This window comes from Triticum aestivum, chromosome 4A (assembly GCF_018294505.1).
Source record: "Triticum aestivum cultivar Chinese Spring chromosome 4A, IWGSC CS RefSeq v2.1, whole genome shotgun sequence".
Classification (NCBI taxonomy): Eukaryota; Viridiplantae; Streptophyta; class Magnoliopsida; order Poales; family Poaceae; genus Triticum; species Triticum aestivum.
This window is the reverse complement of record NC_057803.1, coordinates 193,533,114-193,605,202: the sequence shown is the minus strand read 5'-3', so window position 1 is coordinate 193,605,202 and position 72,089 is coordinate 193,533,114.

The following is a 72,089-nucleotide window of genomic DNA, read 5'->3' as shown; positions in this document are numbered from 1 at the left end:
CCGAGGCAAGATTGGGGGGGCCCGTGCAAAATCGTTGGTGCTACCCAACTGAGAGGATGCAGAAGACGCTTCGAGAAAAATGTAAAAATAAACGTAGAATTGAAGCATCAATGGCTGAGGCATTCATCACAGAGGAGGCATCAAACTTCGTAACAGCGCACTACGAAGCCAAAAATCGTCATTTGCATAATCCGAAGCCTCAGTACAATGCTGACGAGCCTAAAAAGGGTGGATCCATCCTCAGCCTATTCAAAGGGAATCTCGCACCAACTAGTGTTTCACATCCAGTATCTTTGGATAACGAAGAATGGCCGACCATTTCGTTGTATATCTTCAACAACCTGATAGAAGTGCGGCCGTACATCGAGTAAGTTCTCGGTACATTGTTTCGCAACTTCTATTTCCTTTGAACTACTCTTATTCCTGGATATGTCATACAGTCGATACATCACCATATTCTCGTATGGAGCAGAGATCCAAAAGGATTCCGTCGAAGAGTATGAGCTTCTCGCAAAGCAAGGAGGTGGCTATCCCGGTTTCATCTCCTGGTTCAAACAAACGGTAATTTCTATTAGACAATTTCATTTCATTCGCTAATTTGTGCATAATGCAACAGTCCTTTCATATTAAACTTGTAGGCTAATTCAGAGTCTATGGACGCCGAATTGAGACAAGTCGCTAATGGTTTTGACTATAAGGTCCATTCATTTGACAAGTACGACATCAACGGGTATCGCTTTCGTACCTATGGCAAAGAGCTATCTATGGCCGACCGAAAGTCTACAAATTGTTGTGTATCTACTATCGGCGAAGGAGGTACCGAGTATTATGGGAGAGTTAAAGAAATTATGAACTTCTGTTCTATGGTGAAAACCCACTGAATGTCGTAGTCTTCAAATGTTATTGGTTTCAGCCGATGGAGACTAGAAGGACTCATGAACATATAGGGCTAGTTGAAATCAACCAAAGCACTCATTTAGATGTTCCTGATGTCTATATTATGGCTCAACAGGAGACCCAAGTATTCTATCTACCGTGGGCCTGCCAAACTAATCCAAATCTGAAAGGTTGGGATGTCGTTTATGAAGTGCCGCCACGTGCTAGACTTTCTCCCCCAAAGGAAGAGGATTATGAAACTCACATTAACCCAGACACATATGAAGGAGAATTCTTCCAAGAGACACGTCTTTCCAAAAAGCGTTTCAAGAACCGCTATACTTCACCCCAAAACATTGAAGTAGATAGCGACAATGAATACGACATCACCCCAGAGGAGGAACAAGAAGAGCCGGAACAAGAAGAGGTTACTGCTGCGGATGACCTGTCAATGCTTGACCGATTACGTCAAGGTGGCCTTGCACATGTTGATGCCAATGAACCCTATGAGCCCATCATTGATTATAGTGATGATGATGATTATGCATTTATTGATGATACTGATCGAGATTGTTAGTAGTGTCAGGTATTCAATTTTTTTATGTTGTACTTGATGATGATACACTTAAGTGATATACATATTATTATTCATGTCGGTACTTTTTTTATGTTGTACTAATTTTGTTTATTCTTTGTCATGGCAGGTGTTGAAAGATGGTGGGCGCTGGTCGGGAGCGCGCCGAGGCCCCTTCTTCGTCGGCGCGTGGTGCGAGGTCTTCCATTCCACACGCACCTCTCTGCCGAGTGTTGCTGGACAGTATGGCGACACTGCCAGGCCCTTCTTCGTCGACCGCGGTGCCCAGCAGGGGACGAGGTAAGAAGAAGAGAGGAGGTGGAGCACGTGGTCACGGGAGAGGAGGTAGGGTGACTCTTACGGCGCCTTCCTCGCCACCGCCCCCAGCTGTTTCACCTGAGCACGTGACTGCTAGGGTGGACTCATCTGAGGAGGAGGCTGCACGGACTCCGGTCCACGAGCCTCCAGTCCACGAGTCTTCGGCCCACGAGCCTCGGGTCGACGGGCCTTCGGCCCACGAGACATGGCCCCATGAGACCCCGGAGGAGCACACGTCTGGATGGGGTACCTGGTCGGGTCAGCCTGAGCATGGCGGGGAGCCGAGTGGCCATGCTGATGATGGCGCGGAGCCGACTGATGAGGAGGGGGAGGAGGGGGGCAACGTCTACCAGCATGGTGCTACATGGCTCCCGTCCGTGCCGGTGACCCGCGAGCAGAGGTGGTTGATTTTCCCTGATGGGGAGAGGTAAGTAAGTGCATTTAATATTTTTGTACCTTCTGCATTCACGTTTCTTCAAATAACTAATGCGTTGGCCATGTCATGCTGCAGGGGTTGGGACCACCATCATAGTTTCCGCCGGCCCAACTCCGTCCTTGGAGTTCTTTGCCGGCAAAACTTCCCGGGGTTTGTCAGGTTGCCTGGTGAGGGTCGGCTTCCAGAGCTTGGATTGAGCTGGGAGCACTACGTGGCTGCCCCGGCCCCGCCGGATGAGATTATCGACGGTGTCATGTGCGACACGAGGGCAGACATGGTGATCAGAAAGTTCTGGGTAATTTCTCCTTTACACATTTAAAAATCGTCAACTAGCTAGTTATTAATTGTACTAATCAATATTGTCTCATTTGATTGCAGACATTCTATAGGTGTGAGGAGGGATACGAGGAGGACGCGGCACATGTTATCGAGAACGTCTGCAAGCGCCTACTCCAGAACATACGGAACGAGGCTCGGGTGCAGGCTGTTCGAGACTACTACGCCTTGCGTGGTATCAAGAAGACCAAGCCGGCGTGCCGCGATAAGTTCCTGAGTAAGGAGCAGTACATGAAGGTAATTCTTAAGGCCTTCTCTACTTAAGTTCCTTCATTTAGTAATTCTTAGTCGTAGCGCTCAAGTTTCTATTTGCTAACTTAGGCGCCTCAGAGATGGTGTGCGGATCGGATGGATTGTTGGGAGGTATTGGTCGATGAGTGGTGCTCAAAACAATGGCTAGCCCTCCACAACGAGGCCAAGGACAAACGTGCCCAAATGGAAGGTGTGCCACACCATCAAGGCAACTCCAACTTATATCAGTTCGGGCGCAACTGGGTATGTGGTTTGCTTCATGATTCATGGAATTCATTCATCATGCTAGATTGAGCCCTTTAATTACTAATTTTCATTGTTTCTCTCTTTCAGGCACGCTACAATAAGGCGGATAAGGTGCCAGAGGTGTACGACCTGTATGCCATGGCCCACACTGCCTCTTTCAAGAAAGTCAAGGCTTTGTCTCAGTCTGACCTCGATGATGCAAACAACTTCACCAACATCTCCTCCCACAACAAGCTCGTGAGATATAGAGATGAGGGGAAGGTGAGGAAAGGGGAGGACTTTAACCCAAGCCAGGGTCCCATTGATCCAGAGCTGGTGATGATATCTGCTGGCGGGAGGTCCCATGGCTCCATAGCCATTGGAGATGGACTTATCCGTTGTCCTAGCACTCTCCCGGAGATCAAGGCGCGCCAGTCGAGCTCCGCTCCTGAGATAAGGCCTCGTGAACGGCCAGTGCAACTCGCCATCAAGGTTAGTGATACGTACTCAGTTATCTTTCTCCATTACATTGTGTACGCTTCCATCAATGATTAAAAATGGTCATGTGAGTGGTGTTGCAGGCTACTATACAGAGTGAGAGAGATAGAACGGAGAAATTTCTGGCGGAGGCGGCGGAGAGGCAGCGAGAGTTGGAGGAGAGGACGACAAAGATGATGGAGGAGGAGAGGGCACGGAATGACATGCAGGCAAGGGCCATGTAAGAGCTCCTTGCGGTAAGTTTCTTCTGCAGATTAGCCAAAACATTCATGTAGTGTTTGTCTCATTACTAACTAGTATGACTGAGTCGTCAAAACCAAATGTGCAGTCTGTGTGCGAGAAGACAGGTCAGACCACTCCGCCGATGCCAGTGTTTGCTCCTGGGACCACGGTGAGTTTTATTTGAATGGACATTACTTGCTAGTCTTAACATTTGAGTGTCATCATGCTAACAAGACATTGGAAATGATCTTTGGTGCAGCATAACTCCAGACAAGCATCGCACGATCCTTCTCCAGCTACCGACACGAGCCACCCCGCTCCTACACCTCCTCGATCTTGGTAAGTTTACCTAGTGTTTTGCTTAACACATGCATAAAGACCTAGACTTAGCTTTATTTCCTCCAATGCTTACCATATTGACCTAGACTTAGCTTCTTCTCCTCCAAAATGACTTAATAAGCTTACTGACCTCCAAAACCATCCTTTTTACCTAAGTTAGCTCTAGAACGATCTGTACTTAGCTTACTTATGTCAAAAATTGCATAATTAGCTTAGTTAGCTCATAGACGATCCATTTTACCTAAGTTAGCTCTAAAATGACCCATTTTACCTAGGTTAGCTTATAAATGATCCAGTTCATCCAAGTTAGCTCAAAAATGACCCATTTTACCTAGATTAGCTCCTAAATGATCCATTTTACCTACGTTAGCTTTAAAATGACCCATTTCACCTAGCTTAACTCCAAAATGACCCATCTTACCTAGGTTATCTCATAAGCGATCCATTTCAACTAATTTAGCTCATAAACGATCCATTTCACCAAGTTAGCTAAAAAACGATCCATTTCACCTAAATTAGCTCTTAAATGATCCATTTCACCTAAGTTAGCTCAAAAAGATCCATTTCAACTAAATTAGCTCATAAATGATCCATTTAACCTAAGTTAGCTCAAAAACGATCCATTTCAACTAAGTTACCTCATAAATGATCCATTTCACCTAAGTTAGCTAAAAAACGATCCATTTCACCTTAGTTACCTCAAAAACGATCCATTTGACCTTAGTTAGCTCATAAACGACCCATTTCAACTAAGTTAGCTCATAAATGATCCATTTCACCTTAGCTAGCTCATAGACGACCCATTTCAACTTAGTTAGCTCATATATGATCCATTTCACGCAAGTTAGCTCATAAATGACATACTCTTCTTGTTCTAATCTTCTTCTTGTTCTACTCTTCTTGTTCTAGTCTTCTTCTTGTTCTACTCTTCTTCTTGTTCTACTCTTCTTGTTCTAACTTTCTTATTTTTCATTTTGCAGATTTCATTCACTTGACGAAAGCTTGCATAGATGGAGTGCTCCTTATCCCTTTCTTTGTTTCTTTTGTATCATTGAACTATGCATGTATCGTTGGATGAAACTATTGTAATATATATGGTTGGATGCCTCTATGTTGAACTTGTTATGTATGATGGAACTATGCATGTAATATATATGGTTGGATGATGAAGTTATGTGTTGGATATCTTATATGTTTGCTTTGTAATGGCCTTTTGAAATATATCTATATATGTCATATATATTTGTGATGAAAATTGTTGGATTTAGTAAAAAACAGATAAAAGAGCCAATATGCAGGCCCTTTGCCGTCTGCCACCGACGGCAACGGGCTCTTTGCCGTCCGCCACGGACGGCAAAGAAGACACGTGGCATCCAGCTGTGCTTCCTGGGAGCTGACCCATTTGTCAGTTTGCTTACAGTGGCAGACGGCAAAGACTTTGCCATCAGTGGCAGACGGCAAAGAACCTACACTTTGCCATCAGTGGCAGACGGCAAAGAACCTGCCATGTAGTGACGTGTAGATGACATCATACGGCGGACGGCAAAGACACTAGAAATTTTGCCATCAGCAGCGGATGACAAAGGCCTGCCGTTAGCCACTTAACGGACTGACAGCGCAATTATTGCCATCCGCTCTCTTTGCCGTCCGCCGCAGACGGCAAAGGGCCTTTGCCGTCAGCCGCCAGGAAGCAGACAGCAAAGTAGCTGTTTACTGTAGCCTACTTTGCCGGAGCCTTTTGCCGTCCGCGGCTGACGGCAAAGGCCTTTGCCGTTCGCCGTTCATGCCTTTGCCGTCCGCTGTGGCAGACGGCAAAATAGCTGATTCCGGTAGTGTGAGCTTGATCTGGAATCGGCGCAGGTTCTCAAAGGTCTCCTTGAGGTCTTCCAGCAATGTTCCTCGCTTTTCTGTCTTCACCACTACGTCGTCCACGTAAACGTCGGCGTTCCTACCGAGCTGCTTGAGGAGGCACTTCTGCATGCAACGCTGAAAGGTGGTGCCGGCATTCCTCAGGCCGAACGTCATGGTGAGGTAGCAGAATGCTCCAAACGCCGTGATGAAGGCGGTCTTCAATCTATCAGTCGGGTTCAGCTTGATCTGGTGATATCCTGAGTACGCATCCAAGAAACTCAACAGCTCACATCCGGCTGTGGAGTCTATCCCCTGATCAATTCTTGGCAGAGCAAACGGGTCCTTGGGGCAGGCCTTGTTGAGGCTCGTGTAGTCAATACACATTCACCATTGCTTGTTCTTCTTTAGCACCAGGACCGGATTTGCCAGCCACTCCGGGAAGAAAACTTCCATAATGAAGCCGGCTTCTAGGAGTCGGGCTATCTCTTCTCTGACAACTCTTCTCTTCTCTTCTGATAAGCGGCACAGGGGCTGCCTGACCGGCTTTGCATCAGATCCAACGTGTAACTTGTGCTCGGCGAATTCCATCGGCACACCTGGCATGTCTTTGGGAGACCACGCAAAGATGTCCCGATTCTCATGGAGGAAATCGACGAGCTCGCCTTCCTATTTGCTGTCGAGGTTTGCACCTATGATGGTGTACCTCTCTGGGTGCTCCGGATCCAAGGGTATCTTCTTTGTCTCTTTGGCCGGCTTGAGCGAACCTTCGGCTTCCGACTCCTTCGGGTCGGGCGATATCTCCGGCTGCTTGCCGGCCATCGCCACAGCTCGCTCAAGGAGTCGCTTCTCGGCCGCAATTACTAGGGACTCGGCCAGCCGACTGCTCTCGGCCGCGCAAGCGGATGACTTCCGGTAGTCGCCGGCCACAGTCAGAATTCCCCTGGAACTGGGCATCTTCATTTTGAGGTAGGCGTAGTGGGGGACCGCCATGAACTTGGCCAAGGTGGACCGGCCAAGTAGCGCATGGTACGGGCTCTCGAGGTCCACCACCTCAAACCAAAAATACTCTCTTCGGAAGTGATCTTTGTCCCCAAAGAGGACGTCAATCAGGATCTTTCCGATTGGTGAACAGGAAAGCCCAGGAACAATGCCGTGGAACACAGTCCGGCTGTTCTGAAGCTGTCTCTGCTTGATTCCAAACTTCTCCATGGTGTCCTTTTACAGGATGTTGATGTTGCTGCCCCCATCTATCAGAACTCGCGAAAAACGCGCAGCCCATTTGTCCGTGGCAAAGGTGACGTCCAGGACCAAGGCGTAGGAGCCCGGACTCGGCATCACTTCTGGGTGGTCAGCCCTGCTCCAGCTGATGGGCCTCTCTGACCAGTGCATGAACTCTGGCGTCTCTGAGGCTACCGCGTTCACCTCTTGTCGCTGTAGCCGCCTACTGCGTCAGTCGTCAGCCACACTGGTGAACACCACATAGGCTCCGTGCTCTTCACGGTACTCGTCTTGTACTGCTCCGACTGGCCTGACTGCCGGCTGCTGGGGCGGAGGCGAAGGCGGCTGCCCAGCAGGCGGGAGTGGCAGGAGGCCGTCTCCCTTGGCGATCCTGGTGAGCCAATGGCACTTCCGGGTGGTGTGATTTGATGGCTTCATGGCGTTGTGGAACTTGCAAGGTTCATCCAAGCTCTGCTCATAGGAGAAGGCCGGCAACCAGTTCGGCTTGTCGCCTTTCTGTCACTTGGGCGGAGGCTGCTCTTCTGGCTGCTGGGCTTCGACGGTCGCGACCTGCCAGCTGCTGGAAGCCGGCTGCGGGGCCTTGAGCTTGTGGTCGCCCTGCTGTTGTCGCCGGCCGGCGTCCGCTGCCGGAGTTCTTGGAGCTTGAGGAGCTACCTTGCCAGTCGTGCTGATTTGAATTTCCGTCTTCATGGAGGAGTCGGCCGTAGCGTACTTGTCCGCTATGATCAACAACTCGTCGAGGGTTTCTGGCTCGTCGCAGAGGAGCTTGTGCTTGAGGAGGGTGCCTTCTTGGCACCCGACTGTGAAGTACTCGATGGCCTGCACCTCGTGCACGCCCTCGCAGGAGTTCCGGAGCTCAGCCCAACGCGTGAGGTAGTCGCGAGTCGACTCATCAGGACCTTGCACGCATAGGGAGAGCTGGCGAGGCTTGGGAGGACGCTTGTACATGCTGGTGAAGTTGCGAACGAATGCTTTGGTGAAGTCGACCCAGCTGTTGATGCTGCGGGGCTTTAGGCTGTTCAGCCATGTCCGGGCCGTGCCTTGGAGCATGAGCGGAACGTACTTTACGGCGACACGCTTGTTGCCGTTTGCTATGCTGACAGCCGTGGAGTAGTCGACTAGCCAGTCTTCCGGCTTCACGGAGCCGGTATACTTGGGCGTGTCTCTTGGGAGCGTGAACCCTTTGGGAAAGGGCTCAAAAGCGGGGCCCGAAACAAGGCGGACCCAGCTCGTCTTCTTCTTCCAGCGCCAGGGACCGGTGAAGTCGGTCGATCCGGTGGCGGGCATCATTCTCTCCGACTCCCTCTCTGCGGCCAAGGCGGTCACCGAGAGTCGGATGGTCAACAGGCGGCGAGGAGACTCGCCTCTCCTTGCGGGGAGGGGGAGGCGGACAGTTGTCCCGTCGTTCCACTGCTCTCGGGCGGCCGTCTCGGTCGCACTCTATGGTAACCCGAGTCCGACTATGGCTGACAGCTGGCTCCTTGTCCTTCCTTCCTCGGGTACCGCTAGTCGGTGTCCGAGACGTCGCGCCTTGATCCCGGTGTGGGTCGTCGTTTGGCCGCTACGGCGCCTCCATGCGGCAGCCGGCCTCGTTCTGCGCGGCGGCCGCGTCGAGGAGCCGCTGGACTCGCTCCATCATGAGGCGGCGCTCTTTGCCCTCGAAATTGTCCAGCTCATCCGCCGCTGCCTGGGCGGCTCGGATGTTCTCTGCTGGCGTGGCATACACGGGGCGGCTAGCCCCAAACAGGCTGGCGATCGCTACGCCGCGCTGCTGAACCGCGCCAAGGCGGCTGGGCCCTGCCGGAGCCGGCGAGCCGCCAACAGCGTGATCCATCTTCCGTTGGTAAGCTTCTGACAAGTGTCTCATGCTGGCTAGCTCCTTTGTGCATTCAACAAGCTGAAGGCGGCGCGCTTCTAGCGTCTCTGCGTCAGCATCTTCTGGAATGGGCGCAGCTAGGTCTTGCAGCGCCGCGCCGAGTGAGTCGGGCGCCCTTCCACCAGGGAACTCGTCATGACTGATGACCATCACCTCAGTGACGGTGCTCCCGTCGCTCTCCGCATGGGGGAGAGGTTCGTCGTAGACCACCACGTTGGAGGGGAAGTGTCGACCGACACGGTGTCGGAGTCGACCAGCATCGGGTCGGTGGAGCCTACGGACTCCAAGTCTGCGGCAGGCTCACCAGGAACGTGGAGTTGATCGAGGAGGCCCGCGAGGAGGTTTTCGGGGATGCCTACGCCTGCGTCGGTCGCAGGTTCGTCGGAGAGGCGGACCTCACCGACAAGTTCGGCCAAGGAGTTGGCTACGCAGGCGATCTCCACGCCGCGCAGCACGTTGACGCAAACTTCGTCTGGCGTGCCTAGCTGGCTACGCTCGCCAGGGAGGAAAAGGGTTCCCGTCCAGAACAGATCTCCGGATGGCGGTGCACCATGCCCCACGGTGGGCGCAAAATGTCGGGGGTTTGGTGCGACATATGCCAACAGATGGCTTATGATGGTGGGGGCGAGTAGAACGTCGCCGGTGCCTGGAAATGGGATGAGGCGAAGGCATGCACGCCGGCGAATCTTACCCAGCTTCGGGGCTCTCCGGGGAGATAATACCCCTACTACTGCTCTGCGGGGTCTCCGCATGATCACTATGGTCAAGTGTTTACACGGTTGCTCCTTGAGCTGTGTATGGTGGTAGGAGAGGGCAAGGCTAGCTCTCTCCCTCTATCTGGTGAGGTATGGAACTACTAGGATCCAACCCTTTGCATGGGTGCCCTGGGGGGTTTATATAGGCCTACCCCCCAGGGGTACAATGGTAATGTGACTGGGCGCGGGCCCAGCCATCAGTGTCTCCGACCTCCGACTTCTCCGCCGACTGCTGGGGCCCGTTGACTGGTGGGCCCCGCCAACTGGTCTGGTACGGAGCCGATAGGCCACGTCCACCGCGGGCGGGTCTTGCCGGCTGTTGATTACTGTAGCCGTCTCCTGATGATGCAAGTTTGGTCATGGGGTCGTGGCAACAGCCCCGCCGCCTGGCGGGCGATCACTTTGGCCACTCCCCATCTCTTCTTGATTAATGGTGCATGGTCCCGGGGGAGGGCTCAGCCGACTCCCCTGGGCCGACTCCCGTTGGGTCCGACTGGCGATGCCCCCACCGTCTTCCGAGGTCTCGCTGGCTGGTGGGCCCTGCTGCCTCCAGGTCATACATACAAGCCGTCGTGGGCGCAGGACTAGGTACAGTGGTGCTGATGTCAGGGCCGGCTAGGCAACAGTGCCATGCCGCCGGGAGATCTTCCCAAGTACGGCGCGCTGTAGCCATGCCTGCCCTTGGTAAGGGGCGGGGAGTGGGCTTTATTGTAGCCACGCCCCTGCCCTGTCCCTCTCGATGAGGTCACGGTTTGTTGGAGTCGCCGGCCGACTCCCCAAAGCCAGCTTCTCTGGAAGTCGTCCTTGGGACTCGACCGTGAGCAGGCAGTCGGCCGCCTTGCCGTAGACTCCCCAGGAGGCGGCTCTTCGCCCTGTGGTCTTGAGGGGCGCAGCCTGCCCCGATGTCTTGAAAGGTCATGGGGCTCGGGTTGGCCTACCTGTGGCCCATTACTTTGACAAATACGAACTCGAGCGCCCAACCAAATGTTACCCAAAGCGCAGGTTGCTACCCCAACTTGAGGAGGAAGCATTAAAGCCTACACTACCAGCGTATGATGCGGCTGACCGGCCACCTCGTGGCCAAGACAAAGCGGTTTATCAGCTCGAAGTCCAGCCCGCACCTCCTCGCTAGTCAAACAAAAACACCAAGTCCCGGGGCAACACGCAGGACCTGCGAGACGTATTGGAAACCAAAGCAGGACATACAAGATCGATCTACCAATCACAGGGGTGCGCCCCAACGAGTGACGATGATCGTCACGCCGGATATACTAAAAGCAAATCCGGCCGGGCCCAATACAGCAGACAAGACTCGTATGAACTGTGTCCTGATATAGCCTGGCACAGAGACACTGCACACCCCCTATGCTTCACGGACGAAGTAATGGATCACAAATTCCCAGAAGGTTTTAAACCCGTGAATATTGAATCAAATGATGGCACAACAGACCCCGCGGTACGGATCAAAGATTTCCTCCTCCACATCCACATGGCCCGCGGTGACGATCTACATGCCATCAAGTACCTCCCATTAAAACTCAAAGGACCTGATCAACATTGGCTCAATAGCCTGCCGGCAAACTCCATTGGCAGTTGGGAGAACTTGGAAGACGCATTCCTTGATAACTTCCAGGGCACTTATGTACGACCACCGGATGCCGATGACTTAAGTCACATGACCCAACAGCCTGGGGAATCAGCCAAGAATTCTGGACTCGGTTCCTAACTAAAAAGAACCAAATCATCGACTGTCCGGATGCCGAGGCCTTAGCGGCATTTAAGCATAACATCTGCAACGAGTGGCTCGCCCGACACCTCGGCCAAGAAAAGCCGAAGTCCATGGCAGCCCTCATGACACTCATGACCCGCTTTTGTGTGCGGTCGAGGATAGCTGGCTGGCTCGCAGCAACAACACTTCAAGAAACCCTGGCAATTCAGATGCCAAAGATAGCAACGGCAGGCCACGTCGCAATAGACACAAGCGCCGTAACAACGACAATAACGCCGAAGACACGACAGTCAATGCCGGATTCAGTGGCTCTAAATCCGGTCAGCGGAAAAAGCCGTTAAAAAGAAGCAACCCAGGCCCATCCAGCTTGGACCGCATACTCGATCGTTTGTGTCAAATTCACGGCACCACCGATAAACCAACCAACCACACCAACAGAGAATGCTGGGTGTTCAAACAGGCCGGCAAGTTAAATGCCAAAAACAAGGAAAAGGGGCTGCATAGCGACGACGAGGAGGAGCCCCGGCCGCCGAACACAGGAGGACAGAAGAAATTCCCTCCCCAAGTGAAAACGATAAACATGATATACGTATCCCATATTCCCTAGCAGGAACGGAAGCGTGCTCTGAGGGACGTCTATGCGATGGAGCCAGTCGCCCCAAATTTCAACCCATGGTCTTCTTGTCTGATCACCTTCGATCGCAGGGATCACCCCTACAGTATCCGTCATGGTGGTTCTGCCGCATTGGTCCTTGACCCCATCATTGACGGATTTCACCTCACTCGAGTCCTTATGGACGGTGGCAGCTGCCTGAACCTGCTCTATAAGGATACAATGCGTAAAAATGGGCATAGACCCCTCGAGGATCAAAGCCACCAAAACCACCTTTAAAGGTGTCATCCCAGGTGTAGAGGCATGTTGCATGGGCTCAATAAATCTGGAAGTAGTCTTCGGATCTCCGGACAACTTCCGAAGCGAGGAGTTAATCTTCAATATTGTCCCCTTCCACAGTGGCTATCATGCACTGCTCGGCCGAACCGCATTTGCCAGATTCAATGCAGTACTGCATTATGCATACCTCAAGCTCAAAATGCCAGGACCTCGCGGGGTTATAACAATTAATGGAAACACAAAACGCTAGCTCCGCACGAAGGAGCACACTGCGGCCCTCGCAACAGAAGCACAAAGCAGCCTTATGAGGCAAACCGTCAATTCGGCGAAAAAGACCCCAGACACCTTCAAGCGAGTCCGGAGTACCATGCAAGAGGATCGCCGGGCACGTTTAGAGCTCGCCTAGCAATTCGGCCTCCGTCCTAGTCCCAGTCAAGCGGCGAAATTTGCACCGCGCATACACAATTACGCACTCAAGATACCATGGGCATAGGCGAAGGCACGGCCCACAATGCGGCTTAATCGCTTCAGGACCCGTATACCTTTAACATTTTCTTCCTTTCAGGCCCCTATTATCTGAAGGTCATCTCTGATCGTCTGATTATCGGACCCGTCACGGGAAAGAAACACCAATGAAGCAAGAAGCTTTGACGTACAAGGGAATCCTTAGGTGGTCTCTGACAACGACCGATATACCTGTTTTGCATACCCACACGCAGCTTGACCTCGGATTGGACATGTCAAATAGTCCTATCTTTTACTTATTGCACTACATGTATGCATACGCTTTGACGTATCATTTAAATAACAATGTACAACATTAGCACATTATTGCATTCCTTTACCTTTTTTTCTTCTGTCTGCTTATTTACAACAAATCGCGCCCGTACATTCTGATACGACCAGTGTGCCAGGGGCTTCAGTTTACCCCATAACAAGGCATGAAAAGTCCGAACACATTCGACAGTGCCGCACCCTGGACTTATAGCATTATATGCATCAGCTCCGAATCATGTCTTGTGTCAATACTTGGGTTTTCCCGACTCCCATGTTTTGGTACCTTACGTTCTGCTATATCGGCTAAGGTAGCACTTGGAGAAGTACTGTGATTGTGTCCCGGCTCTTCCGGACGAACACCTCAGTAGAGAAAGCCGAAAACTAACTGTCATGATGCGGCGAGAGCTGGTCGCTGGTCGAGAGGTTTCAAATCCTTAAAGATTTTTTCCGCTTCAGGCGAGGAGTCGGCCTTATCCGATTTAGGCATACATAGCGCCCCAAGTTCGGCCCTCCGAATATTAGGGGCTTCGCCAAAATTTAAAATTGTAGAATTCTATGGCTAAGTGAGAGTGATAAAGCTTTATAGTCCGATTGCCTGGTTCGTTGTGCTGAACACCTCCTTCAAAGGACCCAAAACTGGGATAAAGAGTGATCAGGTCCATCTCGAACACCTCAGTACTAGTTGCATGGGGGCAGAAGCTGACGACTGGCCAACTCTCATATTTTATAAACGGCGACACAAAAGGTAATATTTTAAATTAACAAGCGTTACATGGCGCACATGAACTCGTTTCATATTACAGGATCATTCATTCCAATATTACATCCTTAGCACATTCATCTGCCACAAGGCGAGCACCCTTCAGGACACCATCATAATACTTTTCGGGGTGGCGATGCTCCTTGCCCTCCGGTGACCCCTCCTTCACCAGCTTTTTGGCGTCCATCTTCGCCCACTGCACTTTCGCCCGGGCAAAAGCCCTGTGTGCACCCTCAATGCAGGCGGACCGCTTTATGACTTCAAGCCGGGGGCATGCGTTTACAAGCCGCCTTACTAGGCCACATCCGGACTATGATGCCCTTCATGGCCAGTTCGGCCGCCTTGTGAAGCTCGACCAGTTGCTTCAACTGGTCGCTCAAGGGATCGGATGTTTGGTCCCAGTATACTGAGACCAGAACAACTTCTCTGTCGAGCTCCCTTCCTCGGCCCGGTAGAACTCCACGGCATCCGACACACTGCTGGGTGGATCTACGAACGCTCCTGGAGAGCTCCAAATTCTGGTAAGTAAAAGGAAAGTTTCCTTCACATGCTTGCTTTGCGTAAAGAATGCCTTACCAGCCGCTATCTTCCTGACCACCTCAATTTCCTGGAGGGCCTTTTGGGCTTCGGCCTTGGCATTCTATGCATTCTCGAGGGCTTTCACAAGCTTGGACCCTTGCGTCCTAGAGTCACGCTCCAAGGACTCATACTTCTTGACATACTCCTGGAGCTCTTGCTGAACCTCTCCGAATCAGATCTCTTGCTTCCCGCGCTCGGCACGCTCCTTGGTCGCTTTGTCTTCGGCTTCGGACAACGCCTTCTTCAGGATAGCGCAAAATTCATGATGATCCTGTGATCTCACAACCAGTTTCCTTTTTCTATCGATAAACAGACAAGGTATCACTTAACTTTGTTCTCTTCGAGCTGCCTCTTGGTAAGGCCGAGCTCTTCCTCGAACCGCTCAAGGTCCCGCTTCAGTGCGGAGACCTCCGCCGTGTGAGCGGCAGCGGCCAGAAGTGAAGCCTGCTTATTCACATAGACATATTCTGATTAGACTCCTGTGATTATTATTTGATCCTCTATTCAGCCTTTTCTTCCGAACACCAAACAGAGAATCAGGGGCTACTATCTATGCTGTAACATTTTCTCATAATTTGATTACTTACCTCAAAGCATGTTAGGAGGCTGGCACAGGCTTCAGTCAGTCCACTTTTGGCGGACTGAATCTTCTTGACCACCGCACTCATGATAGTGCGGTGCTGTTCGTCAATGGAAGTGCCGCGAAGCGCTTCCAGCAAATTGTTTGATGCCCTGGATGGGCAGAGGCCATCGACACAGACTTGCTGCCCCCGGCATTAGAGCCCATGGGAGTCTTGCCCCTCTTGCGCCCAGTGTCCGGAATGTCACCTGGGGGCGCTTCCAGAACTGTCTCCCCTTGGTTCAGTACCCTTTTGAGACAGCACCTCAACGCTGTCCATAGGGCGGGGGGGAGGAGGCGGTCGGGACTGAATCGCTGTTCATCTCCGACGGGCCCAAAGACTCATGCGAAGAGGATACGTCGATACGGGCTTTGGGGGGACTGCATGATCATGTTCGGCATGATAAGAAGTACTAAAATAAAATATACCAAGAATTATTATGGTATCCAGATACTTACGACTTCGCCAGGGGCTTGTCCCTGGGCAACCACTCCTCGTCGCTAAAAGCGGCCGCCATGGACCCTTTGGCTTCCCCTGACGGGGCAGCCTTCCTTTCCTTGTCTCCCCCGACTGGGGGGAGAACTTTCCTCTTCCTCCTCCTTATTTTCGTGGGAGGAGGGGCGCCTCGGTGTTATTGGACGATGATTCCGATACGACCTTGTGCCGGACACCTTTCCTGGTCCCCGTGCCCTTCTTCTTAGCCTTCTTCTCCGGCGCCTCATAAGGCGTCGGAACCAACATCTCTGTTAAGAGAGCACTTGCTGGATCCTCGGGTATTGGGGCCGGACAATCGATCCGCTCCGCTGTCGCGACCCATTCCTGTTAAATGGCGTGGAGGCTTAGATCCCCCACATGATTATACTGGGAAAGAAATGTCTTATGAGATATAAGAAGCTTACAGGTTTCGCACGGCGCTTTGCGCTAAGTTCGCGATCCTCGGTAAGGGGAGGAGGTACCTCAGCGGGCTTGAACAGCACCCTCCAGATGTCCTGGTGTGTCGTGTCGAAGAGCTCTCGCAGCGTTTGGTGCTTGACCGGGTCGAACTCCCACGTATTGAATGCCCGTCTTTGACACGGGAGGATCCGACGGAAGAGCATGACCTGGAACACGTTGACAAGATTTATTTTCTTGCTTACCATGTGTTTAACACAGTTCTGGAGTTCGGTCAGCTGCACCGATGACCCTCAGGATAGGCCCTTCTCTTTCTAGGAGGTGAGCCGCGTGGTGATGCCGGATCGAAATTCGTGGGCCTCCACCCAATTGGTGTCACGCGGCTCGATGATGTAGAACCACCCTGATTGCCACCCCTTCACTGTCTCCACATAGGAGCCTTCGAGCCAGATGACGTTGGGCATTTTTCCCACCATGGCACCTCCGCACTCTGCTTGTTGGCCGACCACCACCTTCGGTTTAACGTTGAAGGTTTTCAGCCATAGGCCGAAGTGGGGCTTGATGCGGAGCAAGGCCTCGCACACGACGATAAACGCCGAGATGTTGAGGATGAAATTTGGGGCCAGATCATGGAAATCCAGCCCATAGTAAAACATGAGCCCGCGAACAAACGGGTGGAGGGGAAATCCCAACCCACGGGTGAAATGGGTAAGGAATACAACCCTTTCATAGGGTTCGGGGGTAGGGATGATCTGCCCCGCATCTGGAGCCGGTGCACGATATCTGCGGCCAGGTATCCGGCTTCCCGGAGCTTCGTAATGTTATCCTTCGTAATGGAGGAGACCATCCAGTTTCCTCCCGCTACGGACATGTTTGGAGTGGTTTTGCAGAGGAAATGCGAACTTGGGCGCTAGAGATCGAGTGCACAAGAATGGATGGGTAGGGAAGAAGAAGGCGTGGGTGAATAGGAGAAGGGGACACAATCTCTGCTTCGACAAGACGTGCCAAGAAAACCGCCTCGCAATATGTGCAGTAGCTGGTTGAGAAAAACGGTTCGAATAATGACAGGGCCATAGCATGATGTCATGTTATAAAAAGTTGTCAGCAGATTAGATTTGTGGAATAATATACTCTCTACGGTGGTATGTGGAATTTGTTTTGCAGAGCCGGACACGACCCTTGTGTTCAAAATCTTCTATGGAGTATTCGGAGAAGGAAGCCTCTTTGCAATGCCAAAGACAATCTGCACGCCGGACTCATCGTCATTGAAGCCTGGTTCAGGGGCTACTGAGGGAGTCCTGGATTAGGAGGTCCTCGGACGGCCGGACTATATACTTTGGCCGGACTGTTGGACTATGAAGATACAAGATTGAAGACTTCGTCCCGTGTCCGGGTGGGACTCTCCTTTGCGTAGAAGGCAAGCTTGGCGATTCGGATATGTAGATCTCCTCCCTTTGTAACCGACTTTGTGTAACCCTAGCCCCATCCGTGTCTATATAAACCGGAGGGTTTAGTCCATAGGAGGACAACAATCATAATCATAGGCTAGCTTCTAGGGTTCAGCCTCTATGATCTCTTGGTAGATCAACTCTTGTAATACTCATATCATCAAGATCAATCAAGCAGGACGTAGGGTATTACCTCCATCGAGAGGGCCCGAACCTGGGTAAACATTGTGTCCTCCGCCTCCTGATACCATCCGCCTTAGATGCACAGTTCTGGACCCCCTATCCGAGATCCGCCGGTTTTGACACCGACAGGGCTTTCACCATAAGCTCCACCCTGGACAGCAAATAGGAAAGCGCGCTTGTCACCTTCCTGCGGGCGAATGTCGACGTGTTTGCATGGCAAGAATCCGAAATCCCCGGTGTTCCCAGGGATGTGATTGAGCACCATCTCGCTGTCTGTCCTCATGCGCGACCCGTCAAGAAGAAGGTCAGGAAGCAAGATTTTGAACGGCAGGAGTTCATTACGGAGGAGATCAGGAAGTTGGAAGCGGCAGGCTTGGTGAGAGGAGTACTCCATCCGACGTGGTTGGCCAATCCGGTAATAGTGCGCAAGGCGAATGGGAAGTGGAGGCTTTGTATTGACTACACAAATATCAATAAGGCTTGTCCCAAGGACCCTTTCATGTTGCCGCGCATTGACCAAATTGTTGACTCCACGGCCGGGTGTGATCTGCTATCATTCCTTGACGCCTACTCGGGGTACCACCAAATCTTCATGGCGAAAGAAGATGAAGAGAAGACAACGTTCATCACCCCATGTGGCACATATTGCTTTTTACGGATGCGTTTCGTGTTGAAGAGTGCTGGCTTGACGTTTACAAGGGTGGTCCTGATTGGTATTGACCCCAGCTACATAGAAATATGGAAGCTTACATAGTGGTCAAAACCAAAGACAGGGCGACACTTGTACAAGACCTGGAAGAGACGTTTGCGAATCTGTGCAAGATCAACCTCAAGTTGAACCATGAGAAGTGTGTCTTCGGCATTCCGTCCAGCAAACTTCTCGGGTTCTTTGTGTCACGGCGTGGGATTGAGGCGAATCCAGACAAGATCAAGGCTATTGAGCAGATTAAGGCACCCAGGCGGATCAAGGACGTGCGTCGGCTCACTGGTTGCGTTGCCTCCATGAGCAGATTCATCTCCAGGTCTGCTGAGCATGCCCTTCCCTTTTTCAAAATCTTGAAAAAGGCAGGCCCAATGGAATGGACCCCAGAGGCTGAAGCAGCGCTACAGGATTTGAAGAAATACCTCTCCTCTACACCGATACTGGTTGCACCTAAACCCCAAGATCCGTTGCTGCTATACCTGGAGGCAATGAACCAAATGGCCAGTGCCACACTAGTGGCGTAGAGGGAGGCCGACGAAGAGGCAAGGCCCCCCGCAGGGTCCGACACTGGCGGGGCAGGGCCTGCGCAACTAGACGAAGTGCTGCCGAAGAAGAAAATGATGAAGCACCTGGTTTACTTTGTCAGCTCCCTCTTACAGGGGTTAGGTCAAGGTACTCCGGTGTGCAGAAATTGCTCTTCGTCCTCATTATGGCCTCAAGGAAGTTGCGTCATTACTTCCAGGCACAACCCAGACGCAACCGGGAGGATTGTGGAGTGGGCTGTGGAGCTGTCGAGCTTTGGTTTGAAGTTTGAAAGTACTTCGACAATCCAAAGCTGAGTCTTGGCAGTGTTCATTGCCGAGTGGACCTCAACGCTAGACGAAGAGATCCAGGAGACCACCCTCCCCAGCAAGGAGGCAAACAACACATGAAAAACAGAATCTGTCAAAAACAGAACAGTCTGTAGTCATCTGAAGCTAGAGCAAGATCTGGAACACCAAAAATTCTAAAATAAATTTCGGGACGTGAGGAATTTATCTATTAATCATCTGAAAAAATAATTAACTAAACATCACTTTCCAAATAAAAATGACAGCAGTTCTCGTGAGCGCTAAAGTTTCTGTTTTTTACAGCAAGTTCAACAAGACTTTCTCCAAGTCTTCCCAACGGTTCTACTTGGCACAAACACTAATTAAAAACAAAAAACACAACCAAAATAGAGGCTAGATAATTTATTTATTACTAAACAGGAGCAAAAATCAAGGAATGAAAATAAAATTGGGTTGCCTCCCAACAAGCGCTATCGTTTAACGCCCCTAGCTAGGCATAACAAGCAAGAATATATCTAGGTATTGCCATCTTTGGTAGGCAATCAATAAGTGTCTCTCATAATAGATTCATAAGGTAATTTAATTTTCTTTCTAGGAAAGTGTTCCATGCCTTTCCTTAATGGAAATTGGAATCTAATATTTCCTTCCTTCATATCAGTAATTGCACCAATCGTTCTAAGGAAAGGTCTACCAAGAATAATAGGACATGAAGGATTGCAATCTATGTGAAGAACAATAAAATCTACGGGCACATAATTCCTATTTGCAACAATAAGAAAATCATTAATTCTTCCCATAGGTTTCTTAATAGTGGAGTCCGCAAGGTGCAAGTTTAGAGAGCAATCATCAAAATCAAGGAAACCTAACAAAACACACAAAGTCTTTGGAATCGTGGAAACACTAGCACCCAAATCACATAAAGCATAGCATTCATGATCTTTAATTTTAATGTTAATAGTTGGTTCCCACTCATCATAAAGTTTTCTAGGGATAGAAACTTCCAATTCAAGTTTTTCTTCATAAGATTGCATCAAGGCATCAACGATATGTTTAGTAAACGCTTTATTTTGACTATAAGTGTGAGGAGAATTTAGCATGGATTGCAACAAGGAAATACAATCAATCAAAGAGCAATTTTCATAGTTAAATTCCTTGAAATCCATAATAGTGGGTTTAGCAACATCTAGCGTTTTAATTTATTCAATCCCACTTTTATAAAATTTAGCATCAAGATCAAAAGATTCAAAATTCTTGGAACGCCTTCTAGGTAAAGGTGGATCATATTCAGTCCCATCATTATCAAGATTCATAATGCAAAACAAAGATTTAACAGGGGACACATCAATAACTTTTAGATCTTCATCATTATTTTAATAGGAACTAGAAGAACACGGTTTTATAAAGGCATCTTTCTTAGCACGCATCCTAACGGTTCTTTCTTTGCATTCATCAATGGAAATTCTCATGGCTTTGACAGACTCATTGATAACATGCTTAGGTGGAATAGATCTAAGTTTCAAAGAATCAACATCAAGAGCAATTCTATCAATGTTCCTAGCCAAATCATCAATCTTAAGCATTTTTTCTTCAATCATAGCATTAAAATTCTTTTGCAAAGTAATAAATTCTTTAATATTAGAATCAAAATTGGAGGGCATCTTATTATAATTTCCATAAGAATTGTTGTAGGAATTGCCATAATTATTAGAGGGATTACTAGGATAAGGTCTAGGATTAAAATTTCCTCTATATGCGTTGTTACCAAAATTGTTCCTACCAACAAAATTCACATCCATAGATTCATTATTATTCTCAATCAAAGTAGACAAGGGCATCTCATTAGGATCAGAAGAAACACTCTTATTAGCAAATAATTTCATAAGTTCATCCATCTTTCCACTCAAAGCATTAATTTCTTCTATCACATGCACCTTTTTATTAGTAGATCTTTCAGTATCCCATTGAGAATAATTAACCATAATATTATCTAGGAGTTTAGTAGCTTCTCCTAAAGTGATTTCCATAAAAGTGCCTCCCGCGGCCGAATCTAAAAGATTTCTATAAGCAAAATTCAATCCGGCATAAAAAATTTGTATAATCATCCACAAATTTAAACCATGAGTAGGGTAATGACGTATCATTAATTTCAATCTCTCCCAAGCTTGTGCAACATGTTCATGATCAAGTTGCTTAAAATTCATAATATCGTTTCTAAGAGAGATAATCCTAGCAGGAGGAAAATACTTAGAGATAAAAGCATCTTTGCACTTATTCCATGAATCAATACTATTTTAGGCAAAAACAAAAACCATGCTTTAGCACAATCTCTAAGCGAAAAAGGAAATAGATTCAATTTAACAATATCATTATCCACATCTTTCTTCTTTTGCATGTCACACAAATCAACGAAGCTATTTAGATGGGTAGCGGCATCTTCACTAGGAAGTCCGGAGAACGGATCTTTCATAACAAGATTCAGCAAAGCAGCATTAATTTCACAAGATTCAGCATCGGTAAGAGGAGCAATCGGAGTGCTAATAAAATCATTGTTGTTGGTATTGGTGAAGTCACACAATTTAGTATTATCTTGAGCCATCGTGACAAGCAAGCAAACTAACACACAAGCAAACAAAAAGCAAGCGGACAAAAGGAGGCAAATGGAGAGGGAGGATAGAGAGAGAGGGCAAATAAAACAGCAAGGGTGAAGTGGGGGGGGAGAGGAAAATGAGAGGCAAATGGCAAATAATGTAATGCGGGAGATAAGGGTATGTGATGGGTACTTGGTATGTTGACTTTTGCGTAGACCTCCCCGGCAACGGCGCCAGAAATCCTTCTTGCTACCTATTTTAGCACTGCGTTGGTTTTCCCCGAAGAGGAAGGGATGATGCAGCAAAGTAGTGTAAGTATTTCCCTCAGTTTTTGAGAACCAAGGTATCAATCCAGTAGGAGGCTACGCGCGAGTCCCTCGCACCTGCACAAAACAAATAAATCCTCGCAACCAACACAAATAGGGGTTGTCAATCCCTATAGGGCCACTTACGAGAGTGAGATCTGATAGATATGATAAGATAATATTTTTGGTATTTTTATGATGAAGATGCAAAGTAAAATAAAGGCAAAGTAAATAGCAAAGTAAATAACTAAGTAGTAGGAGATTGAAATGATAAAGATAGACCCGGGGGCCATAGGTTTCACTAGTGGCTTCTCTCAAGAGCATAAGTATTCTACGGTGGTGTAAGTGCATCTAGTGCCCCTTAGTGATTTTGGTGTATTGAAGACTTATAGGTTAACGGACTAATGCATTTGTGAGTGTACACAGGTCTATAAGTCTATGAGGAGTTTGATATTTACAGGAAAAGTCGACCCCTAAAAATAAATATCTTCGACTGAAGATTTTGATATTTCTGAAGACTTTCATGAAGACTTTGAAAGTGAAGAAATTGGTGTGTCCGTGAAGACTTGATATTCATGCGAGGAATATGAAGCTTGAAGACTTTAGTTTTCATAGTTTTGTTTTTCTCTTTCTTGAGTCATAGGAAACACCATACTGTTAAAGGGGGTCGAGGAAATACTAAGGAAAAATTTCCATGTGATGCTCAACTCAAAATCCTACACCTACCAATCCCTTCGAATGAAGCCATTGGAAATCTCATACAGTTCAGTCAATTTCTTCAGTGACAGAGACGAAGTTCTTCTGGTCTCTGAGGAATTTGTCTTGACGGAGGAGTTAGGAATTCACCAGTGCGGATTGCCTACACAGTGAGGAACATGATAGCCCTGAGGATTTTGCTACTCAAAATTCCAACCGTTGCTGTGCTATGCGCCAGCTGTCCCAAAATATCTATCCACCTAACGGTCATATCATTGAAGGGAATTTATGTCTTATCATGTCGGGCTGCTCCCTAGGCTATAAATAGCTGCCCCCTACAACCACTAGCTGGTTAGCTGCTCCAAGAGAAACTGACACTTGTCATTTGAGAGCAACCCATCCTCTGAGGACTTTGAGAGAAAATCATCAAGTGAGGAAAAACCAAAACCAAAACACCTACAAACCCCAAGTGATTGAGCATCACTGAAGAGATTGATCCTGCGTGGATCCGACGCTTGTTACCTTTGAAGACTGTGCTTCTTCCAGACGGTTAGGCGTCATGGTCTAGAGCATCCAAGAGGAATTGTGGATCGCCGAGTGACCAAGTTTGTGAAGGTTTGGAAGTCGCCTGAAGACTTACCACGAGTGATTGGACGAGGTCTGTGTGCCCTTAGTTCAAGGAGAATACGGTGAGGACTGGATGTCCTGAGCTGCGTGTTCAGGACTGGGTGTCCGGGACTGTGTGTCCTCGAGTTTAAATACTCAGCCGCTCCAACCAGACTTACAACTGAGACAACAGTTGGAACTGTTCTACCAAATCATTGTCTTCACCAAGCTTACTGGTTCTATTCCCTCAACTCTTTCATTTCCTCATAACTGTGTTATGTGTTTGTTCATATCTTTGTTTGAAGACTTTGACTGAAGACTTTCTCAATTTCCTCAGTTCAATTTCTTCAGTCTGTTTGTCTTTATCCTGTGTTATCCTGTGATTGCGCTTCATGTACTATGTGCCTGTCTTCATTTCATCATGATGACTATGCTTGTATTCTGTTATGTTTACTTTTGAGTACTTATTCCACTGCTAGTAGTTCTTCACTAAGGAATTTCCTCACCGACAAATTCCTCAGTGAAGAATTTCATAAAAATCGCCTATTCACCCCCTCTAGTCGATATAACGCACTTTCAATTGGTATCAGAGCAAGGTACTCCCTTGTTCTGTGTGATTTTGGTTTAACTGTCTGGAGTTTTAGTTATTTCGACCGCAGGTATGACGAAAGTGACATGCCCCATCTTTGATGGTCACGAGTATCCCAAGTGGAAGGCCATGATGAAGAAACGCCTCATGGTGATAAACAGCAAGCTGTGGACCGTCACTGAGATTGGTCTGACCAATCTGTGCAAGATGGCGGAAGCTGATGACATTCGCAAGTACACTCTTCTCCACCTCACGGCGAAGGATGTCATCTACTCCAGTCTGTCACAAAATCAGTTCTGGAATATCATGCATCTCGATCATGCGAAGCTCGTCTAGGACCGTCTCTCTGAGGTCTATGAAGGTCATCGAACCTGTCATGATCCTTGGTTTGAGGACTTCAAGGAATCTCTCAAAGCGATGACGTGCAAACTAGAATGATCATCTTTTGCATCATGCTTTATGGCAAAAGATGCTGAGGTAACTGAATTCTACCTATCCGAGTCTAGTGATGATGAATCTCGTGATGAATTTGGACCCAGCTATGTCAAACTTGCTTCCCTTGCCACTAAACAACAAAGAGCTTTGGAAAAGGTTTACTACATGCTAAATAAGAGCGATGATATGTTGGGTGAAGAAATGGATCAGTCAAAATCTTTGACTGAAAGTCTTCAGAGACTTCATACTAAGTATGACACCCTTCAAGATCAACATAACACCCTTTTATCTGATCATGAGAAGCTTTCTTATGAATATTTTTCAAAGAAAGCAAGATCTTGAGAAGCTAAGAGTGAGTTATGAAGATCTTCAGAAGGAGCGCGATTCATTACTTGCTCAACATATCAGCGCTTCTCAGGAAGAATTTGTTCCTCCATGCTTGAAGTGCATTGAACGTCAATCTGCTAATTTTTCACCTGAATGTTCAAATGCTGCTAATGTTTCAAATTCTTCACATGCCTCTGCTATCACTAATTCCTCATCTGAGGACTTTGCTAGTATTACTAATGATGCAGGGCTAAAGGAATTGTACACGACAGGCATGTACCAAAGCCTCAAAGGGCATCAGGCTCTTTGTGATGTGCTTAAAAAGCAGATCCTCAACAGGAACACTAGAAAAGAGGGTATCGCCTTTAAGAGGAAACTCAATGCTGATGGTACATATTGGAAGCCTGAGCAGTACCCCAAAACTACATGGGTTGCTGCAAAGGGACCTCCAGTTGCTGCATATCATCTTTGTTGACAAAGGCAAAAGTCAGGTATTGGGTCTAGGTAAGGTTGCGATTACAAAGGATCGACACATGGACAAAGTCATGCTTGTTGAGTCCTTAGGATACAACCTTATGTCTGTCTTAATGCTTTGTGATCTTGATATGGTTGTTGTATTTGGCAAGTACCGTTGTGTTGTGGTTATGGAAGCTGACAATTCCAAAGTCTTCGAAGGCTTTAGGAGAGGAGACCTATATATTGTTGATTTCTCTACAGGACCACAACCAGCCGTGTGCTTACTTGCAAAAGCTTTAGAAGGCTGGCTCTGGCATCGACGACTTGGTCATGCAGGCATGAGGAATTTGCACATGCTTGCAAAGAAGAAGCATGTCATTGGCATCGAGAATGTCAAATTCCTCAAGGATCACCTACGCGGAGCCTATGAAGCTGGGAAGATGACGAAGGCCAAGCATCCAGCAAAGACTATCATGACCACCACTCGCCCGTTTGAATTGCTTCACATGGATCTCTTTGGTCCTAATCATTATTCTGCTATTTCAAATGAAGCATCTCAATATGGCTTTGTTATTGTTGATGATTATTCTCGCTACACATGGGTACACCTTGTTACTTACAAACATGAAGTGCAGGAAGTCTTCAAATGATTTTCCTCGAGGGCTTCAACCAACTTTGGTGTGAAGATCAAGCACATCAGAAGTGACAATGGCACTGAGTTCAAGAATTCTGGTCTCGATGACTATCTTGATGAACTTGGTATTACTCATGAGTTATCTGCTCCTTATACTCCTCAGCAGAATGGCGTCGTGGAGCGCAAGAACAGGACTCTTGCTGAGATGGCTCGCACTAAGCTTGATGAATACAAAATGCCTCGTCGTTTCTGGACTGAGGCAATTGATACTGCGTGCCACATCATCAACAGAGTATATCTTCACAAATTCTTCAAAAAGACTGCCTATGAACTCCACACTGCTAATAAACCCAATGTAAGTTATTTCAAAGTTTTCGGTGCTAAATGTTGGATTAGAGATCCTCATCACAACTCAAAATTTGCACTGAAAGCACATGAAGGTTTTATGCTTGGTTACGGAAAGGACTCGCACACCTACAGAGTCTTCAACAACGTTCTTCACAAAGTTGTTGAAACTGTAGATGTGCAGTTCGATGAAACTAATGGCTCGCAAAGAGAGCACCTACCTACTGTGATAGATGAACCAGCACCTGAGGAAACTATCAAGTTCAAGGCTACTGAGGATGTCATTCCTACTGAAGAATCTACTAAAGAATTCATTACAGAACATGAAGAACGTCGGGCTAATCCACCTGAAGAAAATGCTGAAGAAAATGGTGTTGAAGAAAACGCTGATCAAATTCTTCAACGACAACCAGCTCATCCTCGCATTGCAAAAGAAGTGCAAGTTGAAAAGATCATTAATGACATCAAAGCACCAGGTCCTCTCACACGCTCAAAAGATTCACATTTGTCTAACTTTTGTGGGAACTATGCTTTTGTCTCTATTACAGAGCCCACTAAGGTAGATGAAGCGTTTCTGGAGCCTGGGTGGATTCACGCCATGCAAGAAGAATTACATCAGTTTGAGCTCAACAATGTCTGGGAACTGGTCAAATGTCCAGATCCTCGCAAGCACAATATCATCGTCACAAAGTGGATGTACCGCAACAAGCAAGATGAAAATGGCCTTGTGGTGAGGAATAAGGCACGGCTTGTAGCTCAAGGCTACACAAAGGTTGAAGGAATTGATTTCGATGAAACTTTTGCACCTGTTGCTAGACTTGAGGCTATTCGCATATTACTTGCTTATGCTAACCATCATGATATCACTTTATATCAAATGGATGTGAAAAGTGCATTCCTCAATGGTAAGCTTGAGGAAGAAGTATATGTTGCTCAACCCCCAGGTTTTGAAGATCCAAAGAATCCTGACAATGTCTTCAGACTCAACAAGGCCCTCTATGGCCTCAAGCAGGCCCCACGGGCTTGGTATGATACCTTGAAGGAACTCTTCATGAAGAAAGGCTTCAAACCAGGTTCACTCGACCCTACTCTTTTCACTAAACCTTATGATGGTGAATTGTTTGTGTGCCAAATATATCTTGATGATATTATCTTTGGCTGTACTGACCAACGTTATAGTGATGAATTTGCCTATATGATGAGTGAAGAATATCAAATGTCTAGGATGGGAGAGTTGAAATTCTTCTTAGGTCTTCAAATTCGTCAACAATGCAATGGCATATTCATATCTCAGGAGAAATACCTCAAGGATGTACTAAGGAAATTCGGCATGCAAGATTGCAAAGGCGTCAAAATTCCTATGCCCACAAATGGCCATCTGTGCACTGATGAAAATGGTATTGACTTCGATCATAAGGTATACAGCTCCATGATAGGTTCCTTATTGTACTTATGTGCATCTAGGCCAGATATAATGCTTAGTGTTTGCATGTGTGCCCGATTTCAAGCTGCACCGAAGGAATCACACCATAAGGCTGTGAAGCATATTCTTCGATATCTAGCTCACACACCAACACTTGGATTATGGTACCCCAAGGGCTCGGGTTTTGATCTCATTGGATATTCTGACTCTAACTATGTTGGTGATCATGTGGACCGCAAGTCAACATCTGGTACATGTCATTTCATAGGACGATCTTTGGTCTATTGGTCCTCGAAGAAACAGAACTGCGTATCACTATCTACTGCTGAAGCTGAGTACATTGCCGCTGGTTCTTGCTGTGCCCAATTTCTATGGATGAAGCAAACTCTCAAGGACTACATCATCAACATGAAGAATGTGCCTCTCTTCTGTGACAATGAGAGTGCCATCAAGATTGCTCACAACCCAGTTCAACACTCGAAGACAAAGCACATTCAGATTCGTCATCATTTTCTTCGTGATCATGTGTTGAAGGGCGACATTTCTATTGAGCATGTGAAGACTGAAGAACAGCTAGCCGATATCTTCACAAAGTCCTTGGATGAGAATAGATTTATCAAGTTGCAGTGTGAGCTAAATATCCTAGAATCTTTGAATGTTCTTTGAAAAGGACACACATCCTAACACTCATGCAAAATTGATGACTTAGATGTGCAACACATGAAGAAATGTTTTTCTTCAATCAATGAAGAATAACACTCTTAGTGTGAAGAAGTTAATGAAGAATTTGATTCTCAGAACCCTACGATAATTGTACACGGTGTCTGAAATCATCATTCTTATACGGTAGGTCACGCCACCACCAAAAGTTGAAATTCCTCAAATTATTCATATTCTTAAACTTTGCATAGTCTTCATTGGTTCCGTCATTTTTCTTCATTGGCTATATATATATATATGAGTTTATGTCCTCTACATCATTCACTTATAGCTATTTCTTCAAGTTGGTTCTCTGCAAAGTGAATGTGATCGGACCCTTCCCCTCTATGCTATACTCAACCCAATCTATTCACAAATTCTTCATGTGCGTTCTAATTGAAACTCGTTCAAAATCTTCACTATGTCCTTGTCGGCTGAAGAAATTGTGAACGGAACTTTAAACCTATCTTATCAAAATTTTCGGCTTTGCCGCTCAAATCGTTCCGCATCCCACGATACAGTTATCCACTCACCCACGATCTAACACGATCTCCACCTCTCACTACGTGGGTGACACATGTCATGCGAATGAGAAGGGTCAGGGGCACGTTCGTCCAATTTCTTCGGGCGAACAGTTTTTCACCGTGGCTATAAATACCCCTCCTTGCCTTCCTCACTTCTTTTACTCCGCTCGACCTCTCTCTCTAGTTCGAGCTTCTCAAACCCTAGCGCCGCCGCTACTTCATCGCCGCCGGTGAGGAAGAGCCTCACTGCCTCGACCTCGTCGCCGATGTACTCGCGCCGACCGCAGAAATCATCACTCCACCGTCGCCGTAACTGTCTTCCTCCACCAAGTTAGGGCGTGGAAGATCTGCACACACGAACTTCACATCTCCTCACTCCAGTTTGTCGTGTTCTTTGTCCAGGGTAATTAAAAGTTACTTTTACTACCCTCGTTGATTCGAATGATTATCTTCAAAATCTTCAAAGGTGTTTTTCTTCATAGATTCACACACTAAACACCTCACAAGTCATCTGTTCTTGACTCGTTTCTCTAAGCCATGTTTTTTTCTTCAAGATTCCTCAAATGTGTGGATTTTTAATCTACACATCTCTGGAAACTAAGACAAAGAATGCTTAGCGAAATTTTTCAAGACTCATCTGGTCAAATTCCTCTAACTTGTTCTTTTAAAAAAACCCTCTGAGAACGCATATGACCTCTCCAAATTCCTCGCAACTATACTCTGTTCACAGGTACACATGTCAGCTACTGAATCACTAGGTTCTCATCAACTTAACTCATTTGTAGCGTTCCTCGAAGAAAAGTTGCATACTTCTTCAGAGAATTCAATTGTTCAAATTCCTCAACTGAATAAAATGGCTGACAGTAAGAAGCCACAGAAGGGAGGAAAGAGGCCTGAGGTAAATACAACGTTTGAGATCCCTAATGACATATATGCTGGGTACTGCACACCTACTGAGGAAACCAAGAATGAGCGCAAAGTGCGCATTCAGAAGATAGAGAGGAGATGGGCAAGAGAATGGAGGGAGTGCAGATATGTCACTCCTAAGTACATGAAGAAATTCGCACTCAATCCTCCATGCCCAAGAGCTCCATTGGAACCTGGCCAAATCGCTGATCCCACCAGCCTCAAGCGCGGTGAGGACTATCCTAATGAATGGGTCAAGCGCCAAGCCAAGCTGGCTAAGCAAGCCAGAGAAGCAGTGAGGAAATTTAATGAAGACTCTGCTACTGCTGCTGCTGCTGACTCTGCTGAGGCCCTTGCTGTCAAGACAAAGAAGGCCATGTCAAAGAAGCCTGCGCGCAAGCCAAGTGCTTCACCAACAATGCCCTCAAGGCCATGTTCCTCAGCAATGCCCTCACGGCCAGAATCCTCAAAGCCCTCATGGCAAATTCCTCATGCTGCTCCTATTCCTCCAAAGTCCTCAGCTCTTCCACCAAAGCCTTCAGCTGTTCGGACTAAATCCTCAGCACATGTGCATCTTGCCTCGTGCCAAAGGACTGCCGGCATCTCCATTGCCTCAGGTGTCTCAGCTAGTTCCTCAGCTGCACCAAGTTCCTCAGCTGGCCCCTCACTGCTGAAGACAAAGGCCACTGCCGGACGAGGTCCTCGCCCAAGGCCTCAAAAGAAGCTAGTCGCTTTCCAAGTGCCGTCTGATGAAGACAAAGCTGATGATGATGAACTTGCAGAAATCATCAGAGACAGGCAAGTTTGGGCCGCTAGAGCCAAAGGATCAGAGGTGCCACTGCTTTTGGATCCCAAGCTGATCCTCGACTACATTGATGATTGGCACAAGGACCCCAACACTCCCTTGCCTGACTTCAAGCTGACTCCTGGCCAGAGTCACATGCTGACCCACTTCATTCAAGAAGATAAGTGGAAATTTGAGAAGGTCGGGCAGATCATAAAAGCGTAGTACAAGAAAGAACGCTATCTGAAGAAAAACGTTGTCTCTATGACAACTGAAGAACTTGTCACTATTCAGACTGAGATTAAGAAACTCAGTGATGACTTTGACGCATATCGCGCTGATTGGCTTGGAGCCAAGGTTCATTTTGTGAAACTTGCGGATAACTTCACTTCCAATGTTGCAGCCCCAACGCAACATGAAACTCCTTAGGCTAAAGCATCTGCTCAGCCTACTGAAGAAAATTCCAGCACCGCTAATGACAACCAGGCTGCTGAAGAAAATGTGAGTTCCAGGGATGATGACTGCATTCCAGCCGTTGAAGAAATTGCCAGGTCACCCACTAGTGGTGTGCCTGAAGAAATTGAAGAACTCAGGGCAACCACATCAGTTGTTCCTGAAGAAAATCAACTAGATTCCTCAGCTGCTCCCGCACCAACTTCAACTCCAATCCTTCCATCTGCATCAGATGTGAAGAAGACCAAGGCTGCATAGCATGCTGCAGTGAAGAAAAGGAAAGCATCAGTTGCTTCAGATTCTTCATCTCCGAAGAAAATGAAGCCTATGACAAGTTCATTTGCAAATCCGATTGATGCAGTTCCCATCTCAACCAGGCCATCAAAGGATCTTGTTCCTTTTGATGAAGAATATGTGATCCCTAGTGGATCTGATGAAGAAACTCCTTCTGCTGCTTTGTCTGAACCGTTGGATGAAGAAATTGAAGTGGATGTGATCCCTTCAACACCTACCATCTCCTCTCCTATGCCTTAGTTCACAACTAAAGAGGCTGGCGTTGAAGAAATGGAAGATGAACATGTGGACATTGGCTGCTCCACACCCGTAATCAGTGATGAATTCTGGGAAAGTCAGCATCCAAACTCTCCAATGTTCACCCCTCTACAGCAAATTCCTCAGTCCCCCACACAAACTGTTCACATGGGCTCTGAAGAATCTCATCCCACTACATCTGTCCATGAGGAAATTCCAGCCACTAGCACAGAAGAAGCTGCTGCTGCTGAACAACCAACGACGCAGACTGCCACTAAGGAGGAACCAGAAATTCCTCAGCCTGAAGAACCTGCAATTGAGATTCCTGAGGTCGTGATGCAACTCACTGACACTCCTCTGCCGAAGCCAAAGGATCCATTCTCACGCAAGAAAAAGTTCAAGGCTGATGATTTCTTCGGTGAGCACGTATTCTTCGAAGATTACAACCCATATGACTCTGCTCACATTAGGAAGAGGCGTTTCTGGACTACTAGTCAAGCCAATTTCTATTCCTTAGTGCTGTTCAACAAGGAGAAGATCTTCTACCATGAGCATATTCCTCACGTGGATATGGAATCCTTGCCGTGCTTCGCACAAGTCCTGAGTGTTCTTCACGATGCTAGACTGCTAAATTTTTGCTCTGACATCTACGATTGGAATGAAGAACTGATTCTTTAATTCTATGCAACGCTGCACATCACCGGAGATGCTGAAGATGTGAATTCATGGGTGTTCGACTGGATGTCTGAAAACACTCACTACACTGCACCAGCCTCTGAATTGCTTCGTGCTCTACCACTCAGTCCTCCCCTTGAAGAAGCTCACTGCATCTATAGTGAACCTGAGATCACACATCATTACATGCAGGTGCTGATGAAACCTTTGAAGCCAGGTCAACCACTAAGAACCAAATTCCTCGTGAAGGAATTGCTGTACGTGCCCAGAACTGTCTATCGTATTCTTACGAGGACAATCAGTCCCATCAAAGGCCATGACTCATCTGATGAGGAAATTGTTGGCATCATGAAGAATCTGGTATTCAACATCATTCATGGCATTCCTGTCAATTATCACGATTTCTTCATGAGGACTATGAAAAATGTTGCACTGTCGCCGTTTGAGCTGAAGCCTTATGCACCTTGGATTATGAGATTCCTCAGGACAAGGTCTTCACTCAACTAAAAAGCTGATTTCCAGAATCACCTCAGCTACTTGCCTCTAATTGAAGTCCTCAACCAGACATATTCCTCTGTTGAAGGAAAGGGCAAGGCACCAGCTGTAATAGATGAAGGCATTCGTCCATTGGATGGTCAGTTTCGCAAAGCTGCATCTTATTCCAGCAATGATGACTCTACCACACATGACTCTGCCAATGCACCCAAGTCCACTCCTCAAGCCACTGCTCCACGCGTGATGACTGACCGTGAACTTCTGCTTAGTCTTCACAAGAAGGTGGATCAAAATCACAAATGGGTTAAGCGTCAGTTTGGTTCACTTCTTCACAACATGACTGCCACACACAATGCAGTGAAGAAAAACCACTACTACCTCCATCAAGTCTTCGGTCGCACCTGGGCAATCCTGTCACATCTGTATGGTGAAGAAGATCTGAAGAACATGGGTCTCAAAGAAGATTTTGACTGGTCTGCACCTCCACCAAAGAAATTCAAGAAGGTCAAGGTTCCTTCTCTGGTGGCCAGCTCATATTCCTCATCGCACGACACTGATGAACATGAAGATTTGGGCGACACTGCGGCAGGCCCTACATCAACAAACAACCCCAACAATGCTGGCGCTCCTACATCAACATGACTATCTTCACGGGCGTTAGTCCTCATTTTCGATCCTTTTGGTCATTCGATGACAAAGGGGGAGAAATATGACTTATTCTTCAAGTGGGTCTACTATATGGGCGTTTTTTTGATAAGTTACAACTCTCGTTCTTCTGAAACTTTATTGGATCGAGTTGTAATCTTAAACCCGATGGTGCTCTGATACTTTTGATGCACTGTGCTCTGATACTTTTGATGCATTATTCTGCATGCTTATTCCTTGCTAATATTATTGCACGCATGTTGAATTTCATCAGGCGCCATATTTCATCATGCATTTCCAATTCTTCATATTATATGTTAAACGCGTGTATGAATTACAAGATATAGGGGAGATCTCCATGATTCAACTCTTCAAGTGTGCATTGCTTCAAAAGCAAATTCCTCACTATGCACATCTTCAGGGGGAGTTCTTCTATATCTTGCAATCAAATTCCTCAATATTAGTAGTTACACTTCATATGTTTATCCCCATTGAAAACTTAACGTATATTGTCATCAATCACCAAAAAGGCGGAGATTGTAAGTGCATCTAGTGCCCCTTATTGATTTTGGTGTATTGAAGACTTATAGGTTAAATGACTAATGCATTTGTGAGTGTACAAAAGTCTATAAGTCTATGAGGAGTTTGATATTTACAGGAAAAGTCGACCCCTAAAAATAAATATCTTCGACTAAAGATTTTGATATTTCTGAAGACTTTCACGTAGACTTTGGAAGTGAAGAAATTGGTGTGTCCGTGAAGACTTGATATTCATGCGAGGAATATGAAGCTTGAAGACTTTCATTTTCATAGTTTTGTTTTTCTCTTTCTTGAGTCATAGGAAACACCGTACTGTTAAAGGGGGTCGAGGAAATACTAAGGAAAAATTTCCATGTGATGCTCAACTCAAAATCCTACACCTACCAATCCCTTCGAGTGAAGCCATTGGAAATCTCATACATTTCAGTCAATTTCTTCAGTGACAGAGACAAAGTTCTTCTGGTCTCTGAGGAATTTGTCCTGACTGAGGTAGTTAGGAATTCGCCAGTGCAGATTGCCTACACAGTGAGGAACATGATAGCCCTGAGGATTTTGCTACTCAAAATTCTGACCGTTGCTGTGCTAGCGCCAGCTGTCCCAAAATATCTATCCACCTAACGGTCATATCATTGAAGGGCATTTATGTCTTATCATGTCGGGCTGCTCCCTAGGCCATAAATAGCCACCCCCTACAACCACAAGCTGGTTGGCTGCTCCAAGAGAAACTGACACTTGTCATTTGAGAGCTACCCATCCTTTGAGGACTTTGAGCGAAAATCATCAAGTGAGGAAAACCCAAAAACCAAAACCAAAACACCTACAAACCCCAAGTGATTGAGCATCACTGAAGAGATTGATCATGCGTGGATCTGACGCTTGTTATCTTTGAAGACTGTGCTTCTTCCAGACGGTTAGGCGTCATGGTCTAGAGCATCCAAGAGGAATTGTGGATCGCCGAGTGACCAAGTTTGTGAAGGTTTGGAAGTCGCCTGAAGACTTACCACGAGTGATTGGACGAGGTCTGTGTGACCTTAGTTCAAGGAGAATACGGCAAGAACTGGGTGTGCTGAGCTGCGTGTTCAGGACTGGGTGTCCGGGACTGTGTGTCCTCGAGTTTAAATACTTAGCCGCTCCAACCAGACGTACAACTGAGGCAGCAGTTGGAACTGGTCTACCAAATCATTGTCTTCACCAAGCTTACTAGTTCTATTCCCTCAACTCTTTCATTTCCTCATAACTGTGTTGTGTGTTTGTTCATATCTGTGTTTGAAGAATTTGACTGAAGACTTTCTCAATTTCCTCAGTTCAATTTCTTCAGTCTGTTTGTCTTCATCCTGTGTTATCCTGTGATTACGCTTCATGTACTCTGTGCCTGTCTTCAGCTCATCATGATGACTATGCTTGTATTCTGTTATGTTTACTTTTGAGTACTTATTCCGCTGCTAGTAGTTCTTAGCTAAGGAATTTCCTCACCGACAAATTCCTTAGTGACGAATTTCATAAAAATCGCCTATTCACCCCCCGCTCTAGTTGATATAACGCACTTTCAGGTGGGTGAACAAATTACTGTTGGGAAATTGACAAAATTGAGCATAGTTATGAAAATATCTAGGTATGATCATGTATATAGGCATCACGTCCGAGACAAGTAGACCGACTCCTCCCTGCATCTACTACTATTACTCCACTCATCGACCGCTATCCAGCATGCATCTAGAGTATTAAGTTCATGAAAATAGAGTAATGCCTTAAGCAAGATGACATGATGTAAAGGGATAGACTCATGCAATATGAAGAAAACCCCATCTTGTTATCCTCGATGGCAACAATACAATACGTGCCTTGCTGCCCTTACTGTCACCGGGAAAGGAAACCGCAAGTTTGAACCCAAAGCTAAGCACTTCTTCCATTGCAAGAAAGATCAATCTAGTATGCCAAACCAAACTGATAATTCAAAGAGACTTGCAAAGATAACCAATCATACATAAAAGAATTCATAGAAGATTCAAATATTATTCATAGATAGACTTGATCATAAACCCACAATTCATCGGTCTCAACAAACACACCGCAAAAAGAAGATTACATCGAATAGATCTCCACAAGAGAGGGGGGTGAGGGAGTCCTGGATTAGGGGGTGTCCGGATGGCCGGACTATACCTTCAGTCGGACTCCTGGACTATGAAGATACAAGATTGAAGACTTCGTCCCGTGTCCGGGAGGGACTTTCCTTGGCGTGGAAGGCAAGCTTAGCGATACGGATATACAGATCTCCTATCATTGTAACCGACTCTATGTAACCCTAACCCTACCCGGTGTCTATATAAACCGGAGGGTTTTAGTCCGTAGGACAACATACACATCCACGATCATACCATAGGCTAGCTTCTAGGGTTTAGCCTCCTCGATCTTGTGGTAGAGCTACTCTTGTACTACCCATACCATCAATATTAATCAAGCAGGACGTAGGGTTTTACCTCCATCAAGAGGGCCCGAACCTGGGTAAAACTTCGTGTCCCTTGTCTCCTGTTACCATCCTGCCTAGACGCACAGTTCGGGACCCCCTACCCGAGATCCGCCGGTTTTGACACCGACATTGGTGCTTTCATTGAGATTTCCTCCGTGTCGTCGCCGTCAGGCTCGATGGCTCCTACGATCATCGATAGCGATGCAGTCCAGGGTGAGACCTTCCTCCCCGGACAGATCTTCGTCTTCGGCCGCTTCGCACTGCGGGCCAATTCGCTTGGCCGTCTGGAGCAGATCGAAAGCTACGCCCCTGGCCGTTAGGTCAGATTTGGAAGTTTAAACTACACGGCTGACATCCGCGGAGACTTGATCTTCGACGGATTCAAGCCACTGCCAAGCGCGCCGCACTGTCACGACGAGCATGATCTAGCTCTGCCGCCGAATAGTGCCCTGGAGGCCGCACTCGCATCGGCTCCGACCCTTAATTCGGAGCCAACTGCGCCGATCGAGGATGGGTGGTTGGACGCCACCTCGGGGCCTACGACCCCAACGGCGATTGAGCCAAGCACCAGCCCCGTACTCTGTGAGACTCGTGACTCCAAGGAGCCGGACTCCTCTCCGGACTTCGAACCCTCCGCGCCCCTGCCAATCGAATCCGATTGGGCACCGATCATGGAGTTCACTACCGCGGACATCTTTCAGCTATCGCCATTCAGTGATATCCTGAAGTCACTAAAGTCTCTCTCTTTATCTGGAGAGCCCTAGCCAGAATACGGTCAGCAAGGTTGGGATACGGACAATGAAGAAATTCAAAGCCCACCCACCACCCACTTTGTATCCACTGTCGACGACTTAACCGACATGCTCGACTTCGACTCCGAAGATATCGACGGTATGGACGCCGATGAAGGAGATGATGAAGAACCAGCGCCTCCTAGGCCCTGGAAAGCCACCTTGTCATATGACATATACATGGTGGACACCCCAAAAGAGGGAGATGGCGATGGAACAGCGGAGGATGACCCCTCCAAGAAACAGCCTAAGCGCCGACGTCAATGGCGCCGCTCAAAATCCCGCCAAAACAAACACGGTGATTCCAGCACGGGAGATAATAATACTCCGGAAAGCGCCGAAGAAAACCCCCTCCAGCAAGATTTAGCACAGGAGGATGGAGAAACCAGCCCTCATGAGATAGAGGCAGACAGAGAGGTCGAGGACGATAATTATATGCCCCCCTCCGAAGATGAGGCAAGCCTCGACGACGACAAATTCGTCGTGCTAGAGGATCCCGTCGAGCAAAAGCGTTTTCAACGCAGGCTTATGGCCACAGCAAGAAGCCTGAAGATAAAGAAGCAACAGCTTAGAGCTGATCCAGATTTGCTAGTCGGCAGATGGACTGAAGTCCTTGCGGCCGAAGAGCATAAACTTGAACGCCCCTCCAAGAGCTACCCAAAGTGCAGGTTGCTACCCCGATTAGAGGAGGAAGCACTTGATGTGGCCGACCGGCCACCTTGTGGTCGCGACAGAGAGGCCTCTCGGCCCTCCACTCAAGCCGCACCCCGTACCAAGGCACGAGAATATGTGCCGGACTTACAAGACATGCTGGAGGACAAGGCAAGGCAAACAAGATCGATCTACGGATCGCGTGGGCGCCCCACGGCTCGAGACGGTAACCGTCACGCCGGTCGCAAATTCAGCGGGGCCGAACACAGTAGACAAGGCTCATTGGAGCTACGTCACGATATAGCCCAGTACAGAGGCGCCGCACACCCACTCTGCTTTATAGACGAAATAATGGATCATCAAATCCCCGAGGGTTTCAAACCCGTAAACATCGAATCATATGATGGCACAACAGATCCTGCGGTATGGATCGAGGATTATCTCCTTCATATCCACATGGCCCGTGGCGATGATTTTCACGCCATCAAATACCTCCCACTCAAGCTTAAAGGACCAGCTCGGCATTGGCTTAACAGCTTGCCAACAGGATCAATCAGTTGTTGGGAGGACCTGGAAGCCGCATTCCTCGACAATTTCCAGGGCACTTATGTGCGACCCCCAGACGCCGATGACCTAAGTCACGTAATTCAGCAGCCAGAGGAATCAGCCAGGCAATTCTGGACACGGTTCCTAACAAAGAAAAATCAAATAGTCGATTGTCCGGACGCTGAGGCCCTAGCAGCCTTCAAACATAATATCCATGACGAGTGGCTGGCCCGGCACCTTGGACAGGAAAAGCCGAAATCTATGGCAGCACTCACGACACTCATGACCCGCTTTTGCGCGGGAGAAGACAGCTGGCTTGCTCGTAGCAACAATATGACCAAGAACCCTGGTAATTCGGACACCAGGGACAGTAGTGGCAGGTCGCCTCGCAACAAGCAGAAGCGCCGCATTAACGGCGACAATACTGAGGATATGGCAGTTAATGCAGGATTCAGAGGCTCTAAATCCGGTCAGCGGAAAAAGCCATTCAAAAGGAATCCTAGGGGCCCGTCCAGTTTGGACCGAATACTCGACCGCTCGTGCCAGATACATGGCACCCCCGAAAAGCCAGCCAATCACACCAACAGGGATTGTTGGGTGTTCAAGCAGGCAGGCAAGTTAAACGCCGAAAGTGAAGACAACGGGCTGCATAGCGATGACAACGAGGAGCCCCGGCCGCCGAACAACACTGGACTGAAGGGTTTTCCCCCACAAGTGCGAACGGTGAACATGATATACGCAACCCATGTCCCCAAAAGGGAGCGGCAGCGTGTGTTAAGGGACGTATACGCGATAGAGCTAGTCGCCCCAAAGTTCAACCCATGGTCCACCTGCCCGATCACCTTTGATCGAAGGGACCATCCAACTAGCATCCGTCATGGCGGATTCACCGCATTGGTTCTAGACCCAAGTATTGACGGATCTCATCTCACTAGAATCCTTATGGACGGCGGCAGCAGCCTGAACCTGCTTTACCAGGATACAGTGCGGAAAATGGGCATAGATACCTCGAGGATTAAGCCCACCAAAACAACCTTTAAAGGCGTAATACCAGGTGTAGAGGCCAACTGTACAGGCTCAGTCACACTTGAAGTGGTCTTCGGATCTTCGGATAATTTCCGAAGCGAGGAGTTAATCTTCGACATAGTCCCGTTTCACAGTGGCTATCACGCACTGCTCGGGCGAACCACATTCACTAAGTTTAATGCGGTACCGCATTACGCATACCTTAAGCTCAAGATGCCAGGCCCTCGAGGAGTAATTACGGTCAATGGAAACACCGAACGCTCCCTCCGAATGGGGAGCAAACGGCGTCCCTTGCAGTGGATGTTCAAAGCAGCCTCTCCAGGCAGTTCTCCAGTCCGGCCACTAAACGACCGGACACCGTCAAGCGCGCCCGGAGTAACCTACAACAAGACCGCCTGGCACGATCCAAGTAGGCGTAGCAATGCGGCCCCAACCCCAACCCTCGCAAAAAGGCGACGCCAGTACTTCGCGTACATAACTACGCTCTAGAGATACCATGGGCACAGGGGGAGGGGCACCATCATGGCACGCCCAAAACACGGCTTAAACTGTATCAGGGGCTGCCGATTTTTTAATTTTCTCTTACTTTCAGTACTTCATCCTTCGGAAGGCCTGTTCGGCAGTTCAATTGCCGCACAAAACGATGCAAGAACCAGGGAAGCAGACAAGCCACGCCGCACTACGGAACTCCCAGGTGGTCTCTATCACGAGCAGTATACCCGTTCCACATACTATTCCCCAGCTTGCCCCTGGAACAGACATGTTAACTAGTCCAACCTTCCACTTATCACATTATTTGTATCGTTCTGCTTTGATCGCAGCCCTTTTTAATAAACAATGCATAGCTTTCATCTATTTTTGCATTACCTTTTTTTCTTTATATGTGTTCCTTAACGACATGTTGCACCTGTACACGTTGGCACGGCCAAAATACGCCAGGGGCTTTAGTACCCCTCAATATGGTGTGAGAAGTCCGAACACTTTAACAATTGCGGCACCCCGAACTTATAGCATTATATGCATCGGCTCCGAATCATGTCTTGGCTCAATAGTTGGGTTTGCTCGGCTCCTATGTTTTGGTGCCTTACGTTCGGCTATATCGGCTAAGGTAGCACTAGGAGAACCACTGCGATTGTGCCCCAGTTGAGCTGGGTCGAGCACCTCAGTGGAGAAAGCTAAAACTGACTGTCATGATGAAGCGAGAGCTGGTCGCTGTTCGAGAGGTTTTTTCGAGTCCCTAAAGACTTATGCCGCTTAGGGCGAGGAGCCGGCTCTGTCCGGCCAAGGCATGGATAGGGCCCCGAACTCGGTCTTCCGAATACCAGGGGCTTCGCCGAAATTTAAAATTATAGAATTCTATGGCTAAGTGAGAATGTTCTCGCATTATAGTCCGATTGCCTTGTTCGTTGGGCTGAGCGCCTCCCTCGAAGGACCCAACCATGGGAAAAAGAGCGCTCAGGTTTATCCCTAAACACCCCAGCACTAGCGGCACGGGGGCAAAAGCCGACGACTCGCCATCTCTCAGAATTGATAAACAGTCGTACAAAAGGTAATATTTTAAATTCAAATAGCATTGCTTAGCGCATATGAACAAGTTTTCAGCGCGCAGGACAAAACGAGCGAGTTTTACTCCATAGAACATTCATCCGCCACAAGGCGGGCACCCTTCAGAACATCCTTATAGTAATTCTCGGGATTGCGATGCTCTTTCCCCGGCGGTGGTCCGTCCTTCACAAGCTTCTCAACATCCAGCTTACCCCAGTGCACCTTAGCACGGGCAAGGGCCCTACAGTCACCTTCAATGCAGACGGAGCGCTTGATGACTTCAAGCCTTGGACAGGCCTCCACCAACCGCCGCACCAGCCCGAAATAGCTTCCAGGCAGGGCCCCTCCAGACCACAGCTGAACAATGAGGCCCTTCATGGCCTGTTCGGCCGCCTTGTGGAGCTCGACCAGTTGCTTCAGCTGGTCGCTCAGGGGCACGGGGTGTCCGGCCTCAGCATACTGAGACCAGAACACCTTCTGCATCAAGCTGCCTTCCTCGGCTCGATAGAATGCGGCGGAATCGGATACACTCCGGGGAAGATCTGCAAACGCTCCTGGAGAGCTCCGGATTCGGGTAAGTAACAAGTAACTCACGTTTATGCGTTTGCTTTGCATAAAGGATGCCTTACCCGCCGCTATCTTCTTCACCTCATCCAACTCCTGGAGGGTCTTCTGGGATTCAGCCTTGGCAGACTTGGCATTTTCAATAGCTAACGGAGCTCGGATGCTCGCGTCTTTGAGGCAAGCTCCAAACTCTCATGCTTTTCCATGAGAGCCTGGAGCTCTTGCCGTACCTTGACAACTTCGGCCTCATACTTCTCCCACTCGGTGCGCTCCGAGGCTGCCCTCTTCTCGGCCTCATCCAGTGCTTGCTTAAGGGTCGCCACCTCAGACGTGGCCCCTACAATAGCCACGATAATCCTGTCATTTTTTGCAATTGCACATTTTTTATATATATATTTTTAACAAGGTATTTCTTACCTTCATTGTCCTTGAGCTGCTTCTTGGCACGCTCGAGCTCTTGCTCGGACCTTTCGAGGTCCTGCTTTAGCGTGTCCACTTCCACAGTCAGTGCGGCGGACGCAAGCAGGGCGGCCTGCACATGCATATTGACTCATTTTTGTTAGACTCCTGCGAATTCTTCCCAAACGCCAAACAGAGCATCAGGGGCTATTGTCTATGCGGTACTATTATTTACACTTTCTTTACTTACCTCAAAGCCTGTCAAAAGGCTAGTACAAGCTTCAGTCAGTCCGTTTTTGGCGGACTGAACCTTCTGGACCACCGCACTCATAATAGCGCGGTGCTCCTCGTCGATGGAGGCGTCTTGGAGTGCCTCCAACATATTGTCCGGCGCCTCCGGTTGGACGGAGGCCGCCGGCATGGTGAACTTGCTCCTCTTGGAAGGAGGTCCCCCGCCGGACTCTGGAACCTTTGAAGGTTCCGGAGCGGTGTCCGGCCTCGAGCCGGACTTGGAGCCCTGGGGGTTTCATCCCCTTTACTCCTGGAGTCCGGGAGGTCGCCTTGCGGCGCCTCTAGGACCACCTCCTCCCGACTTGGAACCTGTTGGGACAACACTTCGGTGTCGTCCGTAGGGCGGGGGGAGGAAGCCGTCGGAAGTGAGTTCACATCCGACGAGTCTAGTGAGCCGCTCGACGACGTGTCGAGCTGGTCTTTGGGTGGGCTGCATAAACATATTCGATGTGAGGGAAAGTTGTGCAATAAACAAATATTATGAATTACTCTGGTATCCGGATACTTACGATTTGGCCAGGGCCTTGGCCCTAGGCGCCCACTCCTTTCCGCCGCCGTCGGCGTCGGTGGAGCAGTCCGGAGGAAGGGTTTTCCCCTTCTTGGACCCTTCGGCCTCCCCAGTTGGGGCGGCCTTCCTTTTCTTCCCTTCCCCCACTGGAGGGGGAGGGGTCTCTTCTTCTTCCTCCTCCTCGTCTTCGCGGGAGGAGTGCGTCTTGGATTCGTCAGATGATGAATCTGACACCTCCGAGCGTCGGGCACTCTTTCGAGTCCCCGCGGCCTTTTTGTTGACCTTCTTCTCCGGCACCACATAGGGTGCCAGAACCAGCAGCCTCGCCAAGCGATCGTCCGCTGGGCCTTCAGGCAAAGGGGCCGGACAGTTGATCTGTCCGGACGTCACTTGCCAATACTGTCAGAGGAAAGGGAGCTTAGATCCCGCGTAGAGTCAAACTATGGAAAATTGATACCCTATAAAAGGAAAAACAGCTTACCGCGAGAGCGTGACACTGCGCACTAAATCCGCGATCCTCAGTAGCGGATGCGGGAGCCTCAGCACCCTTGAAAAGCACCTTCCACGCATCTTCGTACGTCGTGTCGAAGAGCTTGCTCAGAGTTTGGTGCCGCGCCGGGTCAAACTCCCATAGGTTGAAAGCCCGTTGTTGGCACGGGAGGATCAAGCGGATGAGCAAAACTGGACTACGTTGACAAGTTTGAGCTTCTTGTCCACCAGGGTTTTGACGCATGTTTGGGGTCCGGTCAGCTCTCCCTTTTTACCCCACGACAGGCCCGTCTCTTTCCAGGACGTGAGCCGCGTTGGGGGTCCAGACCGGAACTCGGGGGGTGCGAACCATTCGGCGTCACGTGGCTCGGTGATGTAAAACCACCCCGATTACCACCCCTTCAGGGTCTCCACAAAGGAGCCCTTGAGCCATAGGGCATTGGCCATCTTGCCCACCATGGCGCCTCCGCACTCCGCCTGGCTGCCGCGCACCACCTTCGGCTTGACGTTGAAAGTCTTGAGCCAGAGCCCGAAATGGGGGTGGATGCGGAGGAAGGCCTCACACACGACGATAAACGCCGAGATGTTGAGGACGAAGTTCGGAGCCAGATCGTGGAAATCCAGGCCGTAGTAGAACATGAGCCCCCGGACAAATGGGTGGAGAGGGAAGCCCAGTCCGCGGAGGAAATGGGGGAGAAACACCACCCTCTCATGGGGCCTAGGGGTGGGGATGAGCTGCCCCTTCTCGGGGAGCCGGTACGCGATGTCGTTAGACATGTATCCGGCCTTCCTCAGCTTTTTGATGTGTCCCTCCGTGATGGAGGAGACCATCCACTTGCCTCCTGCTCCGGACATGGCTAGAGAAGGTTGAGGTGGGGAGTGCGGACTTGGGCGCTGGAGCTCGAGTGCGCAAGAATGGATAGGCGAAGGAGGAAGAAGGCGTAGGTGAAAAGGTGGATCTTTATCCCCTTATATGGGTGGACGCAACTACATATCCCCACCAGCCTGGTAAAACTCGCTTATCTCCAAGCGCCATAATCGATGGCGCGGTTGGGTTACCCACGCCCGTATTGATGAGAATCCCGGAATAAGGGGACACGATCTCTGCTTTAACAAGACATGCCAAGGAAACCGCCTCGCATAACGCGCTGAGATGGGACAGTAAAACGGTTCGAATAAAAGCTTGGCCGTGGTGTGATATCACACTATGGAATACGTCAACAGATTAGATTTGTGTAAATATTATTCTCTCTATGGCAATATGTGGAAACTTATTTTGCAGAGCCGGACACTATCTTTGTGTTCAAAATCTTCTATGAAGTACCTGGAGGAGGAACCCGCCTTGCAATGCCGAAGACAATATGCGCGCCGGACTCGTCGTCATTGAAGCCTGGTTCAGGGGCTACTGAGGGAGTCCTGGATTAGGGGGTGTCCGGATGGCCGGACTATACCTTCAGCCGGACTCCTGGACTATGAAGATACAAGATTGAAGACTTCGTCCCGTGTCCGGGAGGGACTTTCCTTGGCGTGGAAGGCAAGCTTGGCGATACAGATATATAGATCTTCTATCATTGTAACCGACTCTATGTAACCCTAACCCTACCCGGTGTAAATATAAACCGGAGGGTTTTAGTCCATAGGACAACATACACATCAACGATCATACCATAGGCTAGCTTCTAGGGTTTAGCCTCCTCGATCTCTTGGTAGATCTACTCTTGTACTACCCATACCATCAATATTAATCAAGCATGACGTAGGGTTTTACCTCCATCGAGAGGGCCCGAACCTGGGTAAAACTTCGTGTCCCTTGTCTCCTGTTACCATCCGGCCTAGACACACAGTTCGGGACCCCCTACCCGAGATCCGCCGGTTTTGACACCGACAGGGGGAACATTGTATTGAGATCCAAAAAGAGAGAAGAAGCCATCTAGCTACTAACTATGGACCCGTAGGTCTGAGGTAAACTACTCACACTTCATCGGAGAGGCTATGGTGTTGATGAAGAAGCCCTCCGTGATCGATGTCCCCTCCGGCGGAGCTCCGGGACATGCCCCAAGATGGGATCTCATGGATACAGAAACTTGTGGCGGTGGAATTAGGTTTTTGGCTGCGTATCTGATCGTTTGGGGGTACGTGGGTATATATAGGAGGAAGAAGTACGTCGGTGGAGCAACAGGGGGCCCACGAGGGTGGAGGGCGTGCCTTGTGGGGGGGGGGGGTAGGTGTGCCCCCTACCTTGTGCCCTCCTGTTACGTGTCTTGACGTAGGATCCAATTCTCCAGAGTTGTATTAAATGAGAAAATCACGTTCCCGAAGGTTTCATTCCGTTTGGACTTCGTTTGATATTCCTTTTCTTTGAAACTCTAAAACAGGCAAAAAACAACAATTCTGGGATGGGCCTCCGGTTAATAGGTTAGTCCCAAAAATAATATAAAAGTGGATAATAAAGCCCAATAATGTCCAAAACAGTAGATAATATAGCATGGAGCAGTCAAAAATTATAGATATGTTGGAGACGTATCACAGCTCAAGCGCTCCAAACAATCCCTCTCTCCTGGCCATTCTCGGTCTGGGGGCTCGACATACTGGGCCCCTTTTCCCATGATATCGGGTGCTTTGCGTACTTGTACGTTGCAATCGACAAGTTCACAAAGTGGCCGGAGGTGGAGACAGTGAGAAAGGTGACAGCACATTCAGCCGTCAAATTCTTCAAGGGGCTAGTCTGCCGTTTCAGTGTGCCAAACAGGATCATCACCGACAACGACACACAGTTCACAAGCCATGCCTTCATGCAGTACATCCAGGACCTTGGCAGCAAGGTCTGTTTTGCTTCTGTTGCACATCCACGAAGCAACGGCCAGGCTGAGAGGGCAAATGCTTAAGTCTTGCGAGGCCTCCGGACAAGGACTTTTGACAGGCTACGCAGGTGTGGACGATGCTGGATTGATGAATTGCCGACGGTTCCTTGGTCAATCAGAACGACACCAAATCGAGCCACCAGTCAGACACCCTTCTACCTCGTTTACAGGGCAGAAGCAGCTCTCCCCATGGAACTCACATACGGGTCACCTTGAGTGCTCTCTTATGATGAGCTTGAGCAAGAGAAGTTGCGGCAAGATGACACGACGCTCCTTGAGGAAGATCGTCTTCGGGCGGCTGTACGAGCAGCGTGCTACCAGCAAGGCTTGCGGCGCTACCATAGCCGCAAGGTTCATGCCCGAAGCTTTGACGAAGGCGACCTTGTTCTTCAGCACGTTCATTCGGCCAAGAATTCCAACAAGTTGATGCTGAAGTGGGAAGGCCCTTATCGGGTAATACGAGTCACCAGGCCTGGCGCAGTCCGCCTAGAGACTGAAGATGGCGTTCCAGTGAGCAACTCCTGGAACATCGAACATCTTCGCAAGTTCGACCCATAAGGCGCAGTTGACGGGCCCCTGGCAAACCACCTTTTGTACAAGACTTGTCGGCAAGGCATGTAACCCTTTGTACAAAGCCAGGCCCACACCCTAAGCATATATAAATGAAGCGCTGGCGCCCTAAGTTATAGCATGCACGCTAGGTTGAGTTTCTCCCTCGGTTAGGGTTGATAGTGCTTAGCGGCGGCTAACCCCTAGCATAGAGGTCGAGTATGCGTCACTCTGTTGCTTTCCATCTTCTTTGGTTCGCAGGGTGCATGGACATTTCTGCTGAGCTATTGGGAGGTAAAAGAATGGGCCGGCGCTCCGGTCCCAGCAAACCGAGGTTGCCGGGGGCTGCAGAGACAAGGATCTAACAACGGCAGGCCAAGGTTGCCGTGGGCTGCAATGTCAGATAAGTTTATCTCCCCCACTCTGTGTGCCCGTATGAAGCTTGAACGTATAAGGCTTCGGTCGCTCTCTTACCATCTTGCCCCCTCCGTTCTTTGTCCGAAAGCTCTACCTTGGATCGGAACTTTGTTGTAGTGCAATGGGAAGAGGGCGAGCGAAAGGCCGAATCCTACTCGGCCCCTATCTCCGCCGAGAGCATGAGCGTAGTCGGGCCATAGAGCAAGTGGACGGCAAAGCCTGTTGCCGGGATACCATGTTTATCTTAAGATAACAAGGACGCGTTCCTTGGTGTGTCCCTCGCCCACACATAAACGAAGCCCGGCAAACACCCTTCCTTTCATTCATACGTTGCAACCAAGTACAATTCATACAAAATGGGTGCACGAGCAAGGGGATTACAAATTTTGAAATCTAACGAGTGCCCGCAGGCTTACGAACTAGAAAAGATAAGTGTGTCAGTGTCAAAACTAGCGGATCTCGGGTAGGGAGTCCCGAACTGTGCGTCTAGGATTGATGGTAACAGGAGATGGGGGACACAATGTTTACCCAGGTTCGGGCCCTCTCTATGGAGGTAATACCCTACTTCCTACTTGATTGATCTTGATGAATATGAGTATTACAAGAGTGGATCTACCACGAGATCGAGATGGCTAAGCCCTAGAAGCCTAGCCTGTATGACTAAGGTAATCAATCCCTCCTCTCCGAACTAAGTCCTCCGGTTTATATAGACACCGGGAGTATCTAGGGTTACACAAGGTCGGTTACAAAGAAAGGAATCTACTTATTTGATCGCCAAGCTTGCCTTCCGCGCCAAGGAGAGTTCCGTCCGGACACTGGTGCAGTCTTCGGTCTTCGTATCTTCATAGCCCATCAGTCTGGCCCATGGCTAACAGGCCGGACGCCCGAGGACCCCTTAGTCCAGGACTCCCTTAGTAGCCCCTGTACCTGGCTTCAATGACATGGTATGCGACGCGTAGATCTGTCTTTGGCATTGCAAGGCGGGTTCCTCCTTCCGAACTCTAAGACGGTCTTCGAACGAAATGGTCGTGTCCGAACCTGTAACACACACACCACACAAAAACTGCAAAGAATATAATAATCCACGAGTCCAATCCGCTGACAACTTTTTGCAACATGACATCACGTTTGCCCAGTCATAATTTCGAACTGTTTTTCGTCTGCCGCTCCACGTTTCGAGATGCGGTTGCCATCGACATGTATTGTCAAAGCAGAGATCATGTCCCCTTATTGCGGGGTTCTCATCAATACAGGTGTGGGTAACCCAACCGTGCCATTCACACATCCCTTCGGAATAGTCGAGTTTCGGTGCGAGTGGGGAGGCGTTCGATATTCACCGCCTTTATAAGGGGATAAGGATTCCCCCTTCTTCTCCCACGCCTTCTCTCTTCCTCTGCCCTTCCATTCTTGAGATCTAGCGCCCCAGTTCTCATCTTTTTCCCACTCGAGCAAGCACTCAACCATGTCCGAATCCGGAGGTCAAGGCAGGTGGACGGCCTCGTCCGTCAAGGAGAAGGACATTACTGAGCTTTGGGCGGCTAGGTACCTAGCAAAGATAATCGCCCACCATCTTCCAAACCAGGGACAAGTCGTCCCCACACCGAAGCTCAATGAGAGGGTGGTATTCATCCCCCATTTCCTCCCCGGGCTAGGGTTTCCACTCCACCCTTTCGTCTGCGGGCTGATGTTCTATTATGGGCTAGACTTCCATGAACTATTGTAACGCCCTCGACGCGGCTATATCTCCCACGTGTCGAAGCACGACTTAGAGGCATAACCGCATTGAAAGCAATGTCGCAAGTGAGGTAATCTTCACACAACTGATGTAATACATAAGGGAAAGAGATACATAGTTGGCTCACAATCGCCACTTCACACAATACATGAATAAAGCATTACAACATCCAAATACAATCAAGGTCCGACTACGGAACCAAAATAAAAGAAGAACCCCAAATGCGACAAGGTCCCCGATCGACCCCAACTGGGCTCCACTACTGATCAACTAGAACGAAACGACACAAAGGACAAGATCTTCATCGAGCTCCTCCTGAGCTTGGTTGCGTCATCTGCACGGACTCATCGGCACCTGCAAGCTGGTTTTGAAAGTATCTGTGAGTCACGGGGACTCAGCAATCTCACACCCTCGCGATCAAGACTATTTAAGGTTATGGGTAAGGTAAAGGTATGAGGTGGAGCTGCAGCATGCGACTAGCATATATGGTGGCTAACATACGCAAATGAGAGCGAGAAGAGAAGGCAAAGCACGATCGAGAAACTATGATCAAGAAGTGATCCTAGAACAACCTACGTCAAGCATAACTCCAACACCGTGTTCACTTCCCGGACTCCGCCGGAAAGAGACCATCACGGTTACACATGTGGTTGATGTATTTTAATTAAGGTCAACTTCAGGTTTTCTACAACCGGACATTAACAAATTCCCATCTACCCATAACCGTGGGCACGGCTTTTGAAAGTTCAAATCCCTGCAGGGGTGTCGCAACTTAGCCCATCACAAGCTCTCACGGTCAACGAAGGATAAACCTTCTCCCGAGACATTCCGATCAGACTCGGCATCCCGGTTCTACAAGACAACTTCGACAAGTTAAAACAAATCCAGCAACACCGCCCGAATGTGCCGACAAATCTCGATCGGAGCTGCACATATCTCATTCTCAGGGCACACTCAGATGAGACATCCTACGAGTAAAACCAAACCTCAAGTTGCCCCGAGGTGGCCCCGCAGTCTGCTCGGTCGGACCAACACTTAGAGGAGCACTGGCCCAGGGGGGTAAAATAAAGATGACCCTTGAGTCTGCAGAACCCAAGGGAAAGAAAAGGCTAGGTGGCGAATGGTAAAACCAATATTGGGCATTGCTGGAAGAGTTTTATTCAAGGCGAACTATCAAGGGGTTCCCATTATTACCCAACCGCGTAAGGAACACCGATATGACGGAAACTAGGGCGGCAGGAGTGGAACAAAACACCAGGCATAAGGCCGAGCCTTCCACCCTTTACCAAGTATATATATATGCATTAAATAAATAAGATATATTGTGACATCCCAACAAGTAAACATGTTCCAACAAGGAACAACATCTCCATGTTCCAACAAGGAACAAACTTCAATGTCCACCTGCAACTAACAATGCTATAAGAGGGGCTGAGCAAAGCGGTAACATAGCTAAACAACGGTTTGCTAGGACAAGGTGGGTTAGAGGCTTGGTTCACAATATGGGAGGCATGATAAGCAAGTGGTAGGTATCGCAGCATAGACATAGCAAAAGAGCGAGCAACTAGCAAGCAAAGATAGAAGTGATTTCGAGGGTATCGTCATCTTGCCTGAAATCCCGCAAGGAAGAAGAACGAGTCCATGAAGAAGAAAAACGGACGTAGTCGAATGGGTCCTCACAAATGCGACATTAACAAAACCAACCCGAAGAAGCAACACTGGAAAGAACCACACAACATAGTAAACAACCAACACATGAACATGGTATGATATGCGAGATGCGGTATGCGATGCATATGCATGATTTGCAAAGGAATGATTGAACCTGGCCTCAACTTGGAAATACAAGAGTGCCACTGGAAAGAGGAGATGATTTCGGTTGAAATCGATATCAAGATCACCGGAATCGGATGCACGGTTTGGAAATGGCAAGCAGAACAAATATGGCACCGGTCTGCGATAAACAGCAAGTAGCCATCTAAATGCACCAAGATAATTATGCTACAGCACTCAAACATGGCAACAAAATACATGGCAGGGATCCACTCATGATGCTTGACAAAAGATGAACACCGAGCTACGGCCAAATCATCCATTAACAGGTTCAAACAAGCATGGCAAAAGTGCAATTGATAAACAGGTTTCAGACTTAGTGAAATTAACACAAGCCTGGAATTTCAGATCAGGTAGCACATTTTGGAGCATTAAAACTATACGCTACAGGAACTTAACATGGCAAAGCAAGGAATGGCATGGAGCTACTCAAAGATCTTAACAAAAGTCCTTTAGTGACCTTGAGCCAAAAGGGATCAGAAAATACAATTGCAAGCATGTGAACATGGCAAAAACATAATCTGGTTACAAACTTAGAGGAAAACTGGAGCATGCAAATTTGTTAACGAGTAGGCATGTTTACGAGCTCGATTCACTCACTACAGAGCAAGGCATGACAATCTAAGAATACACCCATCAACAATACATGGCATAGAAGCTAGACATGGCAAGAACAACAACATAGCATGCATGGGTCAACAACAACATCCTTGGCAAAATCGCTAACAAGTAAACAATCTGCCAGGAATTACGAAATGGCAAAAGTAGAGCTCGATTGACTCAAGCTAGGGTGCTCCATAAATGCAAACAAAGACATGGATGGATAGAGCACCATAATATTAACAAATCATCCTTACTGATCATCCTCAAAAGAGGCACGGATCACTAGGAAACAACATGAACATATGGCCTATTGATAAAAACAGATCAAGGACTCAGTGGAATTGCTAAGTCCCTGAAATCAGCATTAACAAATGCACCACTTTGCAAACTTGTGCTAGTCACCACACATATCACACAAATACATGGATAGCACCTCTGTAAAGATGGCAAAGCATATAACAAAATTCATGTAGAGCTCAGGGGCATATCATGCACACATTAATCATGGCAAAAATGACAAATAGCTATTTGATGCAGCAGATCTGACAATAAACTCAAATATCTCTCTTCCAACAGCATTTCGGGCATCAAGATGAGCTCAAATGAAAATGATGCAGTGAGATGAAATGATGTATTCTCTGAGGCGAACATTTTGATATGCTACACGTGCGAATCGGAGTCACGGGTGCAAAGTTATGAGCTGATGAAGTATGCACAAAAATATATAAGGAGGAGAGGAAAAGTCAACTGAATCTTAGAGTTCGTCCGGATCCAGATCGGATTGCCCGGACACTGTAGCTGCCGGAGTTTGCGGACGCCGGAGAAGAGGGGGAGGTGCGCCGGCGACGAGGAGGGCCGGGCGCAGCGGCGCGGCTGCCGGAGCGCGGGGCGGCGCCGGCGACAAGGTCCGCGGCGGCGGGGCAACTGAGGCGAGGCGCGGTGGATCCGGCGACCGGCGGGCGACGCCGGCGACGAGGAAGACGATGGCGGGGGCGGCGGACGCTGGCGAACAGGGCAGCGGCATCGAGGCAAACGGCGGCGATGGTGGCGGCGGCGTACGGAGGCGATGGCGAGGTGCGGGCGCGTTGGGGCGGTGGCGCTGTCATTCGGGCCGGGCGGGCCCGCAGTGGGCTGCGCGGGCTGCGGCGGAGAGGAGGGAGAGGCGCGGCTGAGGTGGCGACCTCTCGTTGGTTGAGGCGACGAAGGCGGTGACGTGTCGCCTCCCGGTTGGCCGGCGCGACGCGGCGGTGGGATGGACGCGTCCGTCGGCGGGCGGACATGTCCGGCGGCGCGAAGAGAGGTGAGATCTAGGGTTTGTCTGCGAGAATTTCGGATGGGATCACATATATATAGGTAGGGGAAATAGGAGAGTCCAAATGAGGTGCGGTTTGCGGCCACGCAATCGTGATCGAACGACCGAGATGATGGAACAGGTTTAGGTGGGTTTTGGGCCACTTTGGAAAGGTGTTGGGCTGCAACACACACGAGGTCTTTTCGGTCCCTCGGTTAACCGTTGGAGTATCAGACGAAGTCCAAACGGCACGAAACTTGACAGGAGGTCTACCGGTAGTAAACCAAGGCCGCTTGGCAAGTCTTGGTCCAATCCGGAAACGTTTAACACCCGCACATGAAAAGAGGTAGAATGGGACACCGGGTGACATAGAAGCGCCAAATTGCAAAACGGACAACGGGGAAATTGCTCGGATGCATGAGACGAACACGTAGGAAAATGCAATGCACATGATGACATGATATGAGATGCATGACACACAATGACAAGGCAACAACAGCGAATAACTGGACGACACCTGGCACATCAGTCTCGGGGCGTTACAACACTCCACCACTATGAGAGGATCTCATCCCGAGATCTAGAATGGCACCGGAGGGACAACGAAAGAGAAAGAGAAGAGGTAAAACTAAGTTGCTCCTTTGACAAACGAGTAAAACCAACAAACCCTGAGAGGTTGGTCAAATGGAAAGAAAGAATGCAATGGAGATGAACAAAGTAGAAAATACTCCATTAGGAAAAGTAAATAAGGAAGAACAAATTCGAACAGCACTCCGGTTGAGAAGGGATGCAAGACTTGATAAAATGAAAGAACTTGAGCAGCGGGCACACACTCCGGTTAAATGGACAAGCACGAAAAGAACATGATCTTCACAATTTGCGATGATGATAGAAAAGAGCAACATCACAAGGCCTCCAGAACGAAAGAATAGAATATAGATAATTGAAGTAGAAGAATGGAGAAGAAAATGCCAACTTCTGTCACAAAAGAGTTTGAGAAGGCATCTTTAGGAGAAGGTTTGAACGGAGTTGTTGGAACACCAACAACGAAAAGAATAAGCTTGATGTGGGCTTATGGAAGACATCCCAAAATTATGAGGTGAAATTCTGCCACTAACGGAAACAAAAGATTGGATTGATATAAACAAAGAGACGAGAAACTATTTCACCGAGAGGATAAAGAAGAACTTGGTTCAAATATAAGCTCCATAAGTAGCACGAATCCTTAGGGAAAGCTTTAGGTGAAATATAACCCAAGATAATTCCAATGAAGAGATTGATGGGTTTAAATATCTCATTCCTGACAACTTTTGAATCATGAAACATGAACTCAAATTATCAAGAATGGCATAATACCACCTCCAATGATATGGTAGAAAGACATGTACTCCGGATAGCAAGAAGAAAGAATGCTTGAACTCCTTACAAAAGAATCTCGATGAAAACTTCGAGAAGGAATTAAATCCTTTATGAATCCTCATGTAGAACCTTCATGAGGAACTCCAATAAACAAAAAGAATAACGAAAATAAAAAGAAGTTGGAAACACAAGATGAAACCTTGTAATGATTTAGATGGATCTTCATGACGATATAATTGAGAGAACATGGAACTCTAGGAAAGAAAGATGAACAAATGAAATCAAGAATTTAATCATCGTGAATAAACTCCGGAAGAAAAGATTAACATATGGATGAAACAAGAATAAGAATTACATTATGCTTAACCTTCACCAATTTAATTGATGACAAGCAACGGATTTGGCATACTACTTATTCTCGTGGAAAGGATTAAGATAGATATAGCGCAAACTTGAGAAGGTCTTCAATGAACCACCGGTAGGATTGAAATAATGAATAAATTGATAAGGAAGAGAAATCTTGAACGAATCACCATAAGAATTAAGAATGAACGAAGAGAAGATAATGAAAAACACCAGGATGAATTATAAAATGAACAAAGATGCTTGAGAGGATTTAGATACATGAGAACGAAGAGATCACGAGCCGATTAAAGATCACTTGAACGAAGCACCGGTAAAATTGGAGAATGATAGCTGAAAGCTGAGAATGAATAAGTTTTCTTAAATGATGGGCTTCGGGGAAAAGAAATGAAAAACAACTCATGAAATGCTCCAGATGGGTGAAAAGAATTCTCACAATCGAAAAATAATTATGAGAGGATGGCAACAAGCTAGAATCACGAATCTTGAAGAGAATGGAGCAAGATATGGAGGAAAAACTCTTCTTCGGTCTTCAAAATCCGAGAATGACGATGAAAAACACCACCATGAATTGTTGAGGCACTCCAGAATAAAGAAGAATATAAAAGTTGAACCAATGATGAAAAGAATTTGGAAGATCTTGGAGAAAGACATTTGACTGATGATAAATCATTCTTACGTCAAACTTCGAAAAGAATTTTGGAGTAACTCCGGGAAAAATTAGAAGAGTCGGGTAAGATATTGGGAAAAGACCTGTGGGTTAGGGCCCACTAAAAAGACACACCGTTGAACGATTACTTGCAAAGAGAGATTGCACCGGTTGAATTAAAAGACTTGAATGAGACAACAACCTCGAAATCGGTTGAACTGATCTAGAATGACAAGACGAGCCTTCTGAGATATCTTTAGCACTCCGGAACAAATGAATAAAGAGAAATGAATTATTATGAGGTGCACCGGTAGGAGAAGGCATTGAAATGAGCAAAGGGTATGATCAACAAGGTTTGACTTGGTTCCACCGGAGAAGAAAGAGAATGAATAATGATGGACTTGAAGCTCCGTTAGGATCTTCCTGAGAATCACCGGATAAGAACATTGATGGAAAAGAATGGAGAGACCTCATAACCGATAAGATGGATATTTGATTAAGACATCTGAGTCCTTGGAGAAAAACAAAGGGAGGGAGGGTGGGAAAAACAAAGACAATTTGGAATGGATGAAATCAACACTGTTTAGGAAAGGTATGGAATCAACACTTGACTTTGAAGCAACTCGAATACCACAACTCAAAACAAAAAAAGGGCTGGCTTGCAGAATAAGCCGGAACAAACATATGATAGAGATTTCGGCCGAAGTTTTCGTGGTGGGGCCTACACGGGCTCGATCGTACAGTACCATCATGTACAAGGCAGTGCACATGACATACGAGGCGTCCCCGAGTCGGCATAGCCAAGGACTCTTTAAGACATAACAAGACAACTGTAAAACCAACCGTGAATAGGCGGACCACTAGACGTCGAACCCCAATTTCATATCATACATCTGTCGGAAAGATTTCCTAAGAGCTACTTGAATTCCCACTTATAAACTCCTGAATTTTTTTCCGGTTATGCAATCAGGTGTTGGGGATACAGGGGAAGCATAATATCTCACCCAAATCTAGCAAATCCTACATCCAGCTGTATCCATCCTTCAACACATAACCAAGAAACCTTCGGAAATCGTCTACCTCAACCTTCGAAAAGCATCCGTTATACAAGTTATGGCAATACTGCCGAACTCCCACCCCAGTACTGGGTGGCGTCGAGGTTATCTCACCAACAACTGCGTAAAAGAGATTTTTGATTCGGCGAAACTAAACTCAGGTATTCCAGAATTGCAACAATAAAATTGTGATGACAACACCTCGGAGCTCAACTCCCCGGGACACAGCCACAACCCCTAAATGACAGGAGGTACCAAGAACAATGTTCTCGTCACAAATCGATCGGAACGATTCCAAGATACCCGCGTGATCCTAAATTTTTTTTAGTGAAATTTGAGAAGAGAAGAGTCAAATCTCTACGTCAGGATGCCTTACCAGAGCGATGAAGGGACTGAGGAGTAAAAAGAATTCCTAAACTCTCCGATATATAATTCCTAAAAGACTCAAAACATTTTTCTAGACTCAACTCGTCCGCTAATTCGATCAAGCAATGGGGCTCCTAAGGTCGGGGAAAGCAATGTCGCAAGTGAGGTAATCTTCGCACAACCCATGTAATACATAAGGGAAAGAGATACATAGTTGGCTTACAATCGCCACTTCACACAATACATGAATAAAGCATTACAACATCCAAATACAATCAAGGTCCGACTAAAGAACCAAAATAAAAGAAGAACCCCAAATGCGACAAGGTCCCCGATCGACCCCAACTGGGCTCCATTACTGATCAACTAGAACGAAACGACACAAAGGACAAGATCTTCATCGAGCTCCTCCTGAGCTTGGTAGTGTCATCTGCACGGACTCATCAGCACCTGCAAGCTGGTTTTGAAAGTACCTGTGAGTCACGGGGACTCAGCAATCTCACACCCTCACGATCAAGACTATTTAAGCTTATGGGTAAGGTAAAGGTATGAGGTGGAGCTGCAGCAAGCGACTAGCATATATGGTGGCTAACATACGTAAATGAGAGCGAGAAGAGAAGGCAAAGCACGATCAAGAAACTACGATCAAGAAGTTATCCTAGAACAACCTACGTCAAGCATAACTCCAACACCGTGTTCACTTCCCGGACTCCACCGGAAAGAGACCATCACGGTTACACCCGCGGTTGATGTATTTTAATTAAGGTCAACTTCAGGTTTTCTACAACTGGACATTAACAAATTCCCATCTGCCCATAACCGCAGGGACGGCTTTCCAAAGTTCAAATCCCTGCAGGGGTGTCCCAACTTAGCCCATCACATCTATCCCCGAACTCCTTCCTCAACATCTCGGCGTTCATCATCGTGTGTGAGGCCTTCCTCCGCATCCATCCCCACTTTGGGCTGTGGCTCAAGGTCTTCAACGTGAAGCCGAAGGTGGTGGATGGCCAGCACGGGGACTGCGGAGGCGCCATGGTGAGCGAGCTGACCAATGTCTCCTGGCCAAAAGGCACTTTCATAGAGACTATCAAGGAATGGAAGAAATAGTGGTTCTACATCACAGAACCCCACGGTACCACCTGGGCCGCGGCTGCCGAATTGAACTCCGGTGCTCCCATGCGACTCACCTCATGGGTTGAGAAGAGCCCGAACTGGTGTTCGCCAGATGAGCTGATAGCGCTATAGACGTGCATTCAAAGCATGGTGGACAAAGATATCAAGCTTGTCGATGTAATCCAGGTTATGCTAGTTCGCCAGATCTCCCGTGCGAAAGCGGAAGCCGCCCTATATGGGACTTCAATCCGAAGAAGCACCATACCCTGAAGGGGCTCTTCGAAACCACTCACGAAGACGCCTGGAAGTTTCTCTTCTAGGGCAACGAGACACCGCCGGCCGCAGACTCGGACCGCGGGCACGACATTAACCACCTTGCCAACAAGGTATGTTATTTTTAATGCATCCCCTACTTGCTTGTTTCAAGGATGATATCTGAGTTTTTATTATCATTGCTTCTTCAGGAATGGATGGAGAGGGCGAAGCGGATCCAGTGTCCGGCTCCGCTGCCTGTAGAACCAGTCATCCCGCATTTAGCGAAGATGCTGGTGCCGGCGCCCTGGAAGGCGCCGGTGAAAGGCCAAGGGGGTCCGGAGTGGCCCCAGCCGCAAGGGCGCATTGGACGTGATGTCCGAAGACAAGACCCGCTCCTCCGCCGCCGAAGACGACGACGATGAGGAGGAGGAGAGAGATTCTCCCCCTGATGGGGCGAGGATGAAGAGGGTGGCCTCCACAATTCTGGAGGCGGAGGCGCCTAGGAAGGGGAAAGGCCCGCTCGTGGGCAGCTCCACATGGGACGTCGACAGCAGTACGGAGCGACGCCCCCGCACTAAGCCTCGGGCTGCATCGTAAGTACTAAGACTCACACATGCCCATAAATATAGCCTCTCCTCTTTGTTGTATTGACATGATTAGTTACGCTATTGCAGTCCGGCCCACCACAGCTCCCAGCGATCCTCGTCACGAGGTTCATTGGATTCAAGGGCAATGACTAGCGAGTCACCGCCGACCGCTTACTCCCCCAAGGCCAAGGGCGACGCAGAGGTGCTGTCCCGAAGGACTTTCCCAGGCCGGGGGAGGCTCAGGATGAGCCAGAAGGCGAGGGCTCCATCGCCGGACACCAGGGGGAGCCAATCCCCCTAGAGACTGGTGGTGAGGGCCGTATTCAGTTTGGCCCTCAGTCGGATTCGATTCCGGAGACCGATACGGCTCAGGAATCCGATGCGCAACCTCCTTCGAAAGAAGGGGGTACGCCTATTCCGCCGGTGACCCCTGTCCAACCAAGGGCACCGGATAATCTGCTGGAAGCGCTGCGAGACGCTTCCATTGTGGATGAGCACCGTGTTCTTATAGGCACGGTAATTGAAAGGGTTCAGTCTGCCAAGAGCGGACTAACCGAAGCCTGTAGCAGCCTGCTGACAGGTTCTGAGGTAAGCGACGCCAAAAAGAGAAAATCCCAATATAGACAGTAATCCCTTAGACACTGTCCGTTGTTCAGAAAGAAAAAGCCAAGCAGAGGATCAATCTTTATTGCAGGAAACTAACTAAATTTGTCTGAAATGAATACGCACGCGTCGCCCTTGGCTGCAGCCTCGCACACTGCCAAGGTCTCCGAACTGAAGTGGAGACTGGAGCAGGACGAGGAGGAGCTCGGCCAGGTGAGGAGGCAGCTCGAAGAAAAATGAGGTATGTGATAACCCGTTATGTATTAAAAAAAAGTAAAATGATATGCGTCATGATATGTATAGAAGAGACGACCGAGGTTGAGGCCCTGAGAAAGGTGAAAGTGCGTTATATCGACTAGAGGGGGGTGAATAGGCGATTTTTATGAAATTCTTCACTGAGGAATTTGCCGGTGAGGAAATTCCTTAGTGAAGAAATACTAGCAGCGGAATAAGTACTCAAAGGTAAACATAACAGAATACAAGCATAGTCATCATGATGAAATGAAGATAGACACAGAGTACAGGAAGCGTAATCACGGGATAACACAAGATGAAGACAAACGGACTGAAGAAATTGAACTGAGGACATTGAGAAAGTCTTCAGTCAAAGTCTTCAAACACAGATATGAACAAACATACAACAGAGTTATGAGGAAATGAAAGAGATGAGGATATAGAACCAGTAAGCTCGGTGAAGACAATGATTTGGTAGACCAGTTCCAACTGCTGGCTCAGTTGTACGTCTGGTTGGAGCGGCTGAGTATTTAAACTCGAGGACACACAGTCCCGGACACCCAGTCAAGGACACTTAGTCCAAGACACCCAGTCCTCACCGTATTCTCCTTGAACTAAGGTCACACAGACCTCGTCCAATCACTCGTGGTAAGTCTTCAGGCGACTTCCAAACCTTCACAAACTTGGTCACCCGGCGATCCACAATTCCTCTTGGATGCTCTAGACCATGACGCCTAACCGTCTGGAAGAAGCAGAGTCTTCAAAGGTAACGAGCGTCGGATCCACTCAGGATCAATCTCTTCAGTGATGCTCAATCACTTGGGGTTTGTAGGTGTTTGGGTTTTGGGTTTTTGGTTTTTCCTCACTTGACAATTTCGCTCAAAGTCCTCGGAGGATGGGTTGCTCTCAAATGACAAGTGTCGGTTTCTCTCAGAGTAGCGTCTCCCAGCTAGTGGTTGTAGGGGGCGACTATTTATAGCCTAGGGAGCAGCCTGACATGATAAGACATAAATGCCCTTCAATGATATGACCGTTAGGTGGATAGATATTTTGGAACAGCTGGCGCATAGCACAACAACGGTCGGAATTTTGAGTACGAAAATGCTCAGGGCTATCATGTTCCTCACTGTGTAGGCAATCCGCACTGGCAAATTCCTAACTCCTCAGTCAGGACAAATTCCTCAGAGACCAGAAGAACTTCGTCTCTGTCACTGAAGAAATTGACTGAACTGTATGAGATTTCCAATGGCTTCACTCGAAGGGATTGGTAGGTGTAGGATTTTGAGTTGAGCATCACATGGAAATTTTTCCTTAGTATTTCCTTGACCCCCTTTAACAGTACGGTGTTTCCTATGACTCAAGAAAGAGAAAAACAAAACTATGAAAACGAAAGTCTTCAAGCTTCATATCCCTCGCATGAATATCAAGTCTTCACGGACACACCAATTTCTTCACTTTCAAAGTCTTCATGAAAGTCTTCAGAAATACCAAAATCTTCAGTCGAAGATATTCATTTTTGGGGGTCGACTTTTCCTGTAAATATCAAACTCCTCATAGACTTATAGACCTGTGTACACTCACACACGCATTAGTCCATTAACCTATAAGTCTTCAATACACCAAAATCACTAAGGGGCACTATATGCACTTACAAAAGGCCCTGGCCGAAGCCGAGGGGAAGGCCGTCAAGGAGCAGGCTGCCCGTAAGAAGCTCAAGGCCTGGGTTAACGAGGTCCAACAAGAGCTCCAGGACACGGTGAGGAAGTGTGAGACCTTGGAGCGCGATGCGTCGGCTCAAGAGACCGAACTCGCCAAGGCTCATCAGAGTGCGGAGACGGCCCGGAGTGAGGCCCAGGGAGCCCTCCAAGATATCCAAGAGGCCAGGACAATCGCGGCGGGTAAGGCATTTAGTATGCAAAGCAAGTATGTGAAGAGGAAGTATGTTTTACTAACCCGGATAGAGAGTTCTCCAGGGGCTTTTGCTGATCTGCCACGTAGTCTGTCCGATGCCGCGGAGTTCTTCCGATTCGAAGAAGGGAGCTCCATGGAGAAACTGTTCTGGTCGCAATGTCTTGCGCCAGAATATCCGGTGCACTTCGGCGATCAGCTAAAACAACTGGTCGAGCTGCACAAGGTGGCCGAACTGGCCATGAAGGATTTAATAATCCGTCTGTGGCCAGCCAAAGCTATACCCGGTAGTTACTTCGGCCTCGTGAAGCGGCTGGTGGATGCCTGTCCTAGGCTGGATGCTGTCAAGCAGTCCTTCTGCATCGAGGGTGCGCGTATGGCCTTTGCCCGCGTCGAGGTCTGGTGGGCGAAGATGGACGCAATCAAGCTTGTGACCGAGGGGCCGCCCGATGGCAAGGAGCACTGTATACCCGAGCGGTATTTTGGTGATGTCCTGGAGGGGTCTCATCATGTAGCGATGCAGTGTTCGCAGGACATTATCTTTGAATGAATGTATTCAAGTTCCTACTACCTTGTATGATAAAATAAAGTGGGTTTGTAATATAATGCGTGTTATGTTTTAAATTTTACCTCCTATGTGGCCGTTTTGTATGAGATCTGAGGGTTGGCCAGTCGTCAGCTTCTGCCCCCACGTAGGTAGTACGGAGCTGTTCGGGATGGAATCTAAACAATGTTGATCCAATTATATGGTCCTTGAAGGAGTTGTTTAGCGCAACGAACCAGGCAATAGGACTATGCGTCTTTAACGCCCTCGATCAGCCATAGGAGTTTGACAATAAAAACATGGGCGCAGCCCCTAATATCCGAACCAGAGTGCTATAAGCATCTGATCAGGAAGTACCGATCCTTCATGTAATGCGGAAGAAATCTCCAATGATTTGCAACCTCCAAAGAGCTGACCGGCTCTGGCCGCATCATGACTATCAGTTTTCGGCTTTCTCTACTAAGGTGCTCCTTTGGATAAACCAAGGCACAATCACAGTAGTTCTCCCTTTACTACCTTAGCCGATATAGCGGAACGTAAGGTAGCAAGCACAGGAGTCGGGCAACCCAACTATTGACCAAAGACATGATTCGGAGCCAATGCATATAGTGCTAAATTTGGGGTGCCGAACTATACTATAAAAAGTGTTCGAACTTTTGTTGTCGTAGTGTGGGGTGCCATGAAGGCCCTGGCAAGCATCAAACGTACCAAAGTGTACGGGTGCTACCTGATAGGGTTACCCACAGGGGAGAAGAAGAGAGAGAAAAAAGAAAGAAAACAGAAAGGGTGCGACGGTGATAAGCCGGGGCCCTAAAGCTCCAACCGTGAACTGTTTTCACTGTAATTTGATTAATACATTGAGGCGCATTGATACAAGTAGTGTGATAAGCATTAAGCTATCCCACATGCTAAAAACCAAGGGAGAGCCGTATGTGGGTCCTGAAAAACAGGTAGAGTGATTGTTAACAAAACCACCTTGAAAATCCCCCATACGTCTGCGTTTCTCGCCGTCTTGGTGTGTTTACCCTTCAAGAGGACTGGTGATCAGGCCATCAGATAGGGCCTGCGGGATTGAAACCTAAAAAGGAAATGAATAAAAGTGAAAGTATGTGTGTATCCGGTGTCAGTTGAGCCGTAATGTGGATCACAAACTAGCTATGCCTCCGTCGATGCACATGGTATTTTGAGTGTGTATTTATGTACGCGTGGTGCGAATTCCACTACTTGACTAGGACTAAGAAGGAGGCTGGATTGCTATTCTAGCTCCTGACAAGCTGAGCTGTCGTGCTGCAAGGTAGTTCGGACCATCTTGACGGTGTCCGTGGGCTCGGTAGCCGAATTAAGGTTCTGCTTCAGAAGGCCGCTCTATACTTCTACTGCTAAGGCAGTTGTGTGCTCTTTTGTACGGAGGGAGCGCTCCGTATTTCCATTGACTGTTATGACGCCACGTGGACCGGGCATCTTGAGCTTGAGATAAGCATAGTGTGGCACTACATTGAATCGGGCGAATGCGGTCCGTCCTAGCAGTGCGTGATAGCCGTTGCGAAAGGGGACTATGTCGAAGATTAACTCCTTGCTCCAGAAATTGTCCGGAGATCCGAAGACAACCTCGAGCGTGATTGAGCCCGTACAGCGGGCCTCTACACCTGGTATGACTCCTTTGAAGGTAGTCTTTGTGGGTTTGATCCGTGATGGATTAATGCCCACTATGTCCTGATAGAGCAGATTGAGGCTTCTACTGCCGTCCATAAGGACGCGCATCAGGTGAAATCCGTCAATGATAGGGTCGAGGACTAGCGCGGCTGAGCCTCCATGATGGATACTAGTTGGCTGATCCCAACGATCAAAGGTGATCGGGAATGACGACCATGGGTTGAATTTTCGGGCGACTGTCTCTATCGCGTACACGTCCCTTAGTGCGCGCTTGCGCTCCCTTTTGGGAATGTATGTAGCATATATCATGTTCACTATTTTTACTTGAGGGGGAAACTTCTTCTGTCCCCCTGTGTTAGGTTGTCGGGGCTCCTCGTCGTCATCCTCGCTTTGTGATCCCTTTTCCCTATTCTCGGTGTTTAATTTGCCGGCCTGTTTGAAAACCCAACAATCTCTGTTGGTATGATTGGCTGGTTTGTCTGGGGTGCCATGTATCTGGCACGGGCGATCGAGTATGCGGTCCAGGCTGGATGGTCCCTGATTGTTTCTTTTGTATGGTTTCTTCCGCTGGTTGGACTTGGAGCCTCTGAAAATAAGCAACAAGAAAATAAGCTATTGCACTCCAACATAGCAAAAGAGCATATGGCGGCGATGTACTCAAGATGCTTGACAAAATATGAACACTGAGCTACGGCTAAATCACACAAGAGCAGGTTCAAACAAGCATGGCAAAAGTGCAAAAGATATCAGCTTCACAGACTTAGTGAAAATACTAACATGCCAGAAATAACATCAGGAAGCCATGTTTAGAGAAAGCAAACAACATGCTACAGGAACATATCATAGCAATACAAAGCATGACATGATTCTACTAAATGCATAGAAGATATGATGGCAGCCATGTAAACATAGCAAGTTTTATTAATAGTTTTAGACTTAGCAGAAAACAGAGCATGGAATAAACAGAGTTATGAAGGCAACTTTGCAAGCTCAAATCACTCATCACAAAGTATTTCATGACAAAACAAGCATGGAAATAGCTAGAAGACATGTTCATGAAGCTAACCATGACAAGATCAAGTTCATAGCATGCATGGATCAACAGCAACAATCATGGCAATATCGATTAACACGTTAACATTCTGCCAGGAACATTTTGTAGCAAAAGTAGAGCAAGAATAAGACATGCTAGGGCACTCCATAATTGCAAACAGGGGCATGGATGGATAGAGCGTAACCATATGTTCAAAACATCCTTACTGAAGTATCTCAAAACAAGCATGTATATCACTGTAGCATCAAGTTTACATGGCATCAAAATAACAGCAGGAAAAAGACTTGGCAAAATCATAAGTCCCTGAAAATAGCAACATCACGAAGGCTACTTTGCATGCTTGTTCTAGTCACCACATTGATCACAAAAATACAAAGCAAGCACCTTTGTAAAGATGGCATGATATAGTTCACAACACATATCGAGCTCATGCTCATAAGAAGCACACATCAAATGTGACAAAAATGACAAATCACCATTAACTGATAAGTAACAACAGTAAACATTTTATAGCACTCTTGCATCAATGATTAGGGCATCAATATGAACTTAAACAAGCATGCCACAATGGAATTAAATGAAGAGCAAATTCCAATGAACATTTTGATATATAATATGCATGAAACGGAGCTACGGTCAGGGAGATATGACGTAAAGAACAGGGGCATAAAAAGTTAGGGACTTAGAAGAAATCAACCTCTGAGAAAAACAGATCTAGGGTTCGTGGCACGGTTTGAGGGGTTCGCCGGAAAATGGCCGGAGTTGCGCCGGAGAAGACGAGGGCGGGGGGGCCGTGCAGATCTGGCACGGACGAAGACGGTGGCCGGCGAACGGAGGGCACCGGCGGACGGCGAGGCAGGCAAGGTCGTGCGGGCGGCGTGGCGGCGCTGGTGCAGATTGGCATGGAGGCGGTGGCGCTCGCAGGCGGCGGTGGCCAGCGAGGAGAACGACGGGAGGGAGGCGAGGCGGCGACGGGCGAACGGAGATGCCCGGGCTCGCGCGTGCTGTGGCATGCGGGCGCGGAGGTGGCTGACGGCGACACAGTGGGGTGGCGTGGCCGGACGGCGAGGCGCACGAGGCGGCGGAGCAACGGCCGGCGAGGCGCACGAGGCGGCGGAGCGACGACCAGCTCCGAGGTGATTGGGCGGCGGGGACGCGGGCAGGCGTGGGCCGGCGGCACGACCGGATGGGCTCGGGCGGGCCGCGCGGCAGCGGGGCAGGCACGGGACAGGTGGCGGCATTCGATTGGGCGAGGGGGCGGGGGCGGCCATGTCCGGCACACGGTGGATGTGTCCGGCGGCGCGAGGATGAAGAAGCTAGGGTTTGATCCGCGAATTTTTGGAAGGGGCGTGCATATTTATAGGTAGTGAGAGTTTGTAGTGTCCAAATGAGGTGTAGTTTTCGCCCACACGATCGAGATCCGACCGCGGAGGACATGGAAGAGGTTTGGATGGGTTATTGGGTCGTTTTGGAAGGGTGTTGGGCTGCAACACACAAGAGGCCTTTGCGGTTACCTAGTTAACCGTTGGAGTATCAAACGGACTCCAAACGGCACGAAATTTGACAGGCGGTCTACCGGTGGTATACCAAGGACACTTGGCAAATCTCGGTCCATTCTGAGAATGTTTAACACCCGCTCACGAAAAGAGACAAGAGGGGTGCGCCGGTGCACGTGGGAGTGTCAGATTGCGAAACAGACAACGGGGAAAATGCTCAGATGAATGAGACGAACACAAATGCAAATGCGATGCACATGATGACATGATACGAAATGCATGACATGAACAAAATGCAAAAAGAAAAAAAAACCAACCACGAAGGAAATATCGCATCTCTGGAAAAGGCCAGAGTCGGAGTTACAAATATGGAAAATTGTATCCGGGGTGTTACATCTGCCGGAGGTCGTATGTATGACCCCGAACTGTTTTTTCTCTATTTTTATGTGGCGGTGGGGCAGGCTGCTGTTCGGCCTGATTTGCCGCTCTATCCCGACCATGTGGTGGTCGGTCCGCCGCACTGTCCCGACCGCGTATTGGTCGAACGGCCACATTACGCGAGGAAGGTATGGGCTCCGGCGCCTCTTCATCGAACTGAGGTAGCAACCTTCGCTTCGGGTAACTCTTGGCTGGGCATCTGAGGCCATATTCTTCGGCTGCCAGAACATCAGTCCACCTGTCGACGAGCAAATCTTGGTCAGCTTGAACCTGCTGCTGCTTCTTTTTCAGGCTCCTTGCGATGGCTATTAGTTGGCGCTTGAAGCGCTCCTGCTCAAGAGGTTCCTCGGGCATGATGAAATCTTTGTTGCCGAGGCTTTCCTCATCCTCGAAGAGCGGACGATAACTACCGTCGTCCGAGTTGTTGGGCCTGGCCTGTTCGTCGGGGCTAGCTTGCCCGTTTTCTTGCTCCTCCTGTTCGGATGTTACCTCAGCAAGGTCTTCATTGTTTTCGGCGTCATCCGGAGTAGTATTTTCTCCGGTGCTAGCATTGCTTTCTTTTGAACGACGTGACTTAGAGCGGCGCCGAGGACGCTGGCGTTTTTGCTATGTCTCCGGAGGTTTATTCTCGACTGGATTTTCTTTGTCATCGTTGTTGGTTGTTTTGGGTGTAACCACCATGTACACATCATACGAAGAAGTGGTCGTCCAGCGTCCAGTAGACGGCGGGTTTTGGCCATGCTCCTCATCTGCATCGTCGTCCATACCGTCGATGTCTTCGGAGCCGTAATCGAGCATGTCAGTTAAGTCTAATTCCACCGCCGTACTCCTTCCTCCTATATATACCTACGTACCCCCAAACTACCAGATACGGAGCCAAAACCCTAATTGCACCGCCGTAACTTTCTGTATCCACGAGATCCTGATGACCCACAAGTATAGGGGATCTATCATAGTCCTTTCGATAAGGAAGAGTGTCGAACCCAACGAGGAGCAGAAGGAAATGATAAGAGGTTTTTGATACATCTCGAACGTATCTATAATTTTTGATTGCTCCATGCTATATTAACTACTGTTTTGGGCAATATTGGGCTTTTTTTCCACTTTTATATTTTTTTGGGACTAACCTATTAACCGGAGGCCCAACCCAGATTTGCTATTTTATGCCTATTTTAGTGTTTCGAAGAAAAGGAATATCAAACGTAGTCGAAACGGAACGAAATCAACTGGAGAAGTTAGTTTTGGAAGGAAACCTACCGGATAGACTTGGACCCTACGTCAGAAGATGAATGAGGAGCTCACGATGGTAGGGGGCGCGCCCCCCTGCCTCGTGGCCCCGCCTTTGGTCCACCGACGTACTCCTTGCACCCATATATACCTATGTAACCTAAAACTTTCAGAACAGAAGATAGATAGGGAGTTCCGCTCCCAGAAGCCTCCGTAGCCACCAAAAACCAATCTAGACCCATTCCGGCACCCTGCCGGAGGGGGCAATCCTTCTCCGGTGGCCATCTTCATCATCTCGGTGCTCTCCATGACGAGGAGGGAGTAGTTCTCCCTCCGGGCTGATGGTATGTACAAGTAGTTATGTGTTTGATCTCTCTCTCTCTCTCTCTCTCTCTCTCTCTCTCTTTCTCTCTCTCGTGTTCTTGAGATGATACGATCTTGATGTATCGCGAGCTTTGCTATTATAGTTGGATCTTATGTTTCTCCTCCCCCTCTTCTCTCTTGTAATGAATTGAGTTTCCCCTTTGAAGTAATCTTATCGGATTGAGTCTTTAAAGATTTGAGAACACTTGATGTATGTCTTGCCGTGGATATCTGTGGTGACAATGGGATACCATGTGCCACCTGATGTATGTTTTGGTGACCAACTTGCGGGTTTCGTGACATTGGGAACCTATCCATAGGGGTTGGCACACGTTTTCGTCGTGATTCTCCGGTAGAAACTTTGGGGCACTCTTTGAGGTCCTTTGTGTTGGTTGAATAGATGAATCTGAGATTGTGTGATGCATATCGTATAATCATGCCCACGGATACTTGAGCTGACATTGGAGTATCTAGGTGACATTAGGGTTTTGGTTGATTTGTATCTTAAGGTGTTATTCTAGTAAGAACTCTAGGGTTGTTTGTGACACTTATAGGAATAGCCCAACGGATTGATTGGAAAGAATAACTTTGAGGTGGTTTCGTACCCTACCATAATCTCTTCGTTCATTCTCTGCTATTAGTGACTTTGGAGTGACTCTTTGTTGCATGTTGAGGGATAGTTATGTGATCCAATTATGTTAGTATTGTTGAGGGAACTTACACTAGCGAAAGTACGAACCCTAGGCCTTGTTTCCTAGCATTGCAATACCGTTTACGCTCACTTTTATCACTTGCTACCTTGCTGTTTTTATTATTTCAGATTACAAATACCTTTATCTACTATCCATATACCACTTTTTTCACTATCTCTTCGCCGAACTAGTGCACCTATACAATTTACCATTGTATTGGGTGTGTTGGGGACACAAGAGACTCTTTGTTATTTGGTTGCAGGGTTGCTTGAGAGAGACCATCTTCATCCTACACCTCCTACGGATTGATAAACCTTAGGTCATCCACTTGAGGGAAATTTGCTACTGTCCTACAAACCTCTACACTTCGAGGCCCAACAACGTCTATAAGAAGAAGGTTGTGTAGTATACATCAAGCTCTTTTCTGGCGCCGTTGCCGGGGAGGTGAGTGCTTGAAGGTATATCTTTAGATCTTGCAATCGAGTCTTTTAATTTCTTGTTTTATCACTAGTTTAATTTATAAAAGAAAACTACAAAAAATGGAATTGAGTTTGTCTCATACACTTCATCTTTTTAATATCTTTCGTGAGTATGATGGAAAGGATAATTGTTCTCAAGTGCTAGAAGAAGAAATCTATAAAATGTTTGGCACTAAGTATTTGAATGATGAGCATGATTGCAATGTTGTTAGTACGAATTCTTTGAATATCCATGATGCTAATGATGATTGCACTAGTTATGATAAAAATGCCTCCTATAAACATGTCAATTTTTGTGGAGTAGACTTGGTTTGCAAGTACACACCAAATAGGGAAGATAGATATTGCAAGAGGCATAAGTACTTAGAAACCAAATTGTTGCAATAAGAGCTAGATGAATGTGCTGAAAAATTCAATATTTTTCCCTTGTGAACTATGCAATGAACATGGTCATTTAAAGCTCCAATGCTATTTGTTTCATGATCAAGTCGTGTCCAAACATTGTGACAATTTGATTACGCTTGAGCATCATAAAGAGCTTAGCCTTCTTTTGGGTTATGAACAAATGAAACATATAACTGAGGGTATTCCAAAGTTTAATCTTGATAAAGTTCTTCATTTTGACCTAGAGAAGATTTATATGTATTGTGCGGTGAATTGCATTGAAAATCCTTATATTGCCAATTACATAAAGAAAAGAAAACAAATAGAAGATGAAGAGAATACTAATGAAAGGGAAGAGACTTTCCAATATCCTCCTATTATTTCTTATGATGAATCAGGTAAGGAGGAGCCTCCTATTCAACCACTCTCATTAATAAGGAGCTCCAAAAAGAGGATTAAACCCACACATGATGTGGTGAAGAAGAAGAAAAGAAAAAGGAAGAGAGGTAAAAAGATGTCTCTCCCAAATAATGCTGCCCCTATTACTATTGTGCCTCATGAAAATATAATTGTGGAAGATAATGATGCTTCTTACGATCTTGAAAAGCTTTTTGGCACTTGCTTGGAAGAATATGATAATTGCTATACTATTGGTGCTATCTATACTATTAATGATGAGAGTGATTATGCTTGCGATATGAAAAGGCCCAAGCTTGGGGAAGCTATGTTTGATGAAGATGATGTTTTTGAGAATATATTTGCTGCAATTAATGTTTTTCACAAGCTTGGGGATGCTATGATTAATGAAGATGATATTTTTAGTCTCCCAAATTTTGATATGCAAGTTTATAATGATGATAGCATGCCCCCTACTTATGATGATTATTGTGATGATACTTATGCTATAAAAAGTAGTGATTATATTTATAAAACTTGTCATGATTATAATTACCCCTTCTCTGAACCTTACTCTTTTAATGTGGAAACAATTTATAGTATCCAAGTCTCTTATGATACTCCCACTATTACGAATGAGAAGAATTTTGCTTATGTGGAGAGTAATAAAATTTCTATGCTTGTAAATCATGAAAAGAATGCTTTAGGTGCTGGTTATATTGTTGAATTCATTCATGATGCTACTGAAAATTATTATTAGGGAGGAACATATGCTTGTAGGAATTGCAATAATATCAAGTTTCCTCTCTATGTGCTTAAAATCTTGAAGTTATGCTTGTTTTACCTTCCTATGCAAGTTGATTCTTGTTCCCATAAGTTGTTTGCTCACAAAATTCCTATGCATAGCAAGTGGGTTAGACTTGAATGTGCTAGTCATATTATTCAAGATGCTCTCTTTATGTTACAATTCTTATCCTTTATATGAGCATCATTGAAATCATCATGCCTGGCTAGGGGCATCAAACGATAGCGCTTGTTGGGAGGCAACCCAACTTTATTTTTGTTCCTTGCTTTTTGTTCATGTTTAGTAATAAATAATTCATCTAGACTCTGTTTAGATGTGTTTTTATGTTTTAATTAGTGTTTGTGCCAAGTAGAACCGCTGGGAAGACTTGGGGAAAGTCTTGTTGATCATGCTGTAAAAAACAGAAACTTTAGCGCTCACGAGAACTTCTGTAATTTTTATTTGGAGAGTGATATTTAGTTAATTATTTTTGCAGATGATCAATAGATAAATTCCTCAGGTCCACCAATTTATTGGAGAATTTTATGAGTTCCATAAGTATACGTCTGATTCAGATTACTACAGACTATTCTGTTATTGACAGATTCTCTTTTTCATGTGTTGTTTACTTATTTTGATGAATCTATGGCTAGTAAAATAGTTTATAAACCATAGAGAAGTTGTAATACAGTAGGTTTAACACCAATATAAATAAAGAATGAGTTCATTACAGTACCTTGAAGTGGTGATTTATTTTCTTATACTAACGGAGCTTACGAGTTTTCTGTTAAGTTTTGTGTTGTGAAGTTTTCAAGTTTTGGGTAAGGATTCGATGGACTATGGAATAAGGAGTGGCAAGAGCCTAAGCTTGGGGATGCACAAGGCACCCCAAGGTAATATTAAAGGAAAAACAAAAGCCTAAGCTTGGGGATGCCCCGAAAGGCATCCCCTCTTTCGTCTTCGTTCATCGGTAACTTTACTTGGAGCTATATTTTTATTCGCCACATGATATGTGTTTTGCTTGGAGCGTCATTTTATTTTATTTAGTTTTGCTTTCTGTTTGAATAAAATACAAAGGTCTGAAATTCTTAAATGTTAGAGAGTCTTCAAATAGTTGAATTATTATTCGACTACTCATTGATCTTCACTTATATCTTTCGAAGTAGTTTGTCATTTGCTCTAGTGCTTCACTTATATCTTTTAGAGCATGGTGGCAGTTTTATTTTGAAGAAAGAGATGAACTCTCATGCTTCACTTATATTATTTTCAGAGTCTTAAATAGCATGGTAATTTTCTTAAAATCCTAATATGCTAGGTATTCAAGAATAATAAAAATTCTCTTATGAGTGTGTTGAATACTAAGAGAAGTTTGATGCTTGATGATTGTTTTGAGATATAGAGGTAATAATATCAAAGTCGTGCTAGTTGAGTAGTTGTGAATTTGAGAGATACTTGTGTTGAAGTTTGTGATTCCCGTAGCATGCACGTATGGTGAACCGTTATGTAACGAAGTTGGAGCATGAGGTGTTTATTGATTGTCTTCCTTATGAGTCGCGGTCGGGGACGAGCGATGGTCTTTTCCTACCAATCTATCCCCCTAGGAGCATGCGCGTAGTACTTTGTTTCGATAACTAATAGATTTTTGCAATAAGTATG